The 72,089-nt window shown below is 38.6% G+C and overlaps 3 protein-coding genes and 1 pseudogene across 3 annotated transcripts; all 4 read left to right on the forward strand.

Annotated features, from left to right (window-relative positions):
- The first annotated feature begins 6,420 nt into the window (after positions 1 to 6,420).
- Positions 6,421 to 21,352, forward strand: LOC125245240 (tripartite motif-containing protein 16-like). Its single transcript, XM_048155778.1, has 6 exons — positions 6,421 to 7,079; positions 11,628 to 11,723; positions 11,810 to 12,043; positions 12,791 to 12,950; positions 13,105 to 13,152; positions 20,492 to 21,352. Exons 1-6 carry the CDS (start codon positions 6,507 to 6,509, stop codon positions 21,175 to 21,177), a joined length of 1,797 nt encoding a protein of 598 aa, XP_048011735.1. The 5' UTR covers positions 6,421 to 6,506; the 3' UTR covers positions 21,178 to 21,352.
- A 13,705-nt stretch (positions 21,353 to 35,057) lies between these two features.
- On the forward strand, positions 35,058 to 36,845 carry LOC125244479 (piggyBac transposable element-derived protein 4-like). Its single transcript, XM_048154558.1, has one exon. It carries the CDS (start codon positions 35,058 to 35,060, stop codon positions 36,843 to 36,845), a length of 1,788 nt encoding a protein of 595 aa, XP_048010515.1.
- Positions 36,846 to 47,675: 10,830 nt separating this feature from the next.
- LOC125245260 (tripartite motif-containing protein 16-like) lies at positions 47,676 to 53,591 on the forward strand. Its single transcript, XM_048155797.1, has 6 exons — positions 47,676 to 48,309; positions 50,615 to 50,710; positions 50,796 to 51,029; positions 51,795 to 51,954; positions 52,108 to 52,155; positions 52,805 to 53,591. The coding sequence occupies exons 1-6, from the start codon at positions 47,740 to 47,742 to the stop codon at positions 53,329 to 53,331; spliced, it is 1,635 nt and encodes a 544-aa protein (XP_048011754.1). The 5' UTR covers positions 47,676 to 47,739; the 3' UTR covers positions 53,332 to 53,591.
- Positions 53,592 to 56,298: 2,707 nt separating this feature from the next.
- Positions 56,299 to 56,702, forward strand: LOC125244480 (annotated as a pseudogene).
- Positions 56,703 to 72,089: the final 15,387 nt, after the last annotated feature.

Below are 72,089 nucleotides of genomic sequence, written 5' to 3' on the forward strand. Positions count from 1 at the left end.
TATCTTTAACACTTGCCTCTACCCTTCCTAAACTCTGTAGCTGGGTCATCATTTCTTGCCTCTCTTGATTAAACCTTCCACAAGATATTAAAACATGCTCAACTGTCTCATACCTCTGACAATGTGTGCACATTCCTGTTGGGTGCTTTCCCATAATATGTAAAGTGCCATTAAGATTGCTATGCCCCATTCTTATTCTACTTAAAATGACTTGTTCTCTCCTACTCGTACCTTTATCTCTTGACACACCCACTCTGTTTCGTATTGAATATAAATGTCTCCCTTTTGTTTCATTCTATTTTAAGACACTTTTGAACGCGAGTGAACAAAACGCACATCTTCCTCCGCTCAGTTCTCCCGCGCACTGAAGCGAGAACGCGCAGCGCGCCAGTGACGTCACAACTGCGACGCGCGCAGAACTCAGAAAAAAGAATAGATATTTATATATGTAGCAGAAAACAGGGATTTTTAAGTAATTTAACAACATAATATAAAGGTACTGAACAAATATAAACTACAATAAAGGAATAGAAAATATACAATATAATATGAATAATAATACAAGTAAAAAAAAAAAAAGAACAGGTATGAGATCATGATATAAATAACAAAAGCTTCACAAAGAGACCTAGTGCTGTTTTTCAACCCAAGTAGTAACTCAGTATAATTTTTCATATCTATCTGAAATAACAAAATGTTGGGTTTTCCTTTAGCCCATTTCTGTGTATGTATATGGTATTTCCCCATAATCAGACAAAGATTAACAATAAAGGCCACATTTGGTGGTAATCTTTGTCTATTAAAATAAAAAATACATCTTTTTCAGAAGAGTAAACTTTCATGCAATTACAAAAGAAACATTCCAAATCTATCCAAAACATTTTGCTATAAATGCAGTTAAAAAAATAAGTGCACAACATTTTCTTTCTCAGTCCCACAGAAATTACATATAACATTTACATTTACAAGTTTTAACTGGGTACACGATTATAAAGTATTATAAAATGTACTTCTCTCACCTTATTTGTTATGCAGTATTTTTAGGCAGCAATCATGCATATTTCCAGTCAGTGCATTCAGATTTAGAAGGCCAGTTTTTTTGTGAAGATATTGGACTGTATTCTGTTAGTAACTTCCTGATAAAGCAATTATTTCATCTTCTATCATTAATAGTAACTCTGTTAATTACAACATCAGGTCTGAGACTCAGTTTCCTTATTCACATATCCTTTAAACAGACATTTTAAATATGGATGGTACAGCATCAAACACTATACAGTATTCTTTAGGGATTATTGGAATATTATACCTTTGAAGAAATTATATGTAGGTATACAGGTGTATCCACCCATTCTTACTAGCTAGTCCAGAAAGGTAGTAAAAACATAGTTAAAACTGTCAACGTGATTAACTAAACTATCCCCTGTGAAGGCCTCCTTCCCTTTCCTTTCACTATGTATAGGTAAACATTATCAAAATGATTCCAGTTTGCATGGATCTGTGGAAACGACTAATAATTATGTATTATGTGGGCCAGACAAGTTATTTGGCAATGTCACTTTGTAAAAAAGACTACGCGTCTGCACACATACACATTCAAACGCTCATACCTATAGACGCGTAAATGAACGGCAAGAACGCATTAAAAGTCTTTGTTTTTAGTTAAAAGTTGTCATTCAAGTTAATAATTAATTTTTCAATGGAAGTGATTCAATCAAAAACCTACTTTAGCTCGATAATAACTTTTTCCTAGAGCTGCTGTAAAGCCAAAACAATCTCTGTCCATTAATTTTCCTGTTATCACTGTGAAGCTCCTTTGAAACAATCTGTATTGTGAAAAGCACTATGTAAATAAAGATGACTTGACTTGATGGACATCTGTTGGGTCAAAGCAAAGTGAACATTGCTGGCTGTGATGTTGGACACTACCTAATAGGAGACCCTGATCACCCCCTGCAGAATTGGCTAATGAAACTCTTTTCAGACACCGGCAAATTGATCCTCAACAACAGACATACAGGTTAAGCAGTGCAAGGTCTGTAGTGGAGATGAGCTTTGGGAGGCTGAAAGGACAATTGCGCGTCTCCTGAAGAGAAATAATTGCAACCTGAAAGAAGATGGTGCTGACCTGCTGTTTGCTCCATAACATCTGTGAGGAACATGGAGACAGTTTCAGTGTTTCAGGATCACCTCTATTGTCAACACTGAGGTCAAACATACAGGCCCCTGTTCAGCCAGTACCTGAGCATGGGCAACCAGAAGAAAATGATGTGCAAGCTACAATATTTTGGTATTTTAATTGGCAAGATGACTGAATGACTTAATATGCTAATTTTATGTGTAATAATTTTTTGAATGTGATAATTAACCATTAAAGTTCTTACTATGTTAATTTGTGTTCATAGTATTGTAATTGTAATTATTGTAGTCATAGCATTATAATCAGCTTTGGATGTAATGTGAAAAACAATACAGAAATATATGACGTCAGATTTATTAAAATTATTAAAATAATTGTAATGTCTAGAACAAAAAAAAATACATTTTGTATCATTCTTTTAACAAGCACATACACATTGACCAAACTGAACAATAAACAAACTGTAAAGTACAAAAAATGGCTATAATAATTGTAAGGACCAAAATGAGCTCAAATGAACTAGTTAATTTATAGGGAATTATAAAGAGTCATTTCATTTACGACTGAGCAACTGAATTATCCAGCGTTCATCTGCTCGAGCCGTAATAAGCTCTTGAAGCAGATGTGAATATTCGACTATCGTGAAAACACTAATTAGAGCGAGGTAACTTTAAGATTGACAGATTAAGACATTAAATTTTACGAGCACATAATACAAGAAGCTTTCTTTTAAAATCTACAGGAGACTATATTTATTGCAACACAAACTAATCTAACACAAACACTCATGTGTTGCAGAAAGAAAGGAAATGAAAGAGAAAGAGTTTTAAGAGAGAGAATGATATGATCAGCAGGATTTCTAGCAAATTGTACTTCAAAAGACCTGACCTGAATGAATTAATTTAATGCACCAGTTCAGTGTTAGAATCTGGAGGTACTTGTTTGTAGGCTTAAATGGGAAAACTCCTTGTCGGCGTCCTCGGCTTGGGGAAGAGGGTTTTTTTTCGATGATTTGTTGCAGGGTCTTTTCAGGTCCGGATTGTGTTAGGTAAAAACCAATCCCATTTGAGCATGCTGGCAAAATGAAAGGAAGTCTTTGTCGTGGCTGGAGTTAAAGTTGTGCCGGCCAAAGTCATTGGTTAAACTTTGTGACAAAACCTAGAACACGAGACTCAACGGAAAATAAATTTAAGTAAAGAAACGGAAAGTAAGTAAAGTTGGGTGGCTTGAATGAGCTGCTTGTCTGTCCATTTTTTAAGCTTAGTCTTGTTTTCGTTTTGTTTTTCTTGTTACTAGTTACTTTGTTCTGATGTGACTATTTAAACTTAGGTGTTTGTCCCACTTCTGTGAGTTCTGGCCAATCAGATATCGTCTTGTTTCAAAAGGTGACTTTTCTCCACCTCCAATCATAAAATAAGCATTATGCTTTGGCAGAGAGTATCATTTAGACATGATTTCTGTTAAATGGAATATGATACATTTTACACAGATTTCATTCAAGCCATGATTTAGACATACATTAGAGATTTAAATTCATTCCAAATAAGGCATACTTTCAATCAGTCATTCAAAAGTTATCACATTTACATGAATTGTGGGTGTTCTAAAGCATAACTGGTCACAAGTAGCATGTATAGACATGATATAAAATATATGCAGTTGAAAGATGTTTGATAAGTCCATTTCAAATTGTTTGGAACAATTCGATGTAGTTTTAGTTGTAGAAAGAGTCTCTGTGGGTTTTTCTGTGAAGTTCGGTCACTCAAAGAAAAAGGCTTGCGTTGTCTCCGTCTCTTTTTATCTGGAGATCAAAGACTCTTTATCTTCTTTTCAACCATTTGGTTTGTCACCTCTCCTTCAGTCAGGAAGCATGGGTGTCATAAAAGTACCTAGCAGGGTTATTTTCTGTAGACGGACTGGAGCCAAAAATTAGATTCTCTGAGAGTTAAACCCAACCATGAGTTTCTGGAATTATGTTTTGAAAGAATGATTCATTTGTCTGGTTTGTCTACGGTTCCTACATAATAATAATGTGCAAGTGTTGAACAAAAACAAGCTGTTTAGATCTCCTTCCTCTGCTCAGCCTCCATGACAGTGACCATGTGCCCCAGAAGTCCCAGCTTCAAAATATTCCAGCAGGCCCTGATTACTGTTACATCATAAGAGAACAGAAACAAATTAAAATGCACAATTTACTGTAAACTAGTGTCATAACACACATAACACAATGGTTTTCTATTTGCATGTGTTTTTAATTTATTTGTATGAGAGCCTGGCCATAAATTATGTCCACACAATTTGGCATGTATTATCATGAATAAAATAATTGACTACAAACACAACTAAGCAGTATATTTATCTTTGACATTTTTATAATATTTGAATAAAGGGTGAAGATGTCAATCTTACTACTGTATTCAAATATAAATTTATTGAAAAATGTTCAAACTTGGGATGGGAGTAAAAAAATATTTTTTAAAGCTTTTGTGTTCTCTTGCAAAGCTATTTGCTTTCTCTCGCAAAACCCATTGTGAGATCTGACAAACACTTCCTGTTTAATTACCTGCTAGCAGTGATTCAGAAAGCTCTGTACATTCACAATGGAGCAGTTCATAGATACGAGACCGGTGTGGCACTCAGGTGACACTCATTATCAATCACGCCACTGTCCTGCTTGCCACACTGACACTCTCCGACGTATGGTTCTTGCACTCACTCCCAGAGGTTTTGCAACTCAGGGAACAGTTAGAGACATGACTATTAGTTCCTCAGTACATTCCTCTTTTAAAAATATTCTTTGCCGCCAAAGCTTACCAGATTCAAAGTCTAGAGTGTTGTGGGTACACCAGTGAAGTGGTTGATCTCACAAAATCACCTGTACAACCTCTCTGAGTCCATCCATTACAGCACGTGGTCCTTCTGGTTTGATTGTGTACTTAAAAAAACTAGCTGCTGGGAACAGGCAAACTCCAAAAAATCTTAATCAGCTTGTTTGTCATTTAAGGCAGGAACACACTAAGCTAACGGTCAGCTGACGAACAAAAACTGCCCGATGGCTGACCGTCAGCTAGGTGTGTTCCTGCCTTAAATAAGTTTTCTCAGTGTGTTCCGCACCATCGGCTGAAGTTGGTCCTCGTCAGCTTTTTTTCAGCCGATTCGACATGTTGAATCGGCGTCGGTCAGTCAGGCCATCTGATCATTCTGATTGGCAGTTCAGGAACTGCCACCTGCTGGTATGGAAAGGCATTTCATCTTACGCAGGTGCAGAACGGACGTGCTACTTGGCCATCGGCTGTCGAGCGTCGATTTGGTGTGTCAGGGCAACTTTGGACCCAGACGCTGCCGAAGTGAGCCAACCACACAGTCTGCTTTCATCGCCACTAGTTCATCGGCGTCGGCTTGGTGTGTTCCTGCCTTTAGACATTTGCAACAGTTTATTTTTTAATAACACCACCACAAGGTATGCTCTACTTTATGGCATTATGGCAAGTTGTCAAAATCAACCAGAAAGAACCATATTTCTTTCCTTGTTCATCATTTAAAAGTGTATGTCAAGTATATTGATTTTACTGTAAATTTTCTGATAATCCGAGACTCCAAACTTTGATTAAATGTATGAAAACATGACTCACAGCAAAAATAATCCCTATTTATCATTTAAAAGACTAAATATTTAATGATACTCAAACTGAAAACATTAACGAGATATTAATGTCAGCATGAAATATAAGTTTAGTCATTTATAAAATAGTCATTTCTTCCCAATTGTGACATAACTGAGTGAAACAGCTTCTGGAACAAGAACAAATGTAGGGCGGGGCTTGATTTTGTCCATGGGGAATTGATTGGATGGTTGTGGTTTGCTATTGGTGGATCTCATGTGAGTGACAGGTTGCCCCGCCCTTACGCCAGTAAACACATCATCAGAGAAGAGATGTCGCTGCAAGAGGGAGGGGAAGTTATTTTGATTCAAGATTACAAGCACACATGAATTTAACAAAATGATGTGCATGGATAAATCATTTATAATAAATACTGCGATATTCAGAAATAAAAAAAGATTTGGCAAATTTGATTTCATTGTGACTTTAAGGAACAATAATTCTGTCTTGCTTCGCTCTAACTTATAGTGTTTCTGAGACTGATTAAACACAATGTGTGTGGAAACACCCATGAAAACTAAAAACTTAGCAGCAATGAGGCTCTTCAGGACCAGGAATGAGGAAGTTGCTTTACAGACACGCCTGTTTCACACACATCACTTAAACACAGAACCAGGAAACAAGAATCACCTGAGTTCAGTGAAAGAGAAACTTAAGTGTAGTTGAGCTGTTGTGTGTTTGTGTCTCTGTGTTCATGCTGTAAAATGGCAGAAGCCAGAATTTCTCAGGAGGAGTTCATGTGTTCAGTGTGTCTGGATCTCCTGAAGGATCCAGTGACCATCCACTGTGGACACAGTTACTGTAAGATCTGTATTACATGCTTCTGGGATCAGGAGGATCAGATGAGAGTCTACAGCTGTCCTCAGTGCAGACAGACCTTCAGTCCAAGACCTGCTTTAGCTAAAAACACCATTCTGGCTGAAATGGTGGAGAAACTGAAGAAGATTAAACTTCCTGCTGACTGTTACGCTGGAGCTGGAGATGTGCAGTGTGACGTCTGTACTGGAAGAAAACACAAAGCCGTCAAGTCCTGTCTGGTGTGTCTGGAGTCTTACTGTCAAACTCATTTTGACCGTCATGAGGAATTTCACTCTCGTAAGCCACATAAAGTGACTGAAGCCACTGGACGACTGCAGGAGATGATCTGCCCGAAACACGACAAGATCCTTGAGGTTTTCTGCCGCACTGATCAGAAGTGTATATGTGTGCTGTGTACAATGGATGAACATAGAAACCACGACACTGTATCAGCTGCAGCACAGAGGACAGAGAAACAGGTATGAACTTAAAGAGTCCCATTATGCTCATTTACAGGCTCATGATTTTGTTTATGGGGTCTACTAGAATACATTTACATCATTTAATGTCTGTTTACACTCTCTGTCTGAACACTGTTTTAGTTTCAGTTTCTTTAAACCCACCTTCCAAAAATCACTAAGTCTGCTTAAAATCGGAGTCTGCTCTGATTGGTCATCCGGTCCCAGTCTGTTGAGATTGGTCTACGGCTTAGCTTTTGTGTCAAGAATGTTGTAACACGCTTTACCATAAATGGCAATGGGGAGGTGGAGGAATGCCGGAAGAATTGTCACTGGGAAGGCACAATGACTGCTGATTATAAACGCTCGTAAGGATTATTGACAGGACTGAATGATTAGGCTTCTAAATAGGACCCCTTTAAACCAGAAGTTCACATTCATCATTTACTCATGTTATTCCAAACTGGAGTGACTTTCATTTCTGAGGAACACAAAAGAAGGTATTTTAACCTTTTCAAGCGTAAGTTTAAAATATTCTAGCTGACCCCCAAGGTGAGTTTTTTTTTAAGGCATCCCATATTTTAGAACATTTCCCCTTATTGTTTCTATGGTGATGCGTCATGCTTGTCACGTGACACACCACAGCCACAATAACTGTATGACAGATGTATCACTTTTATTTTGTTTTTTTTCCTTTTTTGTTTAAAATATTCACAAACTTGCTTACCATGTAATCAACTATCTGATATTCCACTTCTCAAATACGTGTGAGTGTGTTTTGTCATTTAAAAACCTTTATTAATGATCTTGATCTATAACGCGAGATGGGTGTCTCCATCTTTAGTTTGCGGCCCAGTTCAGAGAGTTCTGTCAGTCGAATTTACAGCAGGTGATTTCATCAGTTTCTCCTGAAATACACATAAGTGGCTGGTGTACTAGGAGAAGAATAGAGTAAACTTTATAGTTACTTAGGCCCACTATGTGTATCTGATATGAATAAAAGACATCGGCAGATTATATTGGATAATAATGGATAGTTATTACTGCTTCCATAGACATCAGTGTGCATTTTACAAACTTTAAATGCATTAATTTAATAGTGTACATGTATTTAAATGTCTGAAACCTAAAATGAGCATTGTGTGGTTGAAAACTGTCACGGTTCACGTATCTGCTGTCTCATACTGTTGTCTGTGTGAGGGTTTTGGGTGTGTCACCTGATTGTTCTGTGTGGGCGACGCCGCTGATTACTGATCAGCGGCAGCTGTGGCTCGTTACATCTCGCCTATTTAACGCCTTGTCTTTCGTCTCATGTTTGTCAGATCATTGTGTGGAGTCCTCGTGTCTCTCTCGTGTCGTTTGTTCCTGGCTTGGAGTTCTCGTTCTCGTTCTCGTTCTCATTCCTGTTCCTGTTCCTGGTTCCCGTCTGTTTCATTTGGATTACTCGCTCTGGATTTCATTCAAGGATCATTGCACGGACTCACGGACTCACCTCACGGATCACCATTCATCACGGACATTCACCGCTCATCGAAGTCCCTGTGTTACCACTCTCCTGCTGACTGTGTTGCTATTTCGACTGTGTGTTCGTCTGTCTACATTCTCTGGCGTGAAGCTCTAATAAAGAGATATTAACTTGCTATTGTATCCAGCCTTCATTTCCGTGACAGAAAACACTGCATAGTTGTGATAAATGAGTCCGGCAGTTATGTGACGTCACTGAACGTTCTAAATCCCAAACCTGGGACCGTACCACTCAAAAGGTTAAGAAATATCTAATTTCTCCATTTATTTAAAGTCATTAGGATCCAAAAGTTTTCATCTTCAAAAAAGCACATTTAAATGAAATCCATATAACTCCAAGGAGGGTAATCTAATGCTGTGTCCCAATTCACCTACTTACACTGTGCCCTAAAAGTATGTACTGGTTTTGTGAAGAAAGAAACAAAAACAGTACAGACTTCTGAATGTGTAGCAGAAGAATAGGCAAGCTTTGGGACATACTATGTCATACAATGTCCTCCACAATTATTGGCACCCTTAGTAAATATGAGCAAAGGTGGCTATGAAAATAAATCTGCATTGTTTTTCCTTTTGATTTCAAATTCATAAAATTAGCAAAAATCTAACCTTTAATTGAATGAAAAAAATTGAAAATGGAGTGAAACTCACATTATGAAATAAATGTTTTTCTCCAAAACATGTTGGCCACAATTATTGGCACCCCTAGAAATTCTTATGAGTAAAATTTCTCTGAAGTATATTCCCATTCATATTTACATTTTTTAGCATGAACATGAAATTGTCCAGCCATGACTTCCTGTTCCACAGAAGTATAAACATGAGGAAACACAAAGGCCAAATTCCCGTAATCATTTATCACAATGAGTAAAACCAAAGAATATAGTTCTGATGTGCAGCAAAAGATTGTTGAGCTTCATAAAATAAGAAGTGGCTGTAAGAAAATAGCTAAAGCATTGAAAATCCCCATTTCCACCATCAGGGCAATAATTAAGAAGTTCCAATCAACTAAAGATGTTACAAATCTGCTTGGAAGAGGACTGGGGTCTACATCGCCCTAATGCACGGTGAGGAGGAAAGTTTGAGTGGACAAAGACTCTCCAAGGATCACAGCTGGAGAATTGCAGGTTAGTTGAGTCTTGAATCTCAGAAAGCCTAAAAAAATATCAAACAGCACCTACATCCCCACAAGTTGTTGTGGAGGGTTTCAAGAAAAATCCTCTGCTCTCATCCAGAAACAATCTCCAGCATATTCAGTTGTCAGACATGACTGAATCTTCAAACTGGACTGGCTTCTATTGTCAGATGAATCGAAGAAAAGAGCTTTTTGGCAGCAAATCCACCAGATGGGTTTGGTGCACACAGAGATATAAAGTACCCCATGCCCACGGTTAAATATACTGCTGGATCTTTAATGTTGTGGGCCTATTTTTCTGCTGGAGGTCCTGGACATCTTGTTCTGATACATGGTATCATGGATTCTGTCAAATACCAACAGATAAAAAATCAAAACCTGACTGCTTCTGCTAAAAATCCAATAATGGGGCGTGGTTGGATCTTCCAACCAGGACAATGATCCAAAACAAACATCAAAAGCAATACAAAAATGTGTCACTGAGCACAAAATGAAGCTACTGCCATGGCCATCCCAGTCCCCTGACCTGAACCCTAAAGAAAATGAGTGGAGTGAAGTGACGAGAAGAAGCATCAACATGGAGCTGGGACTCTGAAGGATATGGAGAGATTCTGTATGAAGGAATGATCTTTGATCTCTTGACAGTTGTTTTCCAAACTCATCAGGCATTATAGGTGAAGACTCAGAGCTGTTATGTTGAGAAAAGGACATTGCAATAATTGGGTGCCAATAATTGTGGCCAACATGTTTTGGAGAAAAAACATTTATTTCATGAGCTTTTTCCTCCATTTTCAATTGTTTTACTTCAATGAAAGGTTAGAATATTGTGGATTTTTGTAATGAAAGATCAAAAGGATAAACAATGCAGATTTATTTTCACAGCCGCCTTTGCTCATATTTACTAAGGGTTCCAATATTTGTGAAGGGCACTATGTACGCCTTTAACGGACATCTCTATCACTTAGTTACTCGCATCCTATCACAGTTCAAACTGTCCTGTCAATCATCTTGTCACAGTTAACATCCTCCACATTTAATTTAATTTAATTTCCTACTGTTTCAGGGAGAAATGTAGTAGCAGGTTGATCTGCCAGCAGTAGGTCTGTCACGAGTTTTCATTACAAAAGTTCACAATGCTGTTGCAGATGAAAAATAATATGGATAACATTGAATAAAGATCTTTTTGTCATGTTATATACTGATTATTAATCACTCAAACTTATTTATCTAAACTTTTCTACTTAACCATCGGACTCGTCCATCCACCATGTTTGTAGTTTTTTAACACTTTTTATTCATGTTTTTTAGTTATAATCAAATCCACATCCATCGCACAGTGGGTTGTGCACAATATTATCCGTTAGAGTCTGCGCCGATCTTCACTTCGGACTCTAAACAGTAATAGTAGATCATCCGGGTATCTTTGGAATAATCATACTACGATTTGGGACACAGTAATTCTAATTTTGAATATTATTTAGGAACATAGTACACAAATTGAGACATAAATCTTAAGTGATAGGAAAAATCAAATATGTTTGCATGTTTAGTCATGTGACATGCATGAGCCAATGAGGTTTGATGTTATTGACGTGTCACTATATTTGATTTGTGCTCTAGAAACAGAAACATTATTCAGAATATCTTCTTTTGTGTTCTGCAAGAGAAAATCATACAAGTTTGGAAAGACATGAGGATGAGTCAAATATGAGAGAATTTACATTTCTGGGTGAACTATCCCTATAAATCTAGACATTGATGAAATAATGCTGACACTTATGAATGAACCTTATGAATAACCTTATCATGAAAGATCTTTAACCCCTCAATCTCACCACTTCACTGATACTGGATTCATATCTGTTTACTTGATGACTTATGTGATGTTTCTCCTGTTATTGGTTTGTCTTTAGCACCAGATGATGAAGACGCAGAAGTGGTTCCAGCAGAGGATCCAGCATAGAGAGAAAGATCTTCAGCAGCTGAGAGAGGCTGTGGAGTCTCATAAGGTGAGTCTGGAGAAGAAGAGAAGTTTGAGAAGTCTCAGTCAGGACTCACTGAAGCCACTGTGTGATTGTGATGTGTGTCCTAACAGCGCTCTGCACAGACAGCAGTGGAGGACAGTGAGAGGATCTTCACTGAGCTCATCTGCTCCATCGAGAGAAGCCGCTCTGAGGCCACACAGCGGATCAGAGATCAGGAAAAGACTGCAGTGAGTCGAGCTGAAGGACGACTGGAGCGACTGGAGCAGGAGATCAATGATCTGAGGAGGAGAGACGCTGAGCTGGAGCAGCTTTCACACACAAAGGATCACATCCATTTCCTGCAGGTAACAGAGATCTAGAAGAACAGGATCATAGTGGACTTGAGCAAGAGACTCACAGAGAAACATTTCATGAGAGCAGAATGAGCCGTTGACTGAAGTGTTGATCTGTGTGTTCGGTTATTATATAATCATCAGTCAGACTCTCATCTGATCATCTTCTTTTGAAAGAGTTGCACTTACAAATGCAGTTCAGCTCTGGGAATCTCTTAGGAAACATTTTTCAGTACGATATATTGAGCTTCCAGACATCAACAGCTCAAAACTTTACTAATATTTTAAATATTACTTCTCAAACAGGAAGTGAGGCTGTTTATTAGCGATGCTTCCGCACAAAACCTGACCTTTGGATCGAGTCCTAAGAGTCCTTGTGAATTTCAGAGCTACTAACTGCTCAAAAGTTATCAATAAAGGTCAATCTACTTATTGATTTTTAACTGCTTTTCCTGATCAAATCTACTCAACCCTGTCATGTGACTCCATTGATACAATTGATCTGTTACATTTATGTTATTGGCAGATGTTTGAACATCAAGTGTTTTCCTATAAAGTTCATTTATAGTGTAAGTGACAAACGCTAACTTACAGCTCTAACATGATATAATGAACATGAGAATAATGAATCTGATGCTGTGAAAGTGCTGGATTGAGGAGAGTTACTAAAAGATCAACAAGAGCTGCTCAAATCTGACAGTAGTGCACGTTATTGGCTGAAGTGTGGAGGTGATGAGCTTTGATTTCTGTTTTCTGTAGATTTTCCAGTCTCTCTCAGCTCCTCCTGAATCTACAGACGTAAATGACGATCCCTTCAGTTCTTTCTTCTCTTTTGATGTTGTGAGAGAATCTGTCCGTCAGCTGAGAGACAAACTGGAGGATTTCTGCAAAGAGGAGCTGAAGAAGATCTCTGACAGAGGTAAAGTCCTGGAGATTCATCTGCTTTCAGAAATGATCCTCCATCATCTCATATCATGTAGAAGATCATATTAGAAATGTCTTAGGAACGGATGCAGGGATCATTTTCTCTTCACATTCATAATCACACTCTTCATGTCTGTTGATTTCCACAGTCACTTTCACCAACATTGTTCCCAGAACCAGGAACAACTTCCTACAATGTAAGTCACTAAGAAAACAAGCAGAAAAATCACTGAGTGTGTTCATGTTCTTGCTGTAGAAGGAGAAAGAAAACATGACAGATGAGTTTTATGAGTTTTAATGTGAATTAGTGTTTCTTAACAGGGCATTCAGAAAACATCAGCAACATCTTGAAAAGGTGTTGAGGAATTATTGGGAGGTGTTTTAAGCACATAAATCCCAAATATTTACAAGATAAAAATTGTAATTACTTGCAAAAGAAATTTTGGTAACACTTAAAGCCCTTATGTATAATGCATTATAAAGGTATTTATAAAGTTTACTATACATTATTTATGAAAAAATATAATTATAACCAAAGTTAAAATGCATTACAATATTTGCAGATTCTGAAATTGGTTGTTCCCATTCAGTCGGTCACGTTCGATGTACGTTGGACAGACCGACGAATAGGAATCTCGCTAGAGAGGCCAATCTACTTCGAGTGTAACTACAACGAGCCAATGCACATTGGCATGCAATCATATGCATCAGCTGCTCGCCTCGCAGTGTGGGTATATAATGAGTAGCAGGTGCGTTGCATCTTCAGCTTTTCGCTTTGGAGCCGAACCTTCATGGTGTTTATGGAGTGTGTGACAAGAAAAACGAGCCTTTTTGAAACTGCTCTTTGTTGGTGCAGGCGGACAGCACTGCAGCAGGGTCGATCTCTCTTTTCATTCTTTGTTTTGCCTTTCATTGAGCGACACTTCCAGCTGGAAAAGCCATTCTCACGGCTGGTAAACGGTGTGCTGTTGAGCACTGAAAAGCTGTTTTGACAGCTGGTAAGAGAGCGGCTTCGAAGAGAGAGTGCACACGACAGGCTGCACTTTTCCCTGTCTGTGCTGCAGCGGCCATTCCCCTGCGTGCTTCAGCACTTAAAAGAGTTCAGTCCCTAAAAGAGCTTGCACAAGTAGATTCGCGTCTTTTTAAAGATGTCGTTCTACTTGTGTGTTTCTGGATTTTGGTTGTTACCTGTCCCCGCGGGATTGTCACCAACGCTGTATCGCGTGCCTGGGCTTAAAGCACACTGAGGCAGCGTTTGTGGACAAGTCATGTACCCATTGTGGGAAGATAACCGTCTCGGAGTTGAGATCTAGACTCCAGTTCCTGCAAAGGGGTGGTGCCATTGCCTCGTTCCAATCCTCCTCAGAGGGTTGCTTCGGGCAGCGGTGCTGGTGATCTGAGGATCATGGTGAGCGAGCTTCCTTCGGGGAACCAACCCCCTAGGAACCCTCATCCCTCCTGCACTCTGCAGCTAGTAGAGCTGCCGGGGGAAATGCGATGGACCGCTCCAGAGGTGTGTACCATCCGTATCCTTCGGAGCTCCCCAAGATGATAGGATGTCGATCGCTGCATCGGAGGGTGAGCCTGACACTTCGGGAAATGATGATTCTGCGCAACTGCCTCCTTCGGGGGTGAAAACTGTGCCTGATTCGGACCCGGAAATGATGGCTATGCTTTCCCGGGCCGCCAACAGGGTCGGGCTCGTGTGGAATCCTCCAACGTGTCCCGAACCCTCGAGGTCGGACGATTGGTTTCTCGGGGTGGCCAGGGCTGGTTCTCAGCCCCCCACCCCGGTTCCTTTCTTCCTGGAAGTGCATGAAGAGCTCACTGGCACGTAAGCGGCACCTTATACGGGCCAAAACCACGTCGGTGGGTCCTCCTCCCTCACCACCCTTGATGGCGGGGCAGCTAAGGGTTATACGCGCATACCCCCTGTGGAACGGGCCATTGCTATGCAACTGTGCCCTAACTCCACCTGGTGGGGGGAGCCGTCTCTCCCTTCCTGGGCCTGTAAGTACTCGTCGGATCTTACCGCCAAGGTTTATCAGGCCTGTGGGGAAGACGCCTCTGCCCTGCACGCCATGGCGTTGCTGCAGGTCCATCAGGCCAAGGCACTGAAGAACCTGCACGAGGGTAGTCATGACCCGCAAGTTCTCCAGGAACTTCGTGCTGCGACGGACCTCACGCTTCGTGCGACGAAGGTCACGGCGTGGTCAGTGGGTCGTGCGATGTCCACACTAGTGGTCCAGGAATGCCATCTCTGGCTGTGTCTCACGGACATGAGGGATACCGACAAAGTCAGGTTCCTTAATTCCCCCGTGTCACAGACCGGCCTCTTTGGCAACGCGGTCGAGAACTTCGCCCAGCAGTTCTCGGCCGTACAGATGCAGCCACATCCTGCTGAGGCGGTCAGCTGCTGCACCTCCACCGCCCGCAGCACCTCAGCCTGCTCGTCACCGAGGGTGCCCCCCGCAGCTGTCCCCGCTCCCGTGCCCCAGCAGCAGTAGCCTTCAGCTAAGCGGCACCATGGAGCCGGTCGTGGTTGGGGTGCCCAGCCCGTCCAGCCCCCCCCCCCCCCCCCCCAGTCAAGTCCAAGAGGCCCTAGGACGGGCGTCCCAGAGATGGATGGGACTGCTCTTCGGGAGATGGTGACCGCACCACTCCTTCCCCCGGAGGAGGGCCGGGTGGAGAATCCTTTGTTTCCTTTTGTTTGTGTTCCACCAAATTTTCAATAAAAGAGCAGTTTCCTTCATCTCCGAGTCCAAAGAGGGCTTGGAGAGCAGTGGGAGGGCAAGAACCTCACCACTCTCATCCCCCTCTTCTGTCGTCAGCGGACAGCAGCGAGCAGTGGGCAGCCAAAGCCTCGACTGCTCCCTCTGTCCATCCGTGGAACCAGGTAAGTGTTGTACAGCACACTGTGACGCCGCTTCGGGCCGCCTCGCAAAGAGCCCCCCGGGCCGCGTCCCTGTGTTCCACCTCACTGCCCCAACTGCGGGTACACCTGCGGTCCCTCTGGTCCCGCTTGTACGGTCTCTGAGAACCTGGTTAGTGCTCCCCAGTCCGTCTCGCTGGCTCATTCAAACCATCATGCTCGGCTATGCGATTCAGTTCGCCCGGCGTCCCCCCAAGTTCAGGGGTGTCCACTTCACTATAGTGAAATATGTCGATGCCCCTGTCTTGCGTGCGGAGATTGCGGGTCAGGGTTCTACAGTCCCTACTTCATTGTACCCAAGAAGAGCGGTGGGTTACGACCTATCCTGGACCTGCGAGTTTTGAATCGGAGCCTTCACAAGCTACCGTTCAAAATGCTCACGCAGCGCAGAAACGCATTTTCGAGTGCATCTGTCCCCAGGATTGGTTTGCAGCGATCGACCTGAAGGACGCGTACTTTCATGTATCGATTCTTCCGCGTCACAGGCCATTCCTGCGTTTTGCGTTTGAAGGTCGAGCATATCAGTACAGAGTCCTACCCTTCGGGCTGGCCCTGTCTCCCCGCGTCTTCAAGAAAGTCGTGGAGGGAGCCCTTGTTCCCATGAGAGAACAGGGTGTTCGCATCCTCAACTATCTCGGCGACTGGCTCATTCTAGCACAGTCCCGGGATCAGTTGTGCGAACACAGGGATTTGGTGCTCAGACACCTCAGCCAGTTGGGTCTTCAGGTCAACTGGGAAAAGAGCAAACTCTCCCCTGTGCAGAGGATCTCTTTTCTTGGTATGTAGTTGGATTCGGTCGAACAGATAGCACGCCTCACAGAGGATCGTGCTCAGTCGGTGTTGAACTGCCTGAATACGTTCAACGGCAGGACAGTGGTCCCACTGAAATTCTTTCAGAGGCTCCTGGGGCATATGGCGGCCGCAGCGGCAGTAACCCCGCTCGGTCTGCTTCATATGAGACCGCTTCAACACTGGCTTCACGGCCGAGTCCCGAGATGGGCGTGGCAACGCGGCACGTTCCGGGTAGCAATCACTCAGGAGTGCCGCCAAGCTTTCAGCCCGTGGTCGGACCCTTTGTTTCTCCGGCCAGGAGTGCCCCTAGAGCAAGTGTCCCGGCATGCTGTGGTATTCGCAGATGCCTCTACCACCGGCTGGGGTGCCACGTACAACGGGCATGCAGTGTCAGGGGTTTGGATGGGCCCCCATCTGCATTGGCACATCAACTTCCTTGAGTTGCTAGCAGTACGCCTTGCTCTGAGCCGCCTCAAAGGGCCGCTACGGGGCAAGCATGTACTGGTCCGTACGGCTAACACTGCGACCGTTGCGTACATCAACCGTCAAGGTGGTCTACGCTCCCGTCGCATGTCGCAACTCGCCCACCATCTCTTCCTCTGGAGTCAGAAGCATCTGAGGTCGCTTCGTGCCATTCATGTCCCCGGTGTGCTCAACCGGGTGGCCGACGAGCTATCACGAGCTGCGCTGCCAGGAGAGTGGCGACTCCACCCCCAGGTGGTCCAGCTGATTTGGAGAGAGTTCGGAGAGGCTCAGGTAGACCTGTTTGCCTCACCAGAAACCTCCCACTGCCAGTTGTTTTACTCCCTGTCCGAGGGAACACTCGGGACAGATGCACTGGCACACAGCTGGCCCTGGGGCCTTCACAAATATACGTTTCCCCCAGTGAGCCTACTTGCACAGACCCTGTGGAAAGTCAGGGAGGACGAGGAGCAGGTCCTGCTAGTTGCGCCCTATTGGTCCAACCGGACCCGGTTCCCAGAACTTTCACTCCTCGCGACAGCCCCTCCCTGGCCCATTCCTCTAAGGAAGGACCTTCTTTCTCAGAGACGGGGCACATTTTGGCACCCGCGTCCAGACCTCTGGAAACTCCATGTCTGATCCCTGGACGGGACGCGGAGGTTCTAGGTGATTTACCCCCTGAGGTACTTAACACCATCACTTCGGCAAGTGCACCGTCTACGAGACGTGCCTATGCCTAGAAGTGGAACGTGTTCATCGAGTGGTACTCTTCTCGCCAAGAAGACCCCCGAAGATGCTCGATCGGAGTCGTGCTTTACTTCTTGCAGCACGGGTTGGAGTGTAGGCTATCCCCCTCCACCCTCAAAGTCCATACTGCTGCTATCTCCTCATACCACGACCACATAGATGGCAAGTCTGTTGGTCAGCACGACCTGGTCGTCAGGTTCCTTAGGGGGGCGAGATGGTTAAATCCTCCTCGTCCTCCCTCCTTGCCCTCTTGGGACCTTGCTCTGGTACTAAGAGCACTCCAGATTGCTCCCTTTGAGCCCTTGCAATCAGCAGACTTAAAGATTCTGTCTGAAGATTTTGCTGCTGGTTGCATTGGCCTCCATCAAGAGGGTAGGGGGTCCTGCAGTCATTTTTGGTCGACGAATCGTGCCTAGAGTTCAGGCCAGGTGACAGCCAAATGGTACTGAGACCCTGGCCTGGCTATGTGCCCAAGGTTCCTACCACTCCCTTCAGGGACCAGGTAGTGAGCCTGCAAGCGCTGCCCTCGGAGGAGGTAGACCCAGCCCTGGCTTTGCTCTGTCCAGTTCGCGTTCTGCGACTGTACATAGACAGAACCCAAAACTTCAGGACCTCAGACCAGCTCTTTGTCTGTTACGGAGGCTAGCAGAAGGGAAAGGCTGTCTCCAAGCAGAGGATGGCCCACTGGATAGTGGATGGCATCGCCCTGGCTTACCAAGCTCAGGGCGTGCCCTGCCCGCTCAGGTTGCATGCTCACTCCACGAGAGGTGTCGCATCCTCCTGGGCGCTGGCTCATGGCGCCTTGCTGACAGACATTTGTAGAGCTGCGGGCTGGGTGACACCTAACACGTTCGCTAGATACTATAGCCTTTGTTTCAAGCCGGTCTCCTCCCGTGTTCTCGCCTCAAGTCAGAGGCACGGAGAGGCCCTGGCTTAGTGTCGGCTTGCTGCGCTACATGTGTTTCTTCTCCAGAGAGTCCCTACAAGGCAGACCCTGTCGAGTCCTCCGATCACCCTTCGGCAGCCGACGTGACGGAGCGTCTGGCGCCAGGCCTATACTCCGCTGCATCCTTGAGAACCGGATTTAGGCTGGGTTCCATATGTGTGACCCTACGGGGATCCCATATGGCTGGGTCCACGGTTGCTCCTAAACGAAGCCCGTGTCTTTCCCTCTGGGGTGACCCACCCTTCATCGGGTTGGAGTCACCCCAGCTCTTCCACATGTAGCACAGCCCTACAAGGTTAGTCCATATGTACTTCTCCACATAACTCCTTCGGGGAAGGATGTGGCTTCCGCAGCATTCCTTTCCCAACGAAAGGGTACACTTTCCCAGTGTTATCCAATAGTCTTACTGAATGGGTTTTGGGGAACAGCAGTGATCGACACTCTCTGTGTTAGCCCTGTCCCACCGTCCTCAGGCAAGGGGGTTCAGGTGGCTTGCAACAGAGCGCTGGAAGGGGGCAGGTCCTGTGGCGCTTTGGTAGGGATTCCTATTCGTCAGTCTGTCCAACGTACGTCGAACGTGACCGACTGAATGGGAACGTGTCGGTTACAAAGGTAACTCTCGTTCCCTGAAGGAGGGAACGGAGACGTACGTCCCGTCGCCACAGTCACTGTACCCCGCTGATGCTGCCGCCTTTCCGGTTCGGCTCCTCAGCGAAAACCTGAAGATGCAACGCACCTGCTGCTCATTATATACCCACGCTCCGAGGCGAGCAGCTGATGCATATGATTGCATGCCAATGTGCATTGGCTCGTTGTAGTTACACTCGAAGTAGATTGGCCTCTCTAGCGAGATACCTATTTGTCGGTCTCTCCGACGTACATCTCCGTTCCCTCCTTCAGGGAACGAGGGTTACCTTTGTAACCGAGACGTTTGTCATGTGTTTTAATGCATTATACTTTCTAAAAGTCACCAGTGAAATCCAGCTAATTGAGTAATCTGCATATAAACAACAGAGCCAGAATAGACGGTTTCATTTTCATCACTACGACTGTTTACTTCAGTGTTTCTGTCAGCTTTCTGTAGCGCAGCTGCTGAACTTCCAGTGAAAACAACTTCTGCGTTTAGCATTCAGACACAATATAACACTGTTTTCAATATGTTTTTTCTTGTTTTCCATTGGAAAAAATATTATGAATGCTTCCTGTTTGCCAATTGGCTGCAGTTTGTGATAATCTACATAATTAAGGTTTCAGTGCCAAATTTCTAAAGTGTTTATTTAACACTCATAAATATAATTTGATTCACTTCACTTTTTTTGATCCTTGGGAAACTAATGATAATATGTAAACTACTAGTCAAATCTGTTAAATGGCGTTCAGTGACATTCATATATAATATAAAATTAATGATATACTGTATAGGTGAATAATAATAGTAATCACACAAAATGAATTTTTTTAATGTTTTTGAAATAAGTCTCTTCTGCTATTTGATCCAAAATACAGTAAAAACAGTCATATTGTGAAATATTACTATGATTTTAAAGAACCATTTTCTTGGGTTGGATAAAGGACCTAGATGATGAATAATGATGATTTGCACAGGATATCAGACAGATTGATAATTCCTGATTCTGATGTGTTTTATCTCCATCAGATTCCCATCAGCTCAATCTGGATCTGAACACAGTGAATAAACACCTCCATCTGTCTGAGAGGAACAGAGTGATTACTGGCACTCTCATAGAGCAGCTGTATCTTGATCATCCAGACAGATTTGATGGATATAATTTTCAGGTGTTGTGTAGAGAGAGAGTGTGTGGACGCTGTTACTGGGAGATTGAGTGGAGTGGTGATGATGTGTATATATCAGTGTCATATGAGAGCATCAGCAGGAAGGGATTGGGTGATGAGTGTTTGTTTGGAGGTAATGATCAGTCCTGGAGTTTGATCTGCTCTTCCTCCAGTTACTCATTCAGACACAATAACATACACACTGAACTCCTTGTAAAGCCCATCAGCAGTAGAATAGGAGTGTATGATGATGATGATGATGATGAAGAGTCCATCAGCAGTAGAGTAGGAGTGTATGATGAGGATGATGATGAAGAGTCCATCAGCAGTAGAGTAGCAGTGTATGATGAGGATGATGATGATGATGACTTAAAGTCCATCATCAGAAGTAGAATAGGAGTTTATGTGGATCACAGTGCAGGAACTCTGTCCTTCTACAGCGTCTCTGGAGACACAATGAGCCTCATCCACACAGTCCAGACCACATTCACTCAACCGCTCTATCCTGGGTATGCTTTTGGTCCTGGATCATCAGTGAAACTGTGTTGATGAATCAGAATAGACTGTAGAGAGATTCTACCCATAATCCTTTGAGCTCGTGATGAATCAGTAACAGTGAGATGTTATAGAGTCTCTTATTTTCTCTTCATTACATTAATACTACAGCTGAACTTCTGTCAGTGAAATAACATGTCAGAATAAATGTGCGTAATGAATCCTCATAGACAGTGAGATGACAACAGATGAGAATTTAACATCAGCAGTGAACTGTTTGAGTATAAAAGACTGATGAGAAGAATAATAAGGTTAAAGGTGTTAAGGTAAAAGTTACACACCATAAAACAGGTGTTAAATAAAATTAATTATAATTTTACAGTACAAATGTATTATTGCAACAGAAATATATTTGTTTTCATGTTTATAATCTTAATAAGAGAGATAATTTAAGAGAGATAGTTTTACAATGAAGTTTATTTACAGGTGAGCTAATCCAACACTAAAAAATCTTTTGTTATATTTTGCTCATTATATTTTGTTCCTTTTTGCATTAGCTTATTTTAGTTTTACTTATTTGAAAATGTTCATCTGACAAAGTATAAAGCAATCTGGACTGATTACATGTAGTTGAAAGCTTAACTTTAGTTAGATGAACTTAAATTGAAGAGTTATGACAACTTCTTTAGTTAGCTAACCTTTAAGAACTGTAGCTGCAAAGCTGCTTTAATAAATATGAACTTATTTAGACTAAAATAAAGGAAAATTAACAAATCCAGTAGGACTTTTCATTCATCCAGTAGGACTTTTAATCTGTAAAAAATATATTTCAATACATAATTACTAGGGGTGTGACGAGACGGGTATCTCACAAGACGAGACGAGACTCGAGATTGAGTTCACGAGACGAGACAAGAATTTTTACACACTATTTTTAAGAAATCCTCAATGGCGAAATACATGACTAGAAAAAATATTCTGCAGGTTTATTTGAAATGTTTTAACTAATCATCTTATAATGAATGTCATTCAGTTCTACTTTCTGAGTATGAATTATCATATGCAGTAAAAGACAACAATACTCAAGTACTGTAAAAGGTTTATCCACTAACTCAACTGACTGACTTCTTCTGTATGATTTCAGTCTCTTCAGACCTGATTTATATGATTTATGAGCTTCTACAACATTTGACCTCCTAACTGAACTCCTTTCCACAAACTGATCATAGAAATAAAACAGTATAAATAAAAATGGTAACACTTTACAATAAGGTCTCATTTATTAACATTAACATATTAACCAACATCAACTAACAATGAGCAATATATTTGCTACAGTATTTATTAATCTTTGTTAGTTAATAAAAATAGTCATTCATTGTTAGTTCATGATAGTTCACAGTGCCTTAACTAATCTTAACAAATGAAACCTTACTGTTTGTGCTTAATAAGATTAAGAGAAAACTGTTATTCGTTTTTATAGTAACACTTTACATTAAGTGCAACCATAATCGCACCCTCTCAATATTCAAAGTGCATGTAAGACCAAATTTTTCTTTTATACAGAACTAAGAGATGGTTACAACTACACTGGCCAGCCAAAAATAGCTTTCATATTGAGAGATATTTGCATTCATCAGGGAGCCGCTTTCAAAATGCGGGTATTGAAATCGCATTTGAATGCGCGCGCGCGCGTGCGTTTACTTTCACTTTCAGCGATAGCGCGTACTCTTTAAATATGGAGCGGCGGCGACCGTTATCCAACTGAATTAAATGTTTTTTATTTAAATACAAAGCAAAAGGACAGTGGAGGCGTAATGTAAACGTAGCGGTGGTATATTCTTTCCTAATCATCCTAACACTCTGTCATGGCAACAACACGAGACTACTTTTCGCCTCGACGAGAAATCTCGTCACACCCCTAATTAATAATTACATTTATTGAAATTACAAACAATAGAAAGACATCTTATGCTTGCCTCAGTTTCTAAATAATCTCCTCCTTGCAGCTGACAATGGACTTCTATCCATTCTGATCCAACTCGACCTTACTGGTTCAAATCATATCTACATAATAGGAAACAGTTAATTCAGGGGAAAAAAATTTACATCTAAAACTTATATAGTTATAGTTACTCATGATGACCCTCGGGGCTCAGTGTTGGGACCACTGCTCTTTATTATCTACTTACTACCTCTTGACAACATTTTTTGACAATATGGGATCAATTTTCATTGTTATACTGATGATACCCAAATTTACATCTCCACAAAACCTAACACTTCTTTACCCGCTTCTGCCCTTACCTCCTGTCTTCAAACTATTAGTAAATGGATGTCCGTAAATTATCTTAAACTCAATGGAAATAAAAGTGAGGTTCTCCTTGTTGGCTCAAAGGTCATACTCTCTAAAACCCAACCTTTCACTGTTGCAATTGATGATTCACCGATTCCCGTGCACTTTCTTTTTGCCCTCTCATTAGCTATATCACTTGGACTGCTTATTTTCACCTCCGCAACATCTCCAGACTTCGTCCCTCTCTTTCCCAACAAAATACTCAGGTCCTCGTTCATGCTTTGGTCACTTCCTGCATTTACTATTGCAACGCCCTGCTTATTGGCTCCCCAAATAAACTTCTCCACCGTCTTCAATCCATTCAGAACTCTGCAGCACGGATTATCACTCGTACCAGATCAACGGACCACATCGCACCTCCTCTCATTCAGCTCCACTGGCTTCCTGTTCCCTACCGAATCAATTACAAAATTTTATTGCTAACCTTCAAAGCTCAAACGTGCGCACAAGAACCAATGAGGTTTGTTTTTGCGTGTGATGCACGCACATTTGCGCTTCCGTTGACCATATAAGATATGTGCTACATATATGATTTCATCAATGTTTATGTGAATAAACCGCTAAAGTACAATTTGTTTATCATATAAAGTCGATTGTGTCTCATTATAAGACTTGGATTGAACCTGCTCACTCCGTGTAACACTTAAGGTGAAGTTTTTCAAATGTTATACTTAGGGAAATGACGGTTAAGGGGCTTTATGCAACACTTACCGTTTTTTAAGGGATTACTTAAGTGAAAAATACATACTTAAGGGAAATTCTTAGGGTTTATGATGTTTCACCTAAAAAAAACCCTTATTTCTGCAACACCCTTAAGTTTAAGGGAAACATAAGGGTGATCTTAAGGGAAAATTACACTTAAGGTGCTTTATGCAACCGGGCACAGCTTTCAGCTGTTCTGCCCTATGACTTTGAAACTCTCTTCCTCCTCACATCCATCAACTGGACTCTCTTCATCAATTCAAATCACTGTTTAAAACACATCCGTTTAGATTAGCATACTCTACATAATTCACTCCTATTCACTTTTATCATTGTTTATTTTGCTTGATTTTATTACCTGATTGTATTTGATTATATTGTTACTTGCATTGTTTTTCTTCAGTTTATGTAAGGTGTCCTTGGGTGCCTAGAAAGGCGCCATCAAATAAAATGTATTATTATTATTATTATCATTATCATTAAATAAAACAATAACAACATATCATCAATTAAAGTTGGATTAATTTGCTGTAAAAAGTTACATTTAACAAGATTACACATACATTATAGAAATGTTCTTTGTTCAGACCTTTCCTTTCAAAAAGATACAGTGAAAATTGTTAAACATCTCTGAATTGGCTTTGACAGCTTTGACACATGAAAATAAACACCACAAAAAAAGAGGTTATAGACTCCAGTGTTTCCTAACTGCTTATTTAGTCCTTGAATCTTTGCAGTGCAGCTCTCCCCACCAGCCTCAGCTCAAAGGTGTATCATAGCTCTTTGGGATAATCAATGTACAAACCATAAAGGAGTCCAAACTGTGTGACCAAAGCATTTGGAATATCTTGGAGATCCACAATCTCATCCAGTATTTCAGCCACGTCCATGACATCATCTGGGAAGACACTATCGTGTCTGGTGTCCTCACTCACGGTTAAGATGCCCACATTAACCCCGTGAACAATGTCTTTCTCATCATCAATGGGGTGAAAAAACTCAGGGGTGGACTACAGCTTTCATTACTGCATTAAATGGACAGTACCAAAACATTTTTACTCACGGTCAAGATGCCCACATTACCTCTAGAAATTTTGCTTTCACAAAGAATACAAAAGTTTTCCAAGGGAATGCAAAGGTTTTGTGAGCAAACACCACGATGTTCCATGAGAAAATAACAAAGTACAATATTTTGTTTTTCTGTCACATATTTTGCTATGCAAAAAGAAAGTGCTGGAAGTTTCAACACAATACTTGAATAGTTATATTTGGAAAGAATGAATCATTCTAGAAAATATTTATTTCTGAATTTCTTCATTTATCAACGTTAAACCATCAAGCTCTTATTTTGGCCAAAAACTGAAAGGACTTTCCATTGTTGGCAATCACTCTCCCTCGTGTCATTACAAACTCGTAAGACTTTTGTCCAACAAAACAGAAGGTAGTAAAAAGGGTGGAAACTAGAGCTCTATCTTTAGCCTTTATATGTGTAACAGTGTTAAAAAAAACAAAAACATTTAATTCAAAGAGTTTATATATGTGAATTCCGTAAAATATTTGGTTGTATTCATTGGTGTTCAAAGGCTCCCCTCCTGTGGATATTAATGGTTCTGCAACTAGAGGCAGAAAGCAGCGCTCTTTACGGCATATCTAGCAGAAACAGAGATGACATGGAGCTGTTGTGCTATAAAAAGCTTTTTTTCTAAACTCACTAGCAGGTGAGTGCAGAAAAAGATGGATGTCAGCTGACGAGTCTGTGAGGGGTGTTTGTAAGCTTCTTGTTAGCTGGACGTTGTGCTTTCTCTCTTTCACACAACAAGACTTGACTTGTCATAGCAGCATATGTTGGACTGAATGAAAACAGTGTTCAAAACTGCTCTAAATTAAAGTATTTGTTCCAACAGTGTTCATTCATGTTCAACTGCACCTTGAGCTCCTCCTCACAAACACATATTGCTGAAAATATCTTGGCTTTTTTTTTATTATTATTATTTTGAAGTTGATATACCGGCAATATAATATTGTCAACATTTCTGGTTATGTGTGTTTTATATTATTATAAATCTATCATATCATATTGAAAACGTCTAAACGTGTTGTCACACTTGATATATTATTTATGGAAATCTTTTATTATTATTATTATTATTATTATTAATTGGTGGCTTTTAAAAAAGAGTCAGGTCAGTCAGGAGGACTGCAGGAGCCGGACGGTCATCAACCGCTTCTGCTACGGCCAGAGCAACTTCTTCTTCATCCCTCGACATGTCAAGAAGGAGCAGGAGTCGTTCCAGTCATGTGGTCTTCTGCCGGCCGAACCGCTTCACCAGCCTCACCGTGGAGCTCGACTGCTACCGCAAGATCCAGAGTGTCAAGCAGTGCCACTGCATGTCCGTCAGTGTGTCCAAGTCTGGAAACAGTGAGAGGACGATGCTTAGACAACCGCTGCTAATCTGAGCTGAAAGACTGCAAACACCACAGTGTCTTCAGACGGAGAGAGGAAGACTGATGGTGTTTGAGAGACTCTTCAAAGACAGACGTGATCCAGACGTGACCTTCAGTGCTGGTTAACAGAAAACATGCAGAAAACACTCTTAGAAGAAAAGGTGCTATAAAAAACCTTAAAGGATCCTTTCATATATAGAGCCTCTTCAGAAGCTTGTTTCCGCCATTAAATATTAAAAAGAAAAAAGAAAAAGATAATCTCTCAAGGGGAAGCTTTTTTTTTTCTGAACTCTTAAAGGATTAGTCCACTTTTAAATACACTTTTCCTGATAAATTTACTCACCCCCATGTCATCCAAGATGTTCATGTCTTTCTTTCGTCAGTCGAAAAGAAATGAAGGTTTTTGAGGAAAACATTTCAGGATTATTCTCCTTATAGTGGACTTCAATGGGCACCAAACAGTTGAAGGTCAAAATTACAGTTTCAGTGCAGCTTCAAATTGTTCTACACGATCCCAGATGAGTAATAAGGGTCTTATCTAGCGAATCGATCGGTCATTTTCGAAAAAAAATACAACCGTTTATGCTTTATAAACAAAATATTGCGTGAACGTACTTTCCGCTTCCGCATTCTTTATAACGCTTACGCTGAATGTTCTACGCATTCCCTATTCTACTTATGGAAATAAACGAAACTGGCGCCGCGTTCGTTCCGTAAGTAGAATAGGGAGATTATATGGACTATATTCTCCACTATATGGAGAATAATCCTGGAATGTTTTCCTCAAAAACCTTCATTTCTTTTCGACTGACGAAAGAAAGACATGAACATCTTGGATGACATGGGGGTGAGTAAATTTATCAGGAAAAGTGTATTTAAAAGTGAACTAATCCTTTAATGAAACGTTTATTTTTAATCCATTTACTTATTAACTATGAAATATTTCATTATCTCTTATAATATTATGAATTATTGCAGTTATCTATTTATTTATTTATTCCATATTTTAATGTGGGTTACACAAACTACTCCATTCTCAGCTACAACTAGTGTTTGAAGCCGGGGACACACTTAATGATTGTAAGGCTGATTATGAATGTAATTTTAATTTTGAACTTAATATTCTAAAAGTTCTTCTTTAGTACTTCTTAAGATAATCTTAGGAACATCTAAGTGTACTCAACTGTGCTATTTTCAGACACCATGAAATATGAACTAAATGTGCTGAGAAAAACAGCTCTCTCTCTTTAGGGCAGGTGCGTGTTTTTGTGACATATCAGGATACATTTGTATAATGACATACAGTGTCAACAAAGGAAAGGACAGGGTTTCACATTTCAGAAAATGAGTTAACAGAGTCTGATGGAGTATTTAATTTTTTCCAGGTGTAGAAAGGACATGAAGTCCTTCAACTAAGAAAAGTTAGGAGGGGGTGATGAGGATTCTTAGTGTAACAAATTTTGTCTTCCAATGAAGCAAAAGTAATAATATCAGCATGACGCTTGTTGTTCAAGCCATCAGCAGGGGGAACTCCAAAAACTGCAATTATTGGGCAAAAAAACATTAAGAGCTGTGAGTCTACATTTGATGAAGACACTGTTTTTTTATTTCACACTTTCCACATTCTCACGCACCTATGTTTATATATATATATATATATATATAAAAGATGGTTTTTGGTAATGATTTCTTTTTCTTCTTCTCCTTTTTGTTTTTCTCTTAACACCAGTCAGCATCCAGCAAACCCAAAGGCTTTTTTAAGAGCCGCCCACCCTGTATCACAGGTGTGTACATATTTGTTGCTGTCATTTTACTTTTTATTTGGAGTCATTCAAATGATTTGTTAGTATGTTATTTGGAACCATGTACTACTACTGTTCAGTGGCCATTTTGGAAGTTCCAAAAACATCATTTACTTGTTATTTTTCCAAAATCACAGGTGACTGATCTAATTTTTAACCTATCATTGTTACGCTGCACACAACAGCCTATGTGTTTGAGTTGTGAAGAAATCTAATTCGTCTTCATAATTTATTTATTTCACAGTAGATTGGTCTCCTTGTCAATCTATGTTACATTAAACATTTCAGATTTAACACTTTTTTTGTTATGAAAAAATGTTGATGGTTTTTGATGTCTTTTTTTGGTAACACTTTATATTAATGTTCCCTTTGTAAAGGGTTTATAAAGGTGTTTGTTAATGAGTAATAAGTCATTTACAAATGCATTATAAATCATTAATAATGCAGTTATAACTGCATGAATAAAAAGGGCGACTTTAATGCAATACCTGCCAAATAGTGAGCCGTTTTTAACTTACATGTTATAAATGCTTAATAAATGCATTTATTAACACTTATTTAACTCAAAACCAGATTCCTGGTTTATTTCATGATGCAGCAAAAATTGACTATCATAATTAGACTGAAGGTTGTTGTATTTGTGCTTTTCTTATTAATATCTCATGACTGCCACTTGTCTTACTATGTTGCTTACCAGAGGTTTTTGTCTTACCCATGATACTCTCCAAAAAGGTCATGATGCCTATCCACAGCAGTGTTTAAAAACAAAATTATTGTTTTTTTAAAGACAAAAGTCCAACTTTATTTTGAAAATAAAACAAAAGATAATAACCATAACTTGATTAGATATTAATAATGAAAAATTTAATGACAGTAATAGTTACCTGTGACCCCTAATGTAAGGTGGACACTTGTGAACCATTTATTCATGAGTTATGAACATTAATAACCTATGAAAGTGAACCTTAATGTAAAGTGAAAACCTGTTAACCATTTATTAATGAGTTATAAACATTAATAACCTATGAAAGGGAACCTTAATGTAAAGTGAAAACCTGTTAACCATTTATTAACGAGTTATAAACATTAATAACCCGTGAAAGGGAACATTAATGTAAAGTGGAAACCTGTGAACCATTTATTCATGAGTTATGAACATTAATAACCTATGAAAGTGAACCTTAATGTAAAGTGAAAACCTGTTAACCATTTATTAACGAGTTATAAACATTAATAACCCGTGAAAGGGAACATTAATGTAAAGTGGAAACCTGTGAACCATTTATTCATGAGTTATAAACATTAACAACCTGTGAAAGTGAACCTTAATGTAGTGTGAACACACGTGAATCATGTATTTATTAATTATTAATGTACACACAGAAGATAGTATTTTTTTCAGATGAAATATTTTATTTTTGATGAATGTCTCAGTAAACAAATCTTTAAACTTGAAACAAAAAAAAAAAAAACAAACAAAAAAAAAGTTCTTTTACAGCACAAAATCACAGTGCATGACTTCTCATGAAAAGTGGCTTATGCAACTAAACTCAAATTAAAACATTCATAGAAACATTCAACATTCAAGTATTCAAAAAAGATAATAAGCATCACACCTATAAGCCAAACATATGTGATACAAGCTGAATAAAGGCACCTAAATATGTATTATTTTATTTAACAGCTGTGTAGATCCTTAAATCAATGACCTAATTCACCATAACAGAACATTAGCAGCATATTAATATGCATTTAATAGATATTTGATATGATAAAGAGAGCCATTTAAACACAAAATTAAATTGATAGTTTCGCTTAAGGAGAAACGATAATCAGGTTCATCAAAACTGATAGTGTTGTCGTCCAGTCCATCCAGAAACAGGGCGATCAAATTAGCGTCTGGCCAGTCAGTCAAAAAAGCGAGCTCAACGAACTCCTCCACATACCTCTCCAGCGAACGACCAACCTGCAAGAGCCTGATTAGACGATCGCCGGCCGTCATGGAAGTGGGAGGCATGGGAGAAGCTGGAGCCAGTGAAAAGAAGAAAGAATCCATCATCATCTTATTCTTATGTGGAAAATCCAGCGGTTTAAAGGTCCGTTCTTCTGTTACGTGTACTGGTAGAAGGATGAGGCAGATACGGATTTCCACAAATATAGACACCACTTTAATAAACTCAGGCAAGGAACACCAAACATACACTTAGCAAAACAGAGAACGGACGAGGAGTGAAGGGAGTGAGTGCAATATAAAGGCACTGAAGATAATCGAGTCCAGGTGCAGGTGATGAGTGATGATGGGGAGATGACGAGGGAAGTGAGTGCAGGTGTGGAGAACAGGAGGATCATGGGAAATGTAGTCCAGGGAAACAAGGGATCTGTGACAATACTTTGCTTATTTTTTAAATAATTTTGGAGCCATTTTATTTTAAATATTGTGTTAGAAGTCTTAAAATCCAAAACATTCAATCCTCCATCAATTTTTGATCTACAAATATTTTCTTTTTTAATACAGTGTAATTTGTTCTTCCAAATAAATTTAAAAAGTTTGGTATCTATCATTTTAATTAATGAGGGGGTTATATCTAGCACTTGAGCAGCGTAAACCAACCTAGATAAACCCTCGGCTTTAACCAGTAATACACGGCCAGTTAAAGAGATATCGCTCATCAGCCAAGAATTCAGTTTCTTTTCAAATGATTGAATAATAGGTGTAAAATTTAACTCATTCCTGACTTCCTTATTTTTAGATATCTTAATACCCAGATATTTGACAACTTCTTTAACTGGAATATTGCATATTGCTGGAAAGTTACAGGAACCTAGAGCCATAAGCTCACATTTATTAATATTCAGGGAAAGACCAGATACAAATGAAAATAATTGCAGGAATTTAATTGCTGTTTCAACTTCAGTATAATCTCTTAAGAAAAGGGTAGTGTCATCTGCTAATTGTGTGCATTTAATTTCGTTCTCTTCTATTTTAATGCCATGAAAAATATCTTTCTTAATATGAATGGCCATAATTTGTGCAACCAACAAAAAAAGTAATGGACTAATAGGACAGCCCTGTCGAATCCCTCTTTTGATTTCAAATCTATGAGAAGTTCCATATGCCAATTTTACAGAGCTATTAATCTTGTTATATAGGGTTCTGATTACTTTCTGAAATTTGTCCCCAAAACCAAAAAATTCAAGGGTTTTAAAAATAAAGTCATGTTCGATTGTATCAAAGGCCTTATAAAAATTGACAAACAGAATAAAACTATTTTCATTGATAATTTCATTATAATCTATGAGATCTAATACAAGTCTAATATTATTGGAAATATGTCTTCCTTTTATAAAACCTGACTGCACCTCATCAACAATAGAATCTAATCTTGATTTTAACCTTTCAGCAAATATAGAAGCAATTTTGCTATTATTAATTAAGGTGATTGGCCGCCAATTATCTAGTGATAATAGGTCTTTATCAGGTTTTGGAATTAGTGATATTAGACCTTGTGTCATATAGGGAGGCAAAAAAACCCTGATCAATAGACTCTTTAAAGACCATTAACAAAAATTCAGCTAAATCATCCTGAAATACTTAAAAAAATTCTGCAGTTAAACCATCATTACCTGGGGACTTGTTTAACTTAAGTTTTTTTATAGCTGTTTTGATCTCTAAACTGGATACTTCCTTATCACAAAGGGCTTTAAAATCTTCATCTATATTATCTCTGTTATATTTTAGGGGCTTTAAAAAGTTATCTATTTTGTCTATAGAACATGCATTACTAGAATATAATTTACCATACAAATTTGAGACATATTTTGAAATAATAATAGGATCCTGTGTTTCATGGCCATTAATATTAAGCTTTCTAATAGATGTATACTCTCCATTCCTTTTCTCTAAATTATAAAAATATCGGGAATTAGTTTCCCCTTCCTCTAGCCAGCGTCTTCGTGATCTAATAAATGCTCCTTTTGCCTTTATTAGATATAATTTATCTAACTCAGCCTGCAAATCTATTAACAAATTAGAATTCCTGTCAGTAATGTTACAAATAGATTTAATAATTTCCTCTTCTTTGATTTATTTAATTTTGCAACTTCTTTGCCTTTTTTAATTGCACTAAGTCTAATCTGAAACTTCATAAGCTCCCAATTTTTACAATATAAATTTGTTTGCTTAGCTTGATTCCAATAGGTTTGTATTATTTTTTTAATCCCATGTTTAAAACTATCTATTTCCAGTAGTCTATTATTGAGTTTCCAATAAGTCTTGGAGCCTTTAAAAGAAGTTTCGTTATTCCATTTAATGAGAAGATAAATCATTTTGTGATCAGACAATATTGATGGTTCAATGGATACTTTGTTAGTATTTTGTTCTAATGAATTAGAAATTAACCAAAGGTCTATTCTTGACTGTTTAGATTTATCTCTATTACTCCATGTGTACTCTTTAATAAGTGGATGTTTATTTCTCCATATGTCAGTTATCCCTAAGTTTTCACAAAATGTAGATAGCTCTGAATTAGATTGTTTAATTGGGATAGGAATTATATCTATTTTAGCATCTGGGACAATATTAAAGTCCCCACCTAGAATAATTTCAATATCATTAAATCTTTCTCTTACCTTATTAATCTCGTTTTCAATATCAGAGAACAAATCAACATTATATTTTTTAATATTTGAGGCATATACAGTAATACAACCAAGGGGGAACTTCAAGAGCCTATCGTCTAGTTAATAATCCAATATAAAATACAAGTAGTCCATAAAGTATGAAAAAGAATTTCTCCCTTTACAAATATTTGGAAAAAACACCCCTAAGACATCCGCACTTAAAAGAGACCATCCACCCTGGCCGACTAGGAGCACAAGATGGCGCCCACAAAGTTACAGTATCCTTTATCATGATATCAAGAGAAATTATGAACTGCTTATTAATATTTCAACAATAAAATATGTCACCAGGAAAAAAAAAGATCTTCTGTGTCTGCTTTAATAAATACACGATTTATGTGTGTTCACACTACATACACACAGGTTTTCACAACTCATTAATAAATGGTTCACAGGTTTCCACTTTACATTAAGGTTCACTTTCACAGGTTATTAATGTTTATAACTCATTAATAAATGGTTCACAGGTTTCCACTTTACATTAAGGTTCACTTTCACAGGTTGTTAATGTTTATAACTCATTAATAAATGGTTCACAGGTTTCCACTTTACATTAATGTTCCCTTCCATAGGTTGTTAATGTTTATAACTCATTAATAAATGGTTCACAGGTTTCCACTTTACATTAAGGTTCACTTTCACAGGTTATTAATGTTTATAACTCATTAATAAATGGTTCACAGGTTTCCACTTTACATTAAGGTTCACTTTCACAGGTTGTTAATGTTTATAACTCATTAATAAATGGTTCACAGGTTTCCACTTTACATTAATGTTCCCTTTCACAGGTTATTAATGTTTATAACTCATTAATAAATGGTTCACAGGTTTCCACTTTACATTAATGTTCCCTTCCATAGGTTGTTAATGTTTATAACTCATTAATAAATGGTTCACAGGTTTCCACTTTACATTAAGGTTCACTTCCATAGGTTGTTAATGTTTATAACTCATTAATAAATGGTTCACAGGTTTCCACTTTACATTAAGGTTCACTTTCACAGGTTATTAATGTTTATAACTCATTAATAAATGGTTCACAGGTTTCCACTTTACATTAATGTTCCCTTCCATAGGTTGTTAATGTTTATAACTCATTAATAAATGGTTCACAGGTTTCCACTTTACATTAAGTTTCACTTCCATAGGTTGTTAATGTTTATAACTCATTAATAAATGGTTCACAGGTTTCCACTTTACATTAAGGTTCACTTTCACAGGTTATTAATGTTTATAACTCATTAATAAATGGTTCACAGGTTTCCACTTTACATTAATGTTCCCTTCCATAGGTTGTTAATGTTTATAACTCATTAATAAATGGTTCACAGGTTTCCACTTTACATTAATGTTCCCTTTCACAGGTTATTAATGTTTATAACTCATTAATAAATGGTTCACAGGTTTCCACTTTACATTAAGGTTCCCTTCCATAGGTTGTTAATGTTTATAACTCATTAATAAATGGCTCACATGTGTTCACTTTACATTAAGGTTCACTTTCACAGGTTGTTAATGTTTATAACTCATTAATAAGTGGTTCACATGTGTTTACTTTACATTAACCCTTAAATGCATACCTCGGGTCGTTATCGACCCGGGACGTCATCCACTACCCTCCTGCTCATTCATTTTTTTAAGTCCGACCTCCATCTTCTTAGTATTCCTCAATCTATCTATTATCAACAATATAACAAGGAAAAAACTCAAAAAAATGTAAAATAATATCTGTTTTCTAATTAATATATTGTAAAAAGTGTATAGGGTCGATATCGACCCAAGGTATGTAAGAGTGTAAGTATATTTTTCTGTGCAAAAAGAAACAGCGCTCTTTGTGCAGCGCTCGTCTCAATAAATGTAATTCACCTTTATTCCTCAAGGTGGCAATATTTGACAAACAATGATGTGAGGTGTCAATCAAATTTACCTCAAACATAAAACAAATTGTCATGGCTAAGCAATTTACAGCTGAGCAAGTCTGCGATCAAATATTATCCTATGATGGATCTGACGACGAAGCTGTCAGGGAACAAATTATTGACGATTTTGACGATGAAGAAAACAAAAGTTTCAGTATCATATCAGATAACTCAGATCCTGAATATGAGCCAGACAATACCGGGGAAATTAGCTCTGAAGACGACAGCGATTATGACGGGGAAGCAGCTAATCAAAGCGAACCTGCCCAAGTTCCCACAGATGAGACAGAGAACTACACAAGCAAAAATGGACTTGTTTGGTTATCAGCTGATCCTCCTTCGAGCAGGACAAGAGGATGCAACATTTGTCACACCAAAGCAGGGCCTTGTGGCAAGGCAAAACTGATTCTGACTGAAAATGATGCACTCTCATGTTTCCTTGATGATGATATTCTGCACAAGGTGATTCAAAATACTAACCAGTATGCAAGAATGTATATGGTGTCTAAAGGCAGAGATCCTAACACATGGAAACGAGTTGATGAAACTGAGATGAAAGCCGTGATAGGAGTCCTCTATCTGCTTGGGGTCTACCGCTCTCAGCACGAGTCTCTGCGATCTCTCTGGTCCAGCGGTCACAGCGGGAGGCCAATATTCAAAGCTGCATTCAGCATCAATAGGTTTGAACAGATCGTATCATTTATGAGATTTGATGACCGTAACACACGTCAGGTAAGAAAGATAAATGACAAATTTGCTCCATTTAGATCACTCTGGAATGCCTTCAATGAAAATTGCAGGAAAAACTATAACGTTGGTCCGTATGTGACAATTGACGAGCAGCTCATCCCATTCAGAGGACGTTGCAGCTTCCGTCAGTATATGCCCAAAAAACCTGACAAATACAGCATGAAACTGTTTCTGATGTGTGATGTTGCAACGGCATACACTTTCAATGGTCTACCATACACTGGCCGCGAAGGCGATCAGCGGTGCACAGGATTGGAAGAGAGTGTAGTAAAGAAATTGGTAGAGCCAATTCTGAACTCTGGAGTAAATGTCACAACTGATAACTGGTTTACAAGTGCAAAACTCACTGCTGATTTGGTCTGCAAACACATTACCTTGCTGGGAACAATGCACAAAAACAAACCAGAAATTCCACCTGAATTTCATGCCTGTAAAAGGAGACCTGTGGGATCAAGCCTGTTTGGTTTTTGCCAAAAGCAAGCCATGGTGTCCTATGTGCCAAAAAGAAACAAGGCCGTTGTACTTTTATCCAGTATGCATGACAAAAAAGAGATTGATGAGGTGTCTGGGAAGCCTGTGATGATCCTAGATTATAACAAGACGAAGGGTCCTGTGGGCCACGTAGACCAACTGTGCCACACCTACAGTGTACAGAGGAGAACAAAGCGTTGGCCCTTGCCATATTTCTACAATTGCCTCAACCTTGCTGCTATTAATGCACAAGTTGTTTTCGTCGCAAAGTTCCCAGATTGGGAAGCTGCGAGTCCTCACAGACGTCGCATTTTCCTCGAGAACCTTGGACTTCAGCTACTGAGACCATGGATGCAAGAAAGAGCGCAGGTACCACGACTTCCCAGAGCATCCCAGAGTGCCCTGAAACGCTGTGGTTTTATGAAACAGAACCCCACCGAGGAGGAACAACAAACAGGTGCCAGAAAGCGCAGAAGATGCCACATCTGTCCATCATCACTCGATCGCAAAACAGTGGACCGCTGCTGTGAGTGTGGCCATCCATGTTGCAATGACCACAAAAGAGTCACTTTCATTTGTGACTATTGTTCTCATTGAGCCCATGAATTTCAACGAATTCGAATAGGCCTAGAGAGAGAGGTACACAAAAATATTCATGTGAAATAGTGTGATTAATTGTGAAAATTTTTCATTCATTGTGTAAATTAAAATGTTTTATATTTTATGTTTTTATTGTTTATTTGACTAATTTAAAGTGCTTTGCAGCAGTTTTATAATTCTTATCTGACAAAACAGGCTGTGCGTTTGCAGCATTTCCATAGAGTTCCATATGATACACGCACGTCTTGGTGAAATAGTTTTGAAACATCGTAATTATATAAGATGAAATGGTTTACACTGATGAGTGTGTAGAAAAATTAGAGATTATTTTTATTAATATTACTATAGAGAGTAGACTGAAATTTTAAAGCGCTTTGACGCCGATTCATAGTTTTCTTCAATGCGCAATTAGTTTTGTTCCTTTCACAACTTCTGAAAGTGATATTCATTATATAAATGCTAATATTGTTTTTAGCCATGAAAATTGTGCATGATAAAATGATTTTAATAACGAAATTATCAAATATTTTAATGATTTTTCTATTGTTATGGAGTAATGATTTACAAATGAAATGCAATGTTTTGATCATTTCTGTCTGAATTATTAATTTTAACTTTGTGTATGTTATGCATCTGTTTGATAACAAATAAAATGTCAAAATATAACAAAATATGCTTTATCATTTTGTAAATAATTGTTAAAAAAATATTATGACAGTTTTATACTAATGGGGCCATATAGAGATCCAACTGTGTTTGATATATACAAGGGGTCGCTAACGACCCTAATATATAATAATGATTGGCGAAACACTCATGCATTTAAGGGTTAAGGTTCCCTTTCATAGGTTGTTAATGTTTATAACTCATTAATAAATGGTTAACAGGTTTTCACTTCACATTAAGGTTCACTTTCATAGGTTATTAATGTTTATAACTCATTAATAAATGGTTAACAGGTTTTCACTTTACATTAAGGTTCACTTTCATAGGTTATTAATGTTCATAACTCATGAATAAATGGTTCACAAGTGTCCACCTTACATTAGGGGTCACAGGTAACTATTACTGTAATTAAATTTTTCATTATTAATATCTAATCAAGTTATGGTCATTATCTTTTGTTTTGGAGTTGGACTTTTGTCTTTAAAAAACAATAATTTTGTTTTTATACTCTGCTGTGGATAGGTATCATGACCTTTTTGGAGAGTATCATGGGTAAGACAAAAACCTCTGGTAAGTAACATAGTAAGACAAGTGGCAGTCATGAGATATTAATAAGAAAAGCACAAATACAACAACCTTCAGTCTAATTATGATAGTCAATTTTTGCTGCATCATAAAATAAACCAGGAATCTGGTTTTGAGTTAAATAAGTGTTAATAAATACATTTATTAAGCATTTATAACATGTAAGTTAAAAACACCTCACTATTTGGCAGGTATTGCATTAAAGTCGCCCTTTTTATTCATGCAGTTATAACTGCATTATTAATGATTTATAATGCATTTGTAAATGACTTATTACTCATTAACAAACACCTTTATAAACTCTTTACAAAGGGAACATTAATGTAAAGTGTTACCCTTTTTTTCATCAGTGCTATTCATATATGCTGAAGCTCAGCATGTAAGTACTATAATATTGTTAATTTGTTTGCAGTCCAGGTATATGTGTGCACTTCATTAAGATCAAGATTAAATTTGTAGAAAGATTATAATATAGCCTATATATATATATATATATATATATATATATATGTGTGTGTGTGTGTGTGTGTGATCACGCAGACCTCGTGTGAACTATGAACAAAACTAATTTGTCTTTTGTTTGTTTTGGGGTATTTTATACAGTAGACAGGACACCTTGTCCATCTAGGTATTTGACATTGTAAAGCATTACATAAACAGTAAAAAAGAAAAGAAAAAAAGAGTGTGCTGGATTTATGAAAAAAAAAAATCTTTATTGGTAACACTATACAGCCATTCAGAAATTTGTTCAAATTACTGTTAATTAACAGCCTGACAGCCTCCAGGATCTACAGAGCCTTTCGGTGAAAACATATCTGTGTGTACAGTGTACTGTGCAAATACATCTGGGTGTTTTTTCCCCCTGAAACGAAACAAAACAGCGATCAATTTTATATAACTTCACAGTTACCTATAGCTGGTTAGTTTATTTTGAGCATTAAAACTCACTGAAATCAAAGATTTCCACACACGAAGTAGAAACAACAGTAAATAGTCTACCCAGACCAAGCAGTGAATCACAGCAGCTTACAGTGAAACTGAAAAGACGTCTGCGCTTTCAAGGTCGTTATACATTCCAAACTATGAATATGCATAAGGTCTTGTCTGCTTTAGGAAAATTGAGAGAAATCCACTCAGAATATAAAGATATTGTTATTAACACTGAACTCTCAGCAGATGAAATGCTTAATGATCATGAACAGTCTACAAATGATCATAGTGAACATGATGAACAAATGGACATTGACAGCAGGGGCCCAAGTGAAAACACTGAACAACAGAGCAGTGAATATAACCAAAACGATTGCAGTGGTGATCCTGAGACTACTGAAGAACAGCCCCTTGGTCTTGTCTTGGATACATGTCTTCAGCCCCCAGATCTTGGCCAGCAGCTGTTGTCTTATGATGATGGAATAGTTTGCATTGCCCCAGCAGAGGAACACACCTGTGAGCATTTTTAAAATTCCTAAACTTGAGTCTATGGCATTTCCAGTGCAGTTTTCCGATGGCAGGAACACATTTGATGTGAACAGGAAAACATTTGATTTGATGTTTCCCCGAGCCGATACTTAAACACAAGACTGTTCTCTGTAGATAATCGTTGTGCAAGACAAGCTACATCTTCCTTTCCCAATTTGTTTGCAGAGACTCATATGGCGAACTCTAGTATTTATATCCAGCTGAAAAAGATCAAGACCAGGATGTGTGTGATTTCATTGATAAATACATCTCATGCAAATTACCAGACCCAAACAAAGACCCGGAGCTACATAAAATTGTAAGTGAAGTACAGATGCACAGTCGTAACCACTCCAAATCCTGTAGAAAGAACAAGAAGCACTGCAGGTTTGGATTTCCTAAACCACCCATTAACAGGCCTCCTCCTGTAGATCAGTCTGATGAAGGGAATGAATCCGTGGAAATAAATTATGCCAGTGTTGCAAAAGAACAGCTACAGAAAGAGTGGGATCTACTGAATGACTCAACTCAGAGTTTTGATAATATTACACAGATACTTCATAACGTAAATATGACTTATGAACAGTATGAAAATTATATTAACACTGTGTCTATGTCAAGCTTAATATGCAGAGACGACCACAGGACTGCTGGGTAAATGGCTATAATCCATTGTTACTAAGAGCTTGTAATGCAAACACGGACATTCATTTAATTCTGAACCCATACAGCTGTATCATGTACATTCTCTCGTACTCAAAATCTGAACATGAGATGAGTGATTACCTGAAGAGAGTGATAAAAGACACAAGCAATGATAACCTGTCTGACCGCGAGAGCATGAAGCCGGTCATGAACGCATATTCAAAGAACAGAGAAGTCAGTGCTCAAGAGACAGTCGCTCGCACATACAGCCTGAAATTGAAATCATCATCACGTGCTGTCATATTCATACCAACTGATGACAATGCTGTAAAGATGAGTTTACCTATGAAGTGCTTGCAGGCAATGGATGATGACATAGAGAATGTGTGGATGACTGGATTGACAGACAGACAGAATTTGGGAACATGTGAATGGCTGAATTTGCAAATGAATACCGCATTGTCTATGGAAGACAGAAAAATGGTAAAAATGTATTGCGACTCCAAAATGATATGGGACAGAAAAGAACAAAGGGAAAACCTGCTGTTATTAGATTTGCCTGTTTCTCAGAGCAAAAACATCCAGAAAAATTTTACGGAACGCTTCTGAAACTTTACTTGCCATATCGCTCAGATGAGCAGCTGAAGTCGGCCAGATTCCAGACATATGAATCATTTTATTCGTTTGCTTCAGCAAAACTACCAGGAACTGATGAAGTGCAGCGTGTGTGCAAGATTGTCAACGAAAACCATGAGAAATACGAAAAACATAATGAGACTATAGAAAAGGCAATTGAGGATTTTGAACAAAATGGTCCACTTGAAGATGCATGGACTACACTGGCACCGGCAAATGAACTTATCAGACTGGAAAGCATATTGGAACGTGAACCCACTGATCATAATGAAGTGAACGAGCAAAAAGATATTCCTGAATACACAGCATCTGCCTCTGTCAGTAACATAGCTATACCGGTAATGGAAACTGCCCAACTGAATCCTGCACAGATTCGCAAAATGTATCAAAGCTTGAATCAAACACAAGCTTCCATATTTTATGCAGTTCGACACTGGTGCAAAAGGTGTGTCTCTGGTGAAAACCCACAACAGTTTTCATATTTCTTGAATGGAGGAGCAGGAGTTGGTAAATCACATGTTATTAAATCTATTTATGCAGAAGCAACCAAGATTTTGCACAGGCTTCCATGCATTCGAGAGCATACTGACATTTCTAAGCCAACTGTTCTTCTAACAGCATTCACAAGTACTGCTGCCTTTAACATCTCAGGTAAAACATTGCACTGTCTTCTGAAACTCCCAAGAAGCTTGAAGCCTCCATACCAACCCCTGGGAAACAGCTTAGATGAAATCAGGGCAGACTTTTCTAATGCACACATTTTAATTATTGATGAAATATCTATGGTGTCAAAAGACTTATTTGCCTATGTGAACTGGAGGCAAAACCATTCTGTGTGTATGAGGACCATGTGCTGGATTTCTGGAAATCTCATTTAAAATGATAACTCTTAAACAGATCATGAGACAGAAAGATGATCTTGCATATGCTGAGCTGCTCAACAGACTGAGAGTAAAAAAGAAGCATGAGAGCCTGATTGATGCAGACAAATGCATGCTAGAAGCTGTTATAAGGTCCTCTCCTGAAGAGTGTCCCTCTGATGCATTACACATATATGCAATCAATAAAAAGGTAGACAATCACAACACTGAAGCCATATCCTTTCACTTTTCAAATATTATTAACATTGATGCACAGGATTACAAAAAAGATCCACGAACAGGTGAAATGAAAAGGCAAGCAGCACCATTGAAAGGAGACAAGCATGACCTTATTGACAAACTACAGATTGATATAGGAGCACGAGTGATGCTTACAAGAAATATTGATGTAGAAAATGGACTGGTTAATGGTATTTTTGGCAATAATAGCTCAGACCCGAGATGGTGTTACAATTGTTAATTTAATTGGTCTTCACTTGGATAATGTGACTGCAGGACAGAAACATCGCAACAAAGCACCTGATGGAGATGACAACATTGTCTATATTGAGAGATCAGAGGAGCCGCTTAAAAAAAAGGGACAGTTCGAAGGCAATTTCCCACGAAGCTTGCTTTTGCATGCACCATCCATAAAGTGCAAGGAATGACAATTGATTGTGCTGTTGTTTCTCTAAAGCACATATTCACTGTGGAACCGAACTTCAGGTTGAGGTCCGACATTTGAGTAATGTACGTTTGAACACATGGCTTTCAGGTGCCTGGGGTGAAAAAGGCCATAATTAACTATGCACCCTCTCACCGGGTGCACATGCACCTTAGACATGCACATGTGTGCTGAATTTGTATAAATCTACACAAAATTCAGACTACAACCAAGCTTCTCCTGCTTAAAGGTTTAGTTCACTTTCAAATGAAAATGACCCTATCAAGCCTTTATAGGTTTATATGAATTTCTTCTTTCTGATGAACACGATCAGAGATTTATTAATAAATATCCTCACACATCGCATTAAGTATGGATATTTTTTTACAAAAATACATCACTTCGCTTCAAAAGGCCTTTATTAACCTGGGGTCTTTAGCATGAACGTCACCTGCAGTGAGCAAAGACACACACTGCATGTATACAGGATCCACTACAGTACTATAGTTAACTAGCTCTTGGCCAAACTGGCTCCGTGAAAGAGGATTTCAATATTAAGACCTTGAATGACCATCATAATGTATTCTTGTGAAGCAGAATTACGATGTTCATATGGGACAAATAAGTTCATCTTCTGGATAGAAAGCCTGTCCAGGTTTCTGGGTGGCAGCTCCCTCAACATCCTCTTGAACTCACTGATGACTGAGTTCAAAATCTCAGCTGTCTTCACTTGGTCACCTCTGATTAAAGAACATTTTGTTAACTTCACGGCTGTTTGTGGGCACAACTGAGAAATGTTAAAAATAGTCACTGTCCACATTAGCAAGAGTCCAGCCACAACAATTGTGCAGTTTTCACATGTTTATTAAGAATGACATATTGGTTGCCAATCATGTTGGCCTGGAACTCAGGGAGAAATAAATAGTGCAAGCGGCCAACAACTCAACTCAAGGATCTGCAGTGGTGTAATGAATGGGGACTTTGAGCTCATCATCCCAGAGAAATTCCTCTATTTTCACATGCTGACGGAAAGCAGATAAAACACTCTCCATGTTCTCTCTCCCAGTCTCAAACAAGCCTGACATACTTGCTAAAATCACATTCACAATTAAAATCTGAATTGAAGAATTGAACAGCACACACTTTCCTGCTCTGTATCCACATACCAACTGAGCTGCAGCAGTTTGTGACCTAATAGAGCAGTTTACAAACAAAGAAAATCACTGCAGCACATTTTTTGTTTTAATCATAATACAATTATTTCTTGTGTTCAATAAATTCATAATATTACAATTCACTTTGAAGTTGAAATTGATTTATTACTATATAATTACTGTTTTTCACCAAACAATGCTCTTTAAAAATCAGGGGGGGCATTTCGAAATTATGCTCGTTTTCAATGTTTAACAGCTGTTTTTCAATAAAAAGTGCTCTTCAAGACATACAAGTCTGTCACTTAAAGGTGCCCTAGATTCAAAAATTGAATTTACCTCGGTATAGTTAAATAACAAGAGTTCAGTACATGGAAATGACACACAGTGAGTCTCAGACTCCATTGTTTCCTCCTTCTTATATAAATCTCATTTGTTTAAAAGACCTCAGAAGAACAGGCGAATCTCAACATAACACTGACTGTTACGTAACAGTCGGGGTGTACGCCCCCCAATATTTGCATATGCCAGCCCATGTTCCCAACATTATGAAAGGCATTAGACAAGGGCAAAATGTCTGGATCTGTGCAGAGCTGAATCAACAGACTAGGTAAGCAAGCAAGGACAATAGCAAAAAATGGCAGATGAAGCAATAATAACTGACATGATCCATGATATCATGATATTTTTAGTGATATTTGTAAATTGTCTTTCTAAATGTTTTGTTAGCATGTTGCTAATGTACTGTTAAATGTGGTTAAAGTTACCATCGTTTATTACTGTATTCACGGAGACAAGAGCCATTGCTATTTTCATTTTTAAACACTTGCAGTCTGTATAATTCATAAACACAACTTCATTCTTTATAAATCTCTCCAACAGTGTAGCATTAGCCGTTAGTCACGGAGCACAGCCTCAAACTCATTCAGAATCAATGTAAACATCAAAATAAATACTATACTTACGCAATTAGACATGCTGCATGACGAACACTTTGTAAAGATCCATTTTGAGGGTTATATTAGCTGTTTGAACTTTTTTTATGTTGTTTAAAGGTGCTAAAGAGGATGTTTTGTTTTATACATTTTTGCAATATTACTTGAAACTGTCTTTACTAACTGATAAAAGACTATTTATTAGGTGCACTGAAAGGATTAATATTAATATACATCATCTGTGCACGAGGTAGGGCCTTAAAAACATCAGCCAATCGTTTACTGCCGTGACGTTCCTTGTGAGAGACGAGCGCGGCTGCGCGCTCCAGTAACTTTCCACACTCCACAGGCGCTGCATGCAATGTTTTTGTCAGGAGACAGGAGTAACAACTGCAGATTATGAGTTACCTGCGGTGAGTCCGACATAATGAATCCATAAAACACGACACAGCGAATGCCGGTGGTAAACACTCGTGTTCCAATACGAGTGTTTACGAGTTTTGGGAGGCGTTCCTTCGAAGGAGGGGGGTTGTTCTTACGCATGCGCTCATTTCAAAAACTCAGTAACAGTCTTTGGGTTTCTCAGTCGATGAAAAGATCCTCTTTAGCACCTTTAAGGCAAGCGCAAGCTCTTGGGGCGTGGAGCACCAGATTTAAAGGGCCAGCAGCCTGAATCGGCTCATTTCTAATAATGCCCCAAAATAAGCAGTTAAAAAAATGAATTAAAAAAAATCTATGGGGTATTTTGAGCTGAAACTTCACAGACACATTCAGGGGACATCTTAGACTTATATTACACCTTTTAAAAAAAAAGTTCTAGGACACCTTTAATAACTTTTGTAATTTTAATTGTAAGAATTTACCTGTTTAGATAGTTTTACTGTTAATACATTAGAGTTAGACAGTGACCATGTGCCCCATATTCCACCAGGCCTTGGTTAATGTTACGTCATAGGAGAACAGAAACAAATCAAAATGCACAATTTACTGTAAACTAGTGTCATAACACACATAACACAATGGTTCTCTATTTGCATGTGTTTTTAATTTATTTGTATGAGAGCCCGGCCAAAAATTATGTTCACACAATTTGGCATGCATTATCACGAATAAAATAATTTACTGCAAACACAAAGCTTTTGTGTTCTCTTGCAAAGCTATTTGCGTTCTCTCGCAATACCCATTGTGAGATCTGACAAACACTTCCTGTTTAATTACCTGCTGACAGTGGTTCAGAAAGCTCTGTACGTTCACAATGGAGCAGTTCATAGATATGAGACTGTTGTGGCACTCAGGTGACACTTGTAACCCACCCAAGGAAAGGGTTAACTTAAGTGATGGGTCCAGTTATGGTTGTGGCCTGCAGGTGCGCAGGTGAGCAGTCTCGAGAGCAGAGCCAGCATTATACAGTGTTGTGAGATTGCTGTTTTGAATCCTCCTGTGAAAAAGGTTATTTCTTTTGTGTATTTCACAGAATATTATGTTTTTTTCTGTTAAATTCATCTAATTTACATTGTATTATAAAAAGGGTTACGTGATTCATGATATACTCCGAGGAAACAGTTCATCACTTTTTTCCCTCATAATCACGAACTCTGTTTGGTTTTTCCCCTTTCCCTGTGGTCTTCGACGCCACAAGGTTGTTGAATTGAAGATGGCGAGCCAGTGAAACAACGGAGAAGAAATATCACGAACAGTGGCGTTTTCTAAGTGCTATCTTTCAGCGATCTCTAGGATCTTCAGTCTCCATGGAGCCCTGGAACTTTTGTGAACCTTGAGTGAACCTACATGAGGACCATATAAGAACTTTTGATCATATTCACTACCCGGGTAGTTATTGACAAAAATACTATTTTTCTTATTTTTCTGGTTTTCTTTTATGGGCCCAAATTTTATTTTCTTTATTTACCATTATTGAACTAAAACTGTATTTTCCTTTTACTTAATCAAAATTGCACTTTCCTATTCTAAGAGGGAATAGTACAATAAAACTGTGCATTTGTTAAATATTACTTGTTGTTGTTGTTCCGACTTACAAATACTGCCTCCTAGAGCTTAGGTCTTGTATTTCAGACATTCTCCACTGACATTCTCCAGCGTATGGTTCTTGCACTCACTCCCAGAGGTTTTGCAACTCAGAGCACAGGTAGAGACATGGCTATTAGTTCCTCAATACATTCCTCTTATAAAACTATTCTTTACCCCAAAGCTTGCCAGATTCAAAGTCTAGAGTGTTGTGTGTACACCAGTGATAGTGGTTGATCTCACAAAATCACCTGTACAACCAGTCCATCCATTACAGCTTGACAGTGTACTTAAAAAAAGAAAACTAGCTGCTGGGAACAGGAAAACTAAAAAAAATCTTAACTTGTGTGTCATTTAAACATTTGCAATAGTTTATTTTTAATGACACCACCTCGAGGTATGCTCTACTTTATGGCATTATGGCAAGTTGTCAAAAACAACCAGACAGAACCATATTTCTTTCCTTGTTCATCACTTAAAAATGTGTCAAGTATATTGATTTTACTGTAAATTTACTGTAAATCTAATAATCTGAGACTATAAACTTTGATTAAATGTATTAAAACATTACTCACAGCAAAAATAATCCCTATTTATCATTTAAAAGACTAAATATTTAATGATACTGAAAGTGAAAACATTCATGAGGTATTAATGTCAGCATGAAATATAAGTTATGATAGTAATTTCTTCCCAATTGTGATATATAACTGAGTGAAACAGCTTCTGAAACAAGAACAAATGGAGGACGGGGCTTGATTTTGTCCATGGGGAATTGATTGGATGGTTGTGGTTTGCTATTGGTGGATCTCATGTGAGTGACAGGTTGCCCCGCCCTCACGCCAGTAAACACATCATCAGAGAGATGTCTCTGCAAGAGGGAGGGGAAGTTTTTAACAAAATGATGTGCATGAATAAATCATTTATAATACATACTGCAATATTCAATAATAAAAAAAAAGATTTGACAACTTTGATTTCATGGAGACTTTAAGGAACAACAATTCTGTCTTGCTTCTCTCTAACTTATACTGTTTCAGAGACTGATTAAACACAATGTGTGTGGAAACACCCATGAAAACTAAAATCTTAGCAGGAATGAGGCTCTTTAGGACCAGGAATGAGGAAGCTGCTTTACAGACAACCTATTTTGCACACGTCACTCAAACACAGAACAGGAAACAGGAAACACCTGAGTTCAGAGAAACAGAAACTAAAGTGTAGTTGAGCTGTTGTGTGTTTGTGTCTCTGTGTTCATGCTGTAAAATGGCAGAAGCCAGAATTTCTCAGGATGAGTTCATGTGTTCAGTGTGTCTGGATCTCCTGAAGGATCCAGTGGCCATTCCCTGTGGACACAGTTACTGTAAGATCTGTATTACAGGCTGCTGGGATCAGGAGGATGAGAAGAGAGTCTACAACTGTCCTCAGTGCAGACAGACCTTCAGTCCAAGACCTGCTTTAGCTAAAAACACCATTCTGGCTGAAATGGTGGAGAAACTGAAGAAGATTAAACTTCCTGCTGATTGTTACGCTGGAGCTGGAGATGTGCAGTGTGACGTCTGTACTGGAAGAAAACACAAAGCCGTCAAGTCCTGTCTGGTGTGTCTGAACTCTTACTGTCAGAATCACCTTGAACAACATGAGACCTTCTTTAAAGGAAAGAGACACAATCTGACTGATGCCACTGGACGACTGCAGGAGATGATCTGCCCGAAACACGACAAGATCCTTGAGGTTTTCTGCCGCACTGATCAGAAGTGTATATGTGTGCTGTGTATGGATGAACATAAAAACCACGACACTGTATCAGCTGCAGCACAGAGGACAGAGAAACAGGTATGAACTTAAAGGGTTAGTTCACCCAAAAATGAAAATTCTGTCATTTTGTTCTGTCAACAAATAAAGATACTTTTGTTGAAATCCGATGACTCAGTGAGGCCTCCATAGCCAGCAATGACATTTCCTCTCTCAAGATCCATAAAGGTACTAAAAACATATGTAAATCGGTTCATGTGAGTACAGTGGTTCAATATTAATATTATAAAGCGACGAGAATATTTTTGGTGAGCCAAAAAAAACAAAATAACGACTTATATAGTGATGGCCGATTTCAAAACACTGCTTCAGGAAGCTTCGGATCATAAATGAATCAGTGTGTCGAATCATGATTCGGATTGTGTCAAACTGCTGAAATCGTGTGACTTTGGCGCTCTGAACCGCTGATTCGACACAAAAGACGCTCTGAAGCTTCATGAAGCAGTGTTTTGAAATCGGCCATCACTAAATAATTTGTTATTTTGGGTTTTTTTGGCACACCAAAAATATTCTCGTCGCTTTGTAATATTAATATTGAACCACTGTGCTCACATGAACCGATTTAAATATGTTTTTAGTACCTTTATGGATCTTGAGAGAGGAAATGTCATTGCTGGCTTTGCAGGCCTCACTGAGCCATTGGATTTCAACTAAAATATCTTAATTTGTGTTCCAAAGATAAACGAAGGTCTTATGGGTGTGAAATGACATGAGGGTAAGTAATAAATGACTGAACTTTCATTTTTGGGTGAACTAACCCTTTAAAAATGTCACGTTATGATCATTTATAGGTTCATTATTTCATTTATGACGTCTACTAGAATACATTTAAATCATTTAATGTCTGTTTACACTCTCTGTCTGAACACAGTTTTAGTTTCAGTTCCTTTAAAACCTGCCTTCCAAAAATCGCAGTCTGCTCTGATTGATCAGCCGGCCCCAGTCTATTGTGATTGATCTACTGCTTAGCTTCTGTGTCAGGAATGTAACAGGCTTTACCATAACCAGCGATTGGGAGGTGGAGGAATGCACTGGAAGAACTGTCACTGGGACGACACAGTGACTGCTGATTATATATGCTTGTAATGATGATTGACAGGACTGAATGATTAGTCTTCTCAATATGACCCCTTTAAACTAGAAGTTCACATTCATCATTTACTCATGTTATTCCAAACTAGAGTGACTTTCTTTTCTGAGGAACACAAAAGATTGTATTTTAACCCTTTCAAGTTGTTTGGTAGGGTTTAAAGAAAAACCTCCTCGCTCATACAGAAATAATCTCCAGCATATTCAGTCGTCAGACACGACTGGAACTTCAAACGGGACCAGCTTCTATGGTCAGATTAAACTAAAAAAAAGAGCTTTTTGGCAGCAAACCCACCAGACAGGTTTGGTGCACACAGGGGTTAAAAAGTACCCCATGCCCACAGTTAGATATACAGCTGGATCTTTAATGTTGTGGGTCTATTTTTCTGCTGGAAGTCCTGGACATCTTGTTCAGATACATGTTATCATGGATTCGATTCTATCAAATAAAAACAGATAAAAAATCAAAACCTGACCGCTTCTGCTAGAAATCCAATAATGGGCCGTGGTTGGATTTTCCATCAGGACAATGATCCAAAACAAACATCAAAACCAACACAAAAATGTGTCACTGAGCACAAAATGAAGCTTCTGCCATGATCGTCCCAGTTCCCTGACCTGAACCCTAAAGAAAATGAGTGGAGTGAACTGAAGAGAAGCACCACCAACATGGAGCTGGAATCTGAAGGATCTGGAGAGATTCTGTATGAAGGAATGATCTGATCTGATCTGATCTCTTCTCGGGTGTTCTCCAAACTCATCAGGCATTATAGGGGAAGACTCAGAGCTGTTATCTTGAGAAATGGACATTCCAATAATTGGGTGCCAATAGTTGTGGCCAACATGTTTTGGAGAAAAACATTTATTTCATGAGCTTTTCCCCCATTTTCAATTGTTTTACTTCAATGAAAGGTTAGAATATTGTGACTTTTTGATGAAAGATCAAAAGGATAAACAATGCAGATTTATTTTCACAGCCACCATTGCTCACTAAGGGTGCCAATATTTGTGAAAGGCACTATGTACGCCTTTAACGGACATCTCTATCACTTAGTTACACACATCCTGTCACAGTTTAAACTGTCCTGTGAATCATCTTGTCACAGTTAATATCCTCCACATTCAATTAAATTTAATTTAAGGAGAAATTCAATTTATGGAGAAATGTCGTACCTGGTTGATCTGCCAGCAGTGGGTCTTTCACGAATGTTTCTCCTGTCATTGGTTTGTCCTTTAGCACCAGCTGAAGGAGACGCAGAGGTGGTTCCAGCAGAGGATCCAGCAGAGAGAGAAAGATCTTCAGCAGCTCAGAGAGGCTGTGGAGTCTCATAAGGTGAGTCTGGAGAAGAAGAGAAGTTTGAGAAGTCTCAGTCAGACTCATTGAAGCCACTGTGTGATTGTGATGTGTGTCCTAACAGCGCTCTGCACAGACAGCAGTGGAGGACAGTGAGAGGATCTTCACTGAGCTCATCCGCTCCATTGAGAGAAGCCGCTCTGAGGCCACACAGCGGATCAGAGATCAGGAAAAGACTGCAGTGAGTCGAGCTGAAGGACGACTGGAGCGACTGGAGCAGGAGATCAATGATCTGAGGAGGAGAGACGCTGAGCTGGAGCAGCTTTCACACACACAGGATCACATCCATTTCCTGCAGGTAACAGATCTAGAAGAACAGGATCATAGTGGACTTGAGCAAGAGACTCACAGAGAAACATTTCATGAGAGCAGAATGAGCCGTTGACTGAAGTGTTGATCTGTGTGTTCGGTTATTATATAATCATCAGTCAGACTCTCATCTGATCATCTTCTTTTGAGAGAGATGCACTTACTAATGCAGTTGAGCTCTGGAAATCTCTTAGGAAACATTTTCCTGAAAGATATATTGAGATTCCAGATGACAACAGTTCAAAACTTAATTCATATTTTAAATATTTAGTCCTCAAACAGGAAGCGAGGCTGTATTTTACCTCTGCTTCAGCGTATTTAAACCACAAAACCTGACCTTGGGATCGTGTCCTAAGAGACCTTGTGAATTTCAGAGCCACTAACTGCTCAAAAGTTATAAATAATCATCAATCTACTCATTGCCTTTGAACTGCTTTTCCTGATCAAATCTACTCAACCCTGTCATGTGATGCACATTGTGCATTGATGCACTTGATCTGATACATTTATGTAAATGTCAGATGTTTGATCATCAAGTGTTTTCCTAGAAAGTCACATATAGTGTAAGTGTCAAATGCTAGATTTTACAGCTCTAACATGATATAATGAACATGAGAAGAATGAAGTTGATGCTGTGAAAGTCCTGGATTGAGGAGAGTTACTAAAGATCAACAAGAGCTGCTCAAATCTGACAGTAGTGCAGGTTATTGGCTGAAGTGTGGAGGTGATGAGCTTTGGTTTCTGTTTTCTGTAGAGTTTCCAGTCTCTCTCAGCTCCTCCTGAATCTACAGACGTAAATGACGATCTCTTCAGTTCTCTCTCCTCTTTTGATGTTGTGAGAGAATCTGTCCGACAGCTGAGAGACAAACTGGAGGATTTCTGCAAAGAGGAGCTGAAGAAGATCTCTGACAGAGGTAAAGTCCTGGAAATTCATCTGCTCTCAGAAATGATCTTCCATCATCTCATATCATGTAGAAGATTATATTAGAAATGTCTTAGGAACGGATGCAGGGATAATTTTCTCTTGACACGATAATCACACTCTTCATGTCTGTTGATTTCCACAGTCACTTTCACCAATGTTGTTCCCAGAACCAGGAACGACTTCCTACAATGTAAGTCACTGAGAAAACAAGCAGAGAAACTCACTGAGTGTGTTCATGTTCTTCCTGTAGAAGGAGAAAGAAAACATGACAGAAGAGTTTTATGAGTTTTAATGTAAATGAGTGTTTTTTAACGGGTCGTTCAGAGAACATCAGCGGTCGCTGGAAGCAATATCTGCAAAAGGTGTTGAGGAGCTCTTGGAGGAGTTTAAGCACATAAATGCCAAATACTTACAAGATGAAACTTGTAATTACTTGCAAAAGAAATTTTGGTAACACTTAAAGCCCTTATGTATATAGCATTATAAAAGGTATTTATAATGTTTATTATATATTATTTATGAAAAAATATAATTATAACCAAAGTTAAAATGCATTATAATATTTGCAGATTCTGAAATTGGTTGTTTGTCATGTATTTTAATGCATTATACTTTCTAAAAGTCACCAATGAAATCCAGCTAATGGAGTAATCCACATATAAAGAACAGACCCAGAACAGACGGTGTTTCATTTCCATCACGGTGTTCCAATATCACTATGCTTTTAAAGAACCATTTTCTTGGGTTGGTAAAGGACCTAGATAATGAATAATAATGATTTGCACAGGATATCAGGCAGATTGATAATTCCTGATTCTGATGTGTTTTATCTTCATCAGATTCCCATCGGCTCAATCTGGATCTGAACACAGTGAATAAACGCCTCCGTCTGTCTGAGAGGAACAGAGTGATTACTGTCACTGACACAGAACAGGCGTATCCTGATCATCCAGACAGATTTGATTTGTGGTGGCAGGTGTTGTGTAGAGAGAGTGTGTGTGGACGCTGTTACTGGGAGATTGAGTGGAGTGGGATTAAAGTGTTTATATCAGTGTCATATAAGAGCATCAGCAGGAAGGGTTGGGGTAATGAGTGTCGGTTTGGATATAATGATCAGTCCTGGAGTTTGATCTGCTCTTCCTCCAGTTACTCATTCAATCACAATAACATAGAGACTGAACTCCCTGTAAAGTCCATCAACAGGAGAATAGGAGTGTATGTGGATCACAGTGCAGGAACTCTGTCCTTCTACAGCATCTCTGGAGACACAATGAGCCTCATCCACACAGTCCAGACCACATTCACTCAACCGCTCTATCCTGGGTTTTGGGTTGGTTATATTGGATCGTCAGTGACACTGCGTTGATGAATCAGAACTGTAGAGAGATTCTACCCATAATGCTTTGAGCTCATGATGAATCAGTAACAGTGAGATGTTATAGAGTCTCTTATTTTCTCTTCATTACATTAATACTACAGATGAACTTCTGTCAGTGAACTATTTCTCATTTTCCCTTTTCTTTCAGGAAACCCATTTTCAATTCAAAATAAAAACATGAGGCACAAATGTCTAAAGATTTCAATGTGCAAAATTTTAAACAAATATTAGAATGGTGTTAAAATAAGTTGTAATAATACATGTGTACTGTAAAGTTAAAACAGAAATATATTTGTTTTCATCTTAAACATTTTGCCTGTCCCAGTTTCTAAATAAAGCAATAACAACATATATCATCAATTAAAGTTGGATTAATTTCCTGTAAAAAAATTAAATTTAAAAAGATTACCCCACAACAAACACAATAGAAATGTTCTTTGTTCAGAACTTTCCTTTCAAAATGAGACTGTGAAGATTGTTAATCATCTCTGAATTGGCATTGACATTTTAACTCAATGTTTGAGCGCTCAATCTCAATGAAAGTAATCACCACAAAAAAAAAAAGAGGTTATTGACTCCAGTGTTTCCTAACTGCTTTTTTAGTCCTTGAATCTTTGCAGTGCAGCTCTCCCCACCAGCCTCAGCTCAAAGGTGTATCAAAGCTCTTTGAGATAATCAATGTACAAATCATAAAGGAGTTCAAACTGTGTGACCAAAGCATTTGGAATATCTTGGTGATCCACAATCTCATCCAGTATCACAGCCACGTCCATGACATCATGTGGGAAGACACTATCGCGTCTGGTGTCCTCACTCACGGTCAAGATGCCCACATTGACCCCGTCTTTGTCATCATCAATGGGCTGAAGAAACTCAGGGGTGGACTACAGCTTTCATTACTGCATTAAATGTACAGTACCAAAACATTTCAAGAATTCATTGGCATTTTCACTGCATTTATTTTCAGGAGTAAATACTGAATTGTATCGTTCATGCAACAGTTTATATTATTATGAATGTAGTACTCCCTTTATCAATAAGTGAGAGACAAAACTTGGTGTCATTCAAATGATCCTCTGTGTTGTTTGAGGATGCAAGTATATATATATACATATTAGGAATTAGGAAGCCCTAAAGGGACGTGAAGGAAAAAAAATGAAGATGGGAAGAAAAATTATTTGGCAATGTTTTGCATTCCCCACAAAATTTTGCTTTCACTCACAAAGAATATAAAAGTTTTGCGAGGGAATGCAAAGGTTTTGTGAGCAAACGCCACCATGTTCCCTCAGAAAATACATGACATAAGTACAATATTTTGTTTTTCTATCACATATTTTGCTATGAAAAAAGAAAATGCTGGAAGTTTCAACAGAATACTTGAATAGTTCTATTTGGAATAATTAATCATTCTAGAAAATATTTATTTCTGAATTTCTTCATGTATAAACGTTAAACCATCAAGCTCTTATTTTGGTCAAAAACTGTAGGGACTTCTTAAAGCTTCTCCATTGTTGGCAATCATTCACCCTTCATGTCACTCCAAACTTAAAGACTTTTGTTCATCTTCAGAACACAAATGCAGATGTTTTTATTGAAATCTGAGATCTTTCTGTCCATCCTTTGACAGCTACACAACTACCAATTTCAAAGGTAAGACATCATTAAAGTAATCCATGTGACTCCAGTGGTTTAACCTTGATTTGATGATGCGAGAGGGGAACTTGAGGACTGGGTGGAAACTAGAGCTCTATCTTTAGCCTTTATTTGTGTAACAGTGTTAAAAAAAACCCATTTAATTCAAAGAGTTTATATATGTGAATTCCATAAAATATTTGGTTGGAATCATTGGTGTTCAAAGGTTTCCCTCCTCTGGATATTAATGGTTCTACAGATATAGTATTTTGTCCCCATTCTCTGCTGTGGGTATGTACGATTTTTCATGCTCCAACTTTCTGAAAAATTAATTGTGAGAATAAACGGGTCATTACGACACATCTAGCAGAATCTGAGATGACACAGAGATGTTGTGCTGTAAACTGCACTAACCGCCAAAAAGATGGATTTAAAATGTTCAATATTCGAGGGGATCATATAATTATATGCATTAAGGATTTGTAATTTTGTATGTCCACAGTTGTTCCTTTGTATATACACTGGGCTTCTCTATAAGATAAGTGTATATATAGTGTCTATTTTTTGCTACAAGCCAAAACAAAAGTACTATACCTGGTCTCCCCTATGATATTGTCAACATATTGCTTAGCTGGAGAAAATAATGATAAATGTCATTAAGCTTCAATATATATACAGTGGCACATACAGCTAAGCCATTTCAGACAGAATGCAAACAAGCTATTCTGAAAGGTGGATAATGAGGTGTTTATACTGAATATGTGTTTTCTATTGTCTTTTCACTAGGAGATGAGTGCAGAAAAAGATGGATATCACGTATAGACACCTACAGAAAAGAGGAGGAAGGAGGCAGAGAGAAGAGGAGTGTCTGGCCATGGCGCTACAGTGGGGTGATGGGCTTCGTCAACTCCTTCCTAGAAGATAGAATAACTGCTAATAATATGGTAGGGGAAGCCCTGACCCCAGAAGAAAGAGAAGATGCCATTGCTGGACACAGTCAGGCAGCACAGACAACATACACACAGCCAGCAGTGTGAGGTGAACTAGCCGAGTGAAAGCCCGAGCACAAGCTTGAGCCAGTCCAGCTTCAGGAACAGGCCGGACTCACGGGAGAAAGAGAGCACACAGCAGCAGAGTTTGAGGAGAGGCTGCTAACAGCTTTGGAGGCTGTGAGTACGAGAGCTAGCGCTCCTCAGAAGGTCAGTGACATTTGTTTTAAAAGCCTCCTGGAGGATTTCAGGACGCTGTCATTGAGGACCAGACAGGACTTAAAGTTTCAAATATTTTAATGAACAGCATATACAATCAAAAGAATTCAACAAAATGAGTCAAGACTCACCAAAATGTATTCCGGACCAGTGCGTTTACAAACAGGAAGTGCAGGAAGTGTTGGTGGTGATGGGGCACAAGTACCTGAAGAGCGACTGGTGCAGATGCAGCCACTGCGGCAGACGGTCAGTCAGGAGGACTGCAGGAGCCGGACGGTCATCAACCGCTTCTGCTATGGCCAAAGCAACTTCTTCTTCATCCCTCGACACGTCAAGAAGGAGCAGGAGTCGTTCCAGTCGTGTGCCTTCTGCCGGCCGCACCGCTTCACCAGCCTCACCGTGGAGCTCGACTGCTGCCGCAAGATCCAGAGCGTCAAGCAGTGCCACTGCATGTCCGTCAGTGTGTCCAAGTCTGGAAACAGTGAGAGGACGATGCTTAGACACCTGCTGCTAATCTGAGCTGAAAGATTGAAAACACCACAGTGTCTTCAGATGGAGAGAGGAAGACTGATGGTGTCAGGTCATGCGTAAGAAAGAAGACCTTGTTTTTGCCCAGCTTTTGAACTGACTACGAGCAAAGAAGACAGAGCTTTGTTACTTCAGGCTGTGAAGAACCACAAAGACCGTGTAATACACTGCACATATTTGCCACGAACAAGGAAGTTCATGGACACAGTACTGAAACAATCCATGCTCTTCACACTGACATCAAAGACCCAAGAACAGAAGGGATGAAGAAACAAAAGAATCTTGTCCTCGAAAAAAGGACGGCTTTGCAAAGGACGTAAATTGCACTGGGAATTCGTGTAATGGTGACTAGGAATCTGGTCGTTGAAGATGGGGTTGTTAATGGATGTTTTGGGAACATTGTAAATATTGTCGCTAAAACAAAAGATGGAATCGACACTGTACAAATGTTAGGGCTTCAGCCTGACAATCCAAACGCGGGTAAGAAACACCGCAGAAGGGTGCAAGGTAAAGAAGACGACTTAGTTTATATTGAGAGAGCCAAAACAAATCTAAGGAAATGAGCAGTTCATCGACAGTTTCCTATCCAGTTAGTTTACGCCCACACAGCTCACAAAGTTCAAGGCATGACCAATGCAGAATGCTGTAGTGTCACTGAAGATTTTCGATTCAGGAATGACATTGCCCTTAAGCAGAACAACTTCGCTTTGTGGGATACACATTACAGACTTCAGTGAAAAGAAGTTTTATGCTGATCCTGCTGTCACAGCCTTGTTGCGTAATATGACATTGAAGATATTAGATGCCATCATGAACTGCTCCTATCAGATATTCTTTGCATTACAGAATCTCACCTAACCAGATCATCCATTACACCCCATCTCAAATTGGAAGGATACAACTTATTTATGCGTAACAGACATGTCTCCTACTTAACATATCAAGAAATTGCAAATAAAGGTGGAGGTGGAGTCGCAATATATTGTAAAGAGCATATTTCAGCTCAGCCTAAGCAATTTATACAAAATGTAATCTATCTGGAGTTTGTCGTCATCGAAGCAACAATCGCTGCTGTGTATAGGCCACCACACTACGGTTTTGAAGAGTCTTTTGGATTACTTGGACATAGTGGACAAACATGTCATCGTCTGTGCGACTTCAATGAGGACCTCTTAAGTGCAGGGGAAAAAAAACTTCTGGAATTATTTCAGTCTAATAGATACACGCAACTAATCACCACAGCAGCAGCAGAACCTGGGGCCACTGAGCCTGCATTAACGGCGACAGTGGGGGCTTGCTGACAGCCTTAGCCAACGGGTTGGCGCATATGGTCGTGTTGCAGTGAGATTGTAGCGTGTATGGTAATGTTAAGGTGTTATACCACTGAGCTACCAAGAAAGTACATCAGCAGGAAGAACACTAGAAAGTAAAGGCAGTAGCATACAGTATGCAGTGAGGATTAGTGTGGCAACTCCAGGGAAGACACAGACAGTGAGAGCAACAGCTGCAGTAAGTTATAAAAGAAAGTAAGGTAAAAGTGAGAATAAGACACTGTTGTGATGTATTTGATTTCGATCTTATAACATTTGATTTAAATGATTTTGTGTTCAATCTGTACAATTTGTGACAATCTATACTGGCTGTATTATATGCAGTCCCATGCTATGCCTTGGTCTTCACTGGGCCAGGGCCAAAGCTACAGCTCCAGAAATCCTGATCATTCACCTTGGTGGAAACAGCTTGTGTCGGGAGAGCCGCAACTGCCTGGATTTCCTTCGGGAAATGAAGACTGACCTGACTGAAATCTTCAGGATGATAGCCAGAACCAGGCTTCTCTTTTCGTTCATTCTGCCCCGACTGAACTGGCGAGGGCAGACTGCTAGGACCGCATACGGCGTCGAATGGAGCCGGCGGTGACTCAACAGTGTGATGGCAGGCTTCATGGCAAAGAGACAGATGCACTGCATTCGTCACTCTAACATCAACTTGTCTCATCTGATCAGAGACAGAGTCCACCTGAGCCCAGAGGGAAATAAGCTTTTGCTGAGTAACCTCAAAGAAGCTCTGCAGGTAGAACTCCGTAGATGAAGCCGTCAAATGTCCTTTTAAGGGCAGCAACCCATTAATTCAAATTAAGCACATTTTTCCAAGTGTGAGAAATAGTTTTTCACATCTCCTCATGTTACATAATTTTCTTTAGAACATATTGATTCATTGATATCACAATGATAAGAAATCTTATGACTTTTCACATAATAAATAGATTGTATTAATACATAAATCCACCTAATAAATTTGTGTTCCCAAGTGGGCTGGTGGTAGAAATTTTGTTTAGCATGTAAGAGGTTCAGGGTTCGAATCCAACCTTATATAGAATTTATGGTAACACTTTACAATATGGTTCATTAGTTAACATGAACTACAATGAACTGCACTTATATAGCATTTATATTTATTAATGTTTATTTCAACATTTACTAAAACAATTTTATTTTTTATTTATATTGATTATTATTATTAAAGTCACCAGAGTTAAATTTACAGAAAGGATTAAAAGCATTAAAGTCACTAACAAATAACATGTGTCCATGAATTTGCCAACATTAGAAATATTTAGAATTTGCCAACAGTACAATATTTTTTTTTTCATGGCACCTTTTGTTTGGACAGCTCCCGTGACAATACGTTTCATTTCTTTTGGTACTTATGGAGCGAAAATAATGAATAACGTTATCAGGAACTCGAAATCAGTTTATTTAAAAAAAAGAGAGAATACATTTCTACATGTGAGGTACTGTTCTAACACAAGACTAGTGATCGACCGATATATCTGTTTACCGATATTTTTCCCGATATTTAAGCATTTTTCCATAATCGGGTATCAGTTTTGTAATATCGGATTCGCCGATTTTACGGCGCCATCTTGTGGCCGTTTTGAGATTTCCGCCATTGCAGCCCGGGCGTCTGAGGAGATCAGTCAACAACAACTCAGTGCACAGGTAAAGTATATGTTCTACTTGGTTTGCTTTAATTAATCAACTTTATTTAACATAACAGATATGCACAAATGAGATCTGAGACATAAATTCCTGATATAGTTAATTTATGCAGCCTGTTTCTAAACAATTGAGACGAACTCATTGAGTCATGTAGTGTAATTCGTCATGTCCTGCCCCAATAAAGACGTAACTTTACATGAATTAAATAAAACAGACATTAATGAGTGCATGTTGAAAATAAAAGCGCTGAATTTAATTTTGAATCTGTTGTATTTGCTCACCATTAGTCTAGAAGAAAAAGTTCGTTCATATTGCTTAGCAACTGACGGATGATCAGGAGGCTTAAGCACGGCCACTGAATGAAACTTTTGACAAGATTATCTTGTTTAAACACCCTAGATTATATTATCATTTACTACATAATTATTTCGCTAATACACATATAAATATAGCCTACCGCTTTGTGGAAATTAATTATTTATTATCTCCATGCGCGATCGCGGTTGATTAAGTTATAGTCAAACAGCACTTTGTCAGTTGGCATTTCATGATTTAACGTTAGATTAAATTTAGATCATAAAATGCCAACTGACAAGTGCTGTTTAACTTTATATAGTCTCGGAAAAAAAAGTTTGTTCATATTGCTCAGCACCTGAATGGGTTGATGATCAGGAAGCCTCAAGCACGGCCACTGCATGAAATTTTTGACAAGATTATCTCGTTTAAACACCCTAGATTATATAATCATTTGATTTACTACATAACCATTATTTAGTTAATTGCACTTTAATTTTTTGGACTCAGACCCCTCTATTTATTTGTGTATAAATATAAAGTTTTTTTTTTGTATGCAAGGAGGGAGTGATTGTTATAAATAAAATGGTTTGTTCAGCTCATTTGTGTTGTAATAATTGTCAAAAACAGAAGTATAACAGTAAATAAATATCGGTTCTGCATATCGGTTATCGGGTACATAAACATGCAAATAATCGGTATCGGTATCGGTTATAAAAAAATCAATATCGGTCGATCACTACACAAGACATGTCAAAGTTTAGATTAATAAGAGCATAACCATGAGATACATTTTAGTGTTATGCCATGCAGGGTTACCATGAAAACTGTTGTCATGCTGAAATCAGGCATGAAGTTTCAAGCTTCATTATATATAATATTCTCGTACTCCCTTTATCAATAAGTGAGTGAGACTAAACTTGGTGTCATTCAAGTGGTCCTCTGTGTTATTTGAGGATGCATCGTGTGATGGAATTTTTGAACTAATTAATAGTAAACTAACATTTCTTTTCTTCTACAGGCCTAATAATAATAATCTAACTTTTAAATAGAGAAATAGTCACTAGGACTGAGTGTTGTGATTCAGAAATATTCTGCTGTGCTGGCTAGACAGCATCCTTCTGAGGATAAAAAAAATAGTCTTTGAGGGATTGTTTTAACCTATCGAGTAATCTGAACTATTAAGAGACATTTTTTGATGATCTTGTGATTCAGTTGTTCTAATCTAAATTTATGCAGGACAGAGGAACTGAGATGTTTTTCTTAAATCTAAACCAGTCTTATTGAGACTGATAATAATGAGTAATAGATCATGCCATACTGACTGTGAAGTGTACCTGAAATCCTATAAAACCTGTTGTATTCCTTTGTTCGGAGAGAGATTCTCTGGAATTGATGAGAACTCTCCCGGCCGTGATTAAAGCATATTCTGAGACATAGTCTGGAGTCTGTTTGGTTTTTAGGCTGCGCAGCAAACTAAGCACTAGAGATCTTACTTCTATACTATAATTATAGTGTTTAGTGGAGGTGAGGAGTACTAAAGAGCTTAGTATCAGGTGATAGTGCCCAAAACAGGCCGAGACGTCGGCCGACTTGAACAGGTATTGAAGTACGCTTAGTAGAGTATAAACTTATTTATGGTATTAAAGTAGTTTATTTATAGTATTAGACTTTTATTTATGGGTGTCTGGGACACCCGGTTTAAGTCAGGTGCGTAGGGAAAAATCTACCACAATCGTCATAGCAACTCTAATATAATTACAATATTTATAATATAATAACAGTACTTCTCCGACTGTGTCATCAATAACTGAGGAGAACAACAGCACCAACTCGCCTCAGAAAATGAGGAAGAAATGATCCATTTAAGTTTAAAGGGAAAGACAGGTCAGTTTACTTCCATATACCCCAACATAACGTCTTCTTCTGGACATTGTCTGTTTTATCCTAATGAAAATATGGACTGAGGATAGATCCGCCTTTGATCTAGTAGGTGTCTGATCCACTACGAGAACAGAGAACCGTCCGTCTTGCCTGCACATTTTTCACGCCAACATTACAGGCGAGGCTAGGGGCGTCTTCCAGAGCGACATCAAGCTGGAAAACCTGCTCATCAACAAACAGCTTGCAGGTCAAAATAATAGACTTCAGTTCTAGTAGACGCTTGAAGAAGTTCAATAGAACGTATCATTCCACAAATCTATGGTGACAAATTATAATAGGCCTTGCAACAGTGAATTCCCTAGGAGTATTGTTGAAAGAGATTCTGTCAAGCGGATTGATTTGGAAAAGATCCTCCCCCATGACTGGTTCCTAGAAATGTTAAAAAAATAATAAACAAAAATAAAAAAGCTGACCATGAGGAAAAGTAAAGGCCTGAAAACCAAACACCTGTAAGAACAGGCCCAATCTCAGACCAATGATCACCCACAGAATTCAGGTCAAGCTTCCTTTGGAAAGATTTTTTGACTCAGTGGAAAAGCTTTATCCTTTCATCACAAACTCCTAAAGCAGCATGTTTCACTTGTAAAGACACAGAAACACAAGTATCCGGATGAGTTTCCAATGGAAACACAAAGGCTCTCTGGCATTCGGTGGGCATGTAGGAAGAAAACCTTTAAAGAAGAACCTGCCAGCAGATGTGAAAATCTTGACCACACTAATGAAACAAGACGCACCTGATGCAGCCATTGGAGAAACCAAGATCCTGCTGCATTGTTGAACTGCATGTGCCTCCAATGATCTTCACAAGAAAGACTTGGAGCTGCAAACAACACAGTGAGTGGCGTTGTCACTCGATAAAGAGGACTTAAGAGAGTTAGCCACATTTCTGCTTGACAAGTAAGTATCCCTGCTTGATTTGTTTCATTTTTTAAGAACTACACAACTAAGATAATTTCAAAACAGTCCTGACAAATTATGTATGTATGCATGGTTCTGTGGAGGGAGGGCTGTAGCGCAGCAGAGCACAAGGGGGAGTGACCTGTGAGTTGTGCTTGTTCAAATTTTCAGGCTAAGTCAATGTTTTCTAAAAACTCCCTACTGCAGCTTTAAGGTATCTTGCTTTATGAATCTGATATTTACCCATCATACAAACAAAGTTTAAGACATCATCTAGCTCTTCATTTTCAAAGACATCAGAGTGAAAAAGACATTACTGACAGAAATATTACACTACTGGTGAAATACACAAAGTAAGGAAGCTGAAATATTGAAGCCAAAAATATTTAGAATAAAAGAGATTCTTCCTCCTCTTGGCAAAAGGAGCAAAGAGAGGAAACATTTTAGTTAAATTTACTTAAGTATTTATTACAACGGTAATAATGATGAATAATTTTTAAATGGACTTCATTTCATTATTAAACAAAAATTGTTTTAGCACTGTCCCTACTGTATGAAATGTATATCAGGGAAAAGTGTGAACCATTTCCCATAAGCCTTAATAATTGAATTATTACTAGCAGTGATGTAGTTTCTTAAACTGATTTGTACATTTAACATCCAAGATCTTAACCCCTTGAATAAATAGTTGAGGGATATTCAAACGCAAATTACAGTAAAACAACAACTTGTACATGCATCAAAACAGAAGTTTTCTATCATATAGTTCAATAAAGTCTTTATAAGAATACAAGTCTCCACTATTGTTTACCAATCCTGAAACAAAAACAATACCCTTATTAAACCAATCAGGAAAGAAAAAGGATTTATGAGATGATAACATATATTGATTATTCCAGATGTGAGGAGGAAAAATGTTTAAAGATCAGCTTCCATTACTCAAGAGCTTGCTTATGAAAAGTTGAAAGCTTCATAGGTAGTCTCGTACATTTGAAAGCAAAAAAAGTAAAATTACACATCTTTTAAAAATCAAATTAGGAATCCAGAACCAAACCAAATTCCCCTTTAAACATTTTTTAACCAATTTATTTTTAATGTTTATAAAACCTGGTTAAAGGTTTAAAAAAAAGAAGTCTAAAACATTTAAACCTCCCTTTGAGTACGGCTGTATTGAAGATTTCCTGCTGATGTGTTCCAGTTTATTTTTTTCATGTAAATTTAAAATTACAAGAGTAAAATTTACAGGTGACAGAATCAACATAAACAAGCATGAACAATCCTTCAGCAATCTCACCATACATATTAATGGTCAATAACTAGTTTATTTGTAATGCCATTTGTTTTCTGAATGAAAAAAAAAACACTTTGCGAGAAATTTATAATAAAAAAAAAAACATAATATGTGAAAACAGGGTTTTTTTTTTATCTTTGGGTTCTAACAGGTTAACACAATTCAATTGTTTGAATGAGAAACCTAATACAACTGTGATAAAATGAAAATGATTTATTTTTAATATAAATCGTTTTGAGTTGATTTTCTTTGTGTTCTTGAATTATGTGTTAAAATAACAAGAATGACAACCAATATCCATCGTCCTTCTGGTGAAGATAAATCAACTTCAGCGCTGAAACGTGTGTGTAATTATATATAGGCCTATATACAATATTTATTAAACACACATAATTCGTTGTCGAACACAGGACACAGAAATCAAAATACGTAACTGATGCAAAAACTTGGGAAAATGAGATCCAGGCAGTAGATAATGTTGATGAGAAATTATTTATTCATTACAATTAAATTTAGCCCCACACGCAAACTTTAATCGATAATGAAAATACTTAAAACCAAAAGGTAAAATACCATCATAGAGGAGTAGTCAATAGTTAAAGATACATTTAGAGTATTGTATCTAATAGATGAAAATCAAAAAGAATTAAAACATTTGCAGATAAGAGAGAAGCAGAAGCCCAGGAGAGTAAAGGAGAGAAAAAAGCTGAATTGTCAATGACCCGGTCAGCTTTATACCATGAGCATATAGGGAAATTTACATCCCACACAAATTGATGTTTTTGTTCTAAAAGAAAAGGTTAAATGGTTTTACCCATTAGTCATAGACTGGTCCAGTGTCAAAAATAGATATAAGAGTTGTTTTGACCCCCTTTGGGAAGTTTGCAAATCTTACCCCTTTAAATGTCATCAGGAATAATAACAGACATATTTTAATCCGATTCAAATGAGCAATAATTCTGAAAAACATCACTTCTGCAGTGCTTGGCAGGCGTCCAAAGTCTAACCACAATCGTGTCAGCGTGACCTGTCACACTGGAACACTTTGAAGAACAATTGAACATAAGCATACTCTTAAATATAAAATAAGAATAACCATAAGGGTACAATAACAAGTAAATACTTGAAAATATGATAAGAATTAATATATATATATATATAAGTAGAAGTACATGAATATATGAAATCAAAAGTAAAACTGATAAAGCATAAGCCATAAACGATTAACATAAATATTAATAAAAATGCATGAATATGAATATTGACCATTTCGGATCCACCAGTAACTTTACCTGCACAAGTTGTAAACATGCAGTTATTAAAGGTCCCGTTCTTCGTGATCCCATGTTTCAAACTTTAGTTAGTGTGTAATGTTGTTGTTAGAGTATAAATAAAATCTGTAAAATTTTAAAGCTCAAAGTTCAATGCCAAGCGAGATATTTTATTTAACAGAAGTCGCCTACATCGCACGGCCAGTTTGGACTACATCCCTCTACTTCCTTCTTTAATGACGTCACTAAAACAGTTTTTTGACTAACCTCCGCCCACAGGAAGAGAATGAGAATTACGTCACACTCCGCGTTGCATTTCGGGAAGGCGCCGCCATATTAGCAGGATACGCTATCCGTTGCTATGGTAACTTCTTCAGTGAACCCGAGATAAAGCGCAACAGAGAGAGAGAACAGATTAATTTAATAAATACATTTTTCGATACAGTGCAGTTTTATGGGAAGAAATGGAGAAGGAGAAAGTTAAAGGAAAGGGGCGCTATCGGGAGACTAAATAACACCGCCTAAGCAGCGTAATTTAGAGGAAAATGCTTGACGACCCGTGCGATCTGCGAAAGACCCAGAAGCACCACCACCTGTCACGTACCCTGACATCGTCAATTACCTGGTTTATGGTATTATTGCCTACACAATACAAGAGTTCCGACCCTTTAAATCATTAGAAGCATAAGAACAATTCTGCTGCGGCTGAATTACAAACCCTCAAACCTGTAAACTGCGAGAGCTGAGTCATACTTGCACTACACTTTTAATACAGTTCTGATGCTTATTATTGTAGAAATAATATTTTTACCTACCGAGTCTTAGACTGGTTAGTGATGTCAAGCAGTTTCTCTAAATAATGCTGCTTGCTAATAACTTTTAAAAATTTAAATTTAAAAATTTGCTTTTAATTGCTTAAAGGGTCTGAACTCTTGCACTGTGCCGCACCGACACCATAAACCGCATAGGCTACTACGGACAGAAAACCATGAGCCCAGAATATGAATGCAACACATTTAATTACACGTGTTTTCCTCCCATAAAGAAAAAGACAGTGCCAATAAAATAACAAACTTAGTAAACTCTATACTAATAAAGCCCAACAAATTTAGGTTGTGCCGATATTATTAAATTAAGCAACGTTTCTCAACAGTCTTCTATGTGACGAAAACGCTCGTGAATTTAAACACGTTGCGTTCACATTATGGGCTCAACTTTACTTTATTAGTATGATGTTTACTGAGTTTGGTCTGTTAATATAACTGTCTTAGTAAGTTACATTAAGCCCCATTAAGCGTTTTAGAATGTCCCTTGGCAACGCTCGGCGGTGTTATTTAGTCTCTCCCGATAGAGCCACTTTCCTTTCACTTCGTCATTATCATTTCATTACAAGAAACTGTGGCGTATCGCAAAATTGCAAACAAATATCACGCTATTTCTCTCGGTCTGACCGTCTCACTGTCTAAGTAACCACGGCAACGGATAGCGTATCCTGCTAATATGGCGACGCCTTCCCGAAATGCAACACTGTGACGCAACATTCTCATTCTCTATACACAAGAGTTGCGTTTGTAGAGTGTGTTTGTCGCCATGTCGTCGAAACGCTGTTATTTTCATCCCGCAGTCCAATCACCTTTGTTTGGCCTTCCCAGGGACGCTGTACTTAGAGATCAATGGTTACAATTTATGTTTATGTTTAACTCGGTTCCCGAAAATTATAATCCACATGTAAAACTATGTGCAGCACATTTTGCTGAGGACAGCTTCCTCAATCTCAATCAGTTTAATGCCGGATTCGCACAAAGATTATTCTTGAAAGATGGAGCAGAAGCTGCTGTCGAATCACAACACAGGAACACAATCAGAACTCGTTACGTATTTCTGAAGGAGGGACTTCATAGAACAAGGAAGTCATCAGCCAGTTTTTATGACAGTGGAAACAGCGGTATACAGATAAGTAAATTATGTGAAAAATGTGTTTTTTTACACGCGAAACATGAACACATGTTATATTGCACACTATAAACCAGGCATGAAATTTTTTTTTTTGCGCGTGCCAGAATGGAGCGCGAGTGCAAATATTAACGCGAAGGGCCTTGCATCACCAGTGTAGACCACCATCAGAAGCTGAAAGCACGCCTGGCCTCGGCGATTTACCTGACTGAATTTGGTGAGTGATGGCAGGGCTCGACAATATGACTGTCCGATGGCAGTAGAGTAGGCAGTTAGTGTGCGCATATTAAAGTGTACGCTTTCACTGCATGATTTAGTCTATTAAAATGCCCCCAAAATTCAAGATAAGGGGCAAAAATGCCCCTGTATATATTTCATGTATAATTTAATAAAGTTAATCAATATTACACAAAGAGCGCCGTTTTTCTCCAAATATTAGCATGATTACAAATGTGATATTGATTTTATTCAGCGTACAGTTTAATGAACAAGAACTTAATATCAAGTGACTTACATTTTAGACACCAAATCTCGCCAACGAAAATAGTTCCAAAGTCCACAGAATTGTTTTGCGTCTTTGAGCAACACTTCCTGAATGAATCAGCCGCTTGAACGAATCAGTTGAATCTCAATGATTCGCTCATTATCAGTGATTCGCTGCCACCTACTGGCGGGTTTAATTTTACTTTTAAAGTGTCTTCATTTTTTTTTCAAATTTCAAATAACAGTATTTAACGTTTTACATTTTCAACATTAAAAACATTTTTATGCATCTGTAACTGCTCTTGATTAACTTTAATAAAGTTATCTATTCTATAGTTATACATTAGATTACTTCTTTAGATTAATTTCTGTACCTGAAAGTCTTCTGTTTAAACCTGTCAGATAAAATAATTTGAAGATCAAATATTTAGAGAAAATGTTTTAGGTTGAGCAATTCGGCACAGAAAAGCAGGTACCTGGATGCCAAAAAATGAGACAGTCACAGACTACAGTTCAATCATTTGGCACACACTTTATTGTCCAGAGTTGCATTATATAATTAGAATATAAGAAGTGAAACTAGCAGTTCAGTGACTGAAGTACATAAAAGGAATATAAGGTCACTCATTACTATGACGTGAGGCCTGCATCTCTTTAAGGTGTACAGAGAAAGATCACATGATGAAAAGGGCACAGGATGTTTCTAGAATCTCACAAAACCTACATGAAAAACTTGAAAAGCACCATTTATTTAATTTATATGTTTGTTCTGTTGTATTTATTTGTGCTATTACTTGTACTTTAATTATTTGTTACTATTTTACTACTTACTGTTTATTTGTCTTACAATATTTAAAATATTTAATCTAGTAGCTTTTGGTTTAATAACCTTATTTATTGAGGTTAAATGTATCAAAAATAATGAAAACAATAACTATGCTTATTTTATAGGCCCATTTTCTTGTCTTTTACTTTTATTAATTTTTTTGTTGTGGGGTCCGGAAAATTTCGGCGGGGCAAATAAAAATTTGAACCACTGGCCCAACTGGGCCAGCAGAAAAAATCCTTACCGTTGAGCCCTGGATGGTTTCAATAATTTTAATATTTTCTGGTATATCTAAGTTAAGTTACAAAGGAGCTCTGTTGACATAGACTTAGCTAACGTTAGCTACAGCTTGATGAATGGAGTCATTGAACACAGCAGGAGAGAACGCAACATTAGCCAGCTAGCTAAAGCTCCGGTAGAAAATTATTAGCTAACGCTACCGTTTTTGAGGAGGTAGATTTGAGGTGAGGGGACTGACAAGGCAGAAGGTAAAGTGGTCCACCGTTCTATCAATAAGTAGACCTGCCAACCTGTACGCAATTTGCGTAGCGGATACGCATTTTGACTTCAAAGTACGCTGGTACGATTTGTCACTCTAAACTAAACCTGGTGACGCCTCTGTGCACGCACAGTCCTCAAATCAAGCAACAGCAAAAGAAGAAATGTTCGACCAATCATTGTGCTAGGTTCTTCCCCCAAATATACTGTAAATGTTAGACCCAGTGACAGGCTGGCATGAAATGGCTTGCATAATACTTAGTAAGGAGGCCATAATTATTTTTGACTCGGGGGAGCATGCCCCCGGACCCCCCTAGAGACGTAATATCTTTTTTATTCTCACCTTTTTCACCCCTGACGCATTTTCATGCCTGATAAACACAATCAAAGTTCCAAAAAAACACGAAAAACGGGACCTTTAATCTTGTATTATTAATGTGTTGGGGTTCTATGATATTAGACTGCATAGCCTATAATAAAATGAATTTCAAACCTGAACCAAACATATTTTTATTCAAAGGACAGCAGTCTGTCATTAGTCTTTAGCCACAAAAAAACAACATTAAACATTAAAATCATGAACTCAAATGTCATTGTGAAAAGAAAAAAGACAATGACTGTTGTAAGTAACAGTGCATAAATCAGACCTTTCTGTATAGCCTAACGCTAATAATCTTAAACAAAAATAACGAAATAATTGTGTAGTGAAGTATTTTTTGTACACAGCGCTGTGAACAATCAATGACTCCGTGTACGCGTGCATCACTGTCCTCCTCGCGGCTGCAGCAACTTGCGCTCTCTTCATCAAGGCAAAAAGGGCATGCATATCTAAATTCACGCCTAGCCGCCTACGGTATTTTTTTAGAACTTAGAAAAAAGATGCTGCAGCCAATGAGCAGCCGGCGGGGGCTGGTTGCAGGACGACTCAACCTCTGCACACAGTTTTTAATGTTTAGCAGACAATAACTTCTCAAGATTTTGCTTTAGTATAATTTTCGGGACAATTAGGGCCAGATTCGGGACAACAGTTTAGATTTCGGGACTGTCCCGAATTTTTCGGGACATCTGGTCACCCTAAATGTATCTCAGTTACACATTTTAACGGAACACAGATAAATTAATCACTGATTATTTCCCTTTTAAGACACTTTTGAATGCAAGTGAACAAAACGCACATCTTTCTCCGCTAAGATCTCCTGCGCACTGAAGCGAGAACGCGCAGCGCGCCAATGACGTCACAACTGCGGCACACGAATTACTCAGAAATAAGAATAGATATTTTTCCTTTCCTTTTCTCACAAACACACACACACACACACACTGATCTCACTGTCTATATGAGGATTCATTACACACATTTATTCTTCATGTTATTTCACTGACAGAAGTTCAGCTGTAGTATTAATGTAATGAAGAGAAAATAAGAGACTCTATAACATCTCACTGTTACTGATTCATCATGAGCTCAAAGCATTATGGGTAGAGTCTCTCTTCAGTCTATTCTGATTCATCAACACAGTTTCACTGATCCATTATAAACCCTAAACCCAGGATAGAGCGGTTGAGTGAATGTGGTCTGGACTGTGTGGATGAGGCTCATTGTGTCTCCAGAGACGCTGTAGAAGGACAGAGTTCCTGCACTGTGATCCACATACACTCCTATTCTACTGCTGATGGACTTTACTGGGAGTTCAGTCTCTATGTCATTGTGATAGAATGAGTAACTGGAGGAGGAGCAGATCAAACTCCAGGACTGATCATTATATCCAAACACACACTCATTACCCGATCCCTTCCTGCTGATACTCTCATACGACACTGATATACGCACATCACGCCCACTCCTCTCAATCTCCCAGTAACAGCGTCCACACACACTCTCTCTACACAACACCTGAAACCACTGATTAAATCTGTCTGGATGAACAGGATACGGCTGCTTTGTGTTAGTGAATGTAATCACTCTGTTCCTCTCAGACAGACGGAGGTATTTATTCACTGTGTTCAGATCCAGGTTGAGCTGATGGGAATCTGATGGAGAGAAAACACATCAGAATCAGGAATTATCAATCTGATCTTTTAATGTTTCTGAACTCTTCATGTTCAATATTTGTATGGCTATCACCAGACCAAGCTCAATTTAAAATTGAACATTGTTCTGGGGAGTCTGTATGTATTTTCTGCTGCACAAGAGGCGTGATCAACGAGCATTATTCACGCAATTGGATAATCCTTCAACCAATCAGATCAATGATCCGGTTGACGTACTTTGCAGAGCGACGCGAAAACTCCAGACAGGTTTAGTTTGTATTGGTTTGTAGCATTGATCAGCAGTTTGCAGAAACAGCAATGGCATTGAGCAATTTTTGCAGGTTGTGCAAAAAAAAAAAAAAATGAAAGTGAGTGGTATTCACACCCAGTCGAGCGATTTGTCGAACTAAAGAAGTCATTCAGCATCGTCGAGAGTTTAAAAGCTGCTTGCCGTCACTTCTCTATCGTCATCGTGTTATACCCGTCAAGTGAAGTGAAACTAGCAGTTCAGTGACTGAAGTACATAAAAGGAATATAAGGTCACTCATTACTATGACGTGAGGCCTGCATCTCTTTAAGGTGTACAGAGAAAGATCACATGATGAAAAGGGCACAGGATGTTTCTAGAATCTCACAAAACCTACATGAAAAACTTGAAAAGCACCATTTATTTAATTTATATGTTTGTTCTGTTGTATTTATTTGTGCTATTACTTGTACTTTAATTATTTGTTACTATTTTACTACTTACTGTTTATTTGTCTTACAATATTTAAAATATTTAATCTAGTAGCTTTTGGTTTAATAACCTTATTTATTGAGGTTAAATGTATCAAAAATAATGAAAACAATAACTATGCTTATTTTATAGGCCCATTTTCTTGTCTTTTA

The sequence above is a fragment of the Megalobrama amblycephala genome, linkage group LG14, assembly GCF_018812025.1.
Source record: "Megalobrama amblycephala isolate DHTTF-2021 linkage group LG14, ASM1881202v1, whole genome shotgun sequence".
In the NCBI taxonomy this organism is placed as follows: Eukaryota; Metazoa; Chordata; class Actinopteri; order Cypriniformes; family Xenocyprididae; genus Megalobrama; species Megalobrama amblycephala.

Excerpts from the sequence above, each read along its gene's own strand:
- LOC125245240 (XM_048155778.1), top strand. The coding sequence starts at position 6,507 with ATGGCAGAAGCCAGAATTTCTCAGGAGGAGTTCATGTGTTCAGTGTGT. Across the intron at positions 7,080-11,627 it reads CACAGAGGACAGAGAAACAG|CACCAGATGATGAAGACGCA; the intron begins GTATGAACTTAA and ends GTTTGTCTTTAG. Across the intron at positions 13,153-20,491 it reads CAGGAACAACTTCCTACAAT|ATTCCCATCAGCTCAATCTG; the intron begins GTAAGTCACTAA and ends TATCTCCATCAG.
- LOC125244479 (XM_048154558.1), top strand. The coding sequence starts at position 35,058 with ATGGCTAAGCAATTTACAGCTGAGCAAGTCTGCGATCAAATATTATCC.
- LOC125245260 (XM_048155797.1), top strand. The coding sequence starts at position 47,740 with ATGGCAGAAGCCAGAATTTCTCAGGATGAGTTCATGTGTTCAGTGTGT. Across the intron at positions 50,711-50,795 it reads AGGCTGTGGAGTCTCATAAG|CGCTCTGCACAGACAGCAGT; the intron begins GTGAGTCTGGAG and ends GTGTCCTAACAG. Across the intron at positions 52,156-52,804 it reads CAGGAACGACTTCCTACAAT|ATTCCCATCGGCTCAATCTG; the intron begins GTAAGTCACTGA and ends TATCTTCATCAG.